Source organism: Podarcis raffonei, chromosome 3 (assembly GCF_027172205.1).
Source record: "Podarcis raffonei isolate rPodRaf1 chromosome 3, rPodRaf1.pri, whole genome shotgun sequence".
Lineage (NCBI taxonomy): Eukaryota > Metazoa > Chordata > Lepidosauria > Squamata > Lacertidae > Podarcis > Podarcis raffonei.
The window spans coordinates 116,159,140-116,224,370 of record NC_070604.1 but is presented as its reverse complement, the minus strand read 5'-3'; the positions used below and the strand labels follow the sequence as shown (position 1 = coordinate 116,224,370).

Here is a 65,231-nt window from a genome sequence, read left to right as displayed (position 1 = left end):
TGGAGGTAACCCAGCGTAGTTACCACGGTTGTTTGCGGGATACGTTTCATCCCATGCAATTAGAGGATGTGGACGAGGTGGCAATGCATCGCCCCCCGTCCCTCCCGGCTTATCAAATCTTGCAGACAGGGAGCCAACTGGTTGGTTCTGGACCCTTTAGAATGCAACAGCCAGTTGCCAATACCTCCATTTGGTGGGATGCAAGTGGTGCTGTTGTCTAAACCACTCAGCCTCTTGGGCTTGCCGATCAGAAGGTTGGCGGTTCGAATCCCTGGGACGGGGTGAGCTCCTGTTGCTCGGTCCCAGCTCCTGCCAACCTAGCAGTTCAAAAGCATGCCAGCTCGAGTAGATAAATAGGTACCACTGCAGCGGGAAGGTAAACAGCGTTTCCATGCACTCTGCTTTCTGTTGCGCCAGAAGCGGTTTAGTCATGCTGGCCACATGAGCCAGAAAGCTCTCTGTGGACAAACGGCAGCTCCCTCGGCCTGAAAGCAAGATGAGTGCCACAACCCCATAGTGACCTTTGAGTGGACTTAACCGTCCAGGGGTCCTTTACCTTTACCTTACCTTACCTTACCTCCATTTTAAAGGAAGGTGGTGGAAAGGACCATGGTGGGGCAGCTGCAGGCATTCTAGGAAGACACAGATTATTTACATTCATTCTGTTATAAGAATTTTAAGGTCATATATAATTTTTTTTTCATACCTGTATATATAAACCACATGTCTGAAACCCCACAGAACAAATTGACCTCCAATATTTCTCTGCAAGGTCAAAGTGGGAAACCTCCGCATTGTCTCTTTCCTCACAAATCCTGTCTTAAGGGCACATTCAAGATATGAACAGGGTGTGAGCCTGTGACCTGTGACCTAGATTCCGGAATTAAGTAGTTATAATAACAAAAGAGTGGTCAAAACCCAGATAATGCAATCGGGTAACTTGCCAGACAAGAGATAAGCAATGCACTCAGATTTCTGTTGTAGACTGCCTTTTCTGTGTTGTAGATATGATGAATCTGGGGTGATGGTCTTTGGCTACACCCCTTCTGTGATGTATGTATGATGTTTCTGGGGGTGGTCTTGGACTCTAGGACGGGCAATTTAAAATGTCTATATAAGGGCTTGCACGCATGACTTTGGGTCCACCTCGTCTCTCCTGAGTGTGAGGGGAGCACCCTGTTGCAACAGTTAATAAAAATCAGGCTTACTAGCTGCTTTGCTTCTCAATATTCTCTGGTTGGTCTCTGTTATTTTCTCCTACCGATAGAGAACCTAGAAAAGGACTCTATATGGGCTCTTGGGTACCCATATAGGGAAAAGGAGCAGTATTTTTCTTATAACAATTCCAATCTGGGTCCGAGCCTGGCTATGTAACTGAGTCACCCCAGTCGCCCTGGTGGATGACCTCTGCAGACATTGTGGGGAGTGGAAGCTTGCTCCTGGTTAATCCATGACTGAATTATTATTATCTTGAGACAGCTAGCAACTGGGGGGCGGGGAGAGAGAGAGACTGATCCTGGCAAGAAACTAATCCTGGCATCGTGCTTATATGCCTTTGAGAATTGCAACTTGATCTGCAGAAATCTGGAGGTGATGCAACATCGCCTGCTATTGTCTGAGGATCAAGATGCTGTTAAAAGGCCCAGGAGCAGGGAGCCAATGAAAGAGCTAGCAGCCTCTAGCTCTCACTTTGCCTCAAAACCCTCAGTTCTTTGAAGTGTGAAAGTGACCTTTTTTAAAAGAAGAAGAAGAAGAAGCTGTCAAAGGTGACTCAGTGAGATAATAGTTAGAAGATGGACATGCAAGTCCCTTCTTGGGATGACATTATCGCACACACACACCTTTTTTTTTTTTTTGCTTGTTTTAATCCAGCAAATAACAAGAAACCACAGCCTGTGGCTTTGCTCTTTAGAGATGTGCAGCTGAAATTTAAGAGTGAGAAAAGATTTGGCATTGCACAAGATGCATTGCCAAAGAAGCCCATGTCACAGTGGTCCTCTTGGCTTCCATCATGGGATTGATTATGTTCACACTGGTAGTTTTCGAAGGCACATCCGCACAACATTAGCCACAATTCATATGGTCTATGGTCTGTGTGTGTGGTTTGAGAGCTGCACGGTTAGGGAAAAAACAATGCGGTCGAGGGTTGTAAAGACTGCGGAGAGAATAATTGGGTGCCCTCTTCCCACCTTGGATCAAATCTATGCTTCCAGGTGCCATAAGAAAGCTGCAGAGATCGCGCAGGATAGTGCGCACCTTGGAAATGATCTCTTTCAGCTCCTGCCTTCTGGAAGAAGGTACAGTGTTATAAAGACTAGGACTAGCCGCCTGAGAAACAGTTTCTATCCAAATGCAATTTTGGTTTTAAACGCAGTGTAAGGTAGTCTCTATGGGAGTATATTGTATTTAATTATGGGGTATCAGAGTTTTTAGGGGGTTAACCAGGCTGGGACAGCTGGAATAGCAGGCCTGTTGGTTTTTGAATGTCTGATGTAGATTTTTTCAATTTCGTTGTTCTGTATGGGACAATGACAATAAAGATTATCGTATCGTATTGTCGTTTCTTGACAAATACTGCTCTTTGATATGTGTGTTTTTCTTCTCAAACAAGCTTCAATCCAAGTGGTACTGCGAACATGCCCCCTTGCAGCTGTCGCACATGTGCAGAACACAGCTTCATGGGGTTGGTGGGCGATTGCGTGGGTGGAGAAACAAGGAAGTTTATGTGCATTGGCTGGAGACATCCCTGCACCGTCTTGAAATGCAGCAGGGGGAAATAACCTCACATTTTAAGCTGCTATTGTCGTTGTTGTTGTTTAGTTGTTTAGTCGTGTCCAACTCTTCATCACCCCATGGACCAGAGCACGCCAGGCACTCCTGTCTTCCACTGCCTCCCGCAGTTCGGTCCCATGGACTGCAAGAAGATCAAACCCATCCATTCTGAAGGAAATCAGCCCTGAGTGCTCACTGGAAGGACAGATCCTGTAACTGAGACTCCAATACTTTGCCCACCTCATGAGAAGAGAAGACTCCCTGGAAAAGACCCTGATGTTGGGAAAGATTGAGGGCACAAGGAGAAGGTGACGACAGAGGACGAGATGGTTGGACAGTGTTCTCGAAGCTACAAACATGAGTTTGACCAAACTGTGGGAGGCAGTGGAAGACAGGAGTGCCTGGCGTGCTCTGGTCCAGGGGGTCACGAAGAGTCGGACACGACTAAACAACTAAACAACAACATAACATAACATAACATAACATAACATAACATAACATAAAACATAACATAACATAACATAACATAACATAACATAACATAACATAACAACAACATAACATAACAACATAAAACATAACAATGTAATATAATATAAATTAAATTACTGGGACTTTTGATGACTGGTTTTCAAATATGCTTTATAAACTTTATAAACAATGAGGACGAAGCTTTTAGAGATTTCAGAGCCTTGTCTTCATTTAATTCTTATAACAACCCTGCAAGTCAGATCAGTCTAATTGTCCTCATACCGTAAATCGAGAGCTGAAGCTAAGAGATAATTGTTTTCCAGAAACCACCTACAAATGCCAGATTCAGTCCGGGAATTCCACATTTATAGCTCTGCCTCTTATCAGCTACCATCACTTAGTGTTCCCAGTTTACAGATGAGGAACTGAAAAGGTAGAGGCTTGCCAAAATATACACAAGGCCAATTTAACTGCCGTAGCTTCTCTCAAAGGCTGTGCCCACAAGAAGGTGTTGAGTGTGTGTTCCTGTGTGCATGTTTGTGTTTCTTTGCCCACACATAAGCACTTAAAATTTTGTACCTCCCAAATCTGTCTTGATGTTTCCTGTCCACATTTGTGGGGAGATGATATGCAATGATTTTATGTGTTGTTGCTCCCTCCGATCAGTTTAGTACTTCTGGAAACTTGAGGTCTGTTGTGAACATGCAAACAGGCATTTGTTTGTATGCATTGCATGGAGAAAGTGGATGGAGAGAAGTTTTTTCCTCTCTCTCTCTCATAACACTAGAAGCAGAATGCTGCAAAATGCAGAACATAATATAATGGTGAGAACAGCATACAAAACACATTACATGGAGCGCTTTACAATACAGTGGTACCTTGGGTTACATACGCTTCAGGTTACATACGCTTCAGGTTACAGACTCCGCTAACCCAGAAATAGTACCTCAGGTTAAGAACTTTGCTTCAGGATGAGAACAGTTTCAGTTTAAGAATGGACCACCAGAACGAATTAAGTACTTAAACCAAGGTACCACTGTAATCCAAACAGGATGAAACCAAGGAGGCTGTGGCCAAATCAGACATTGTAAGAAATGGGCACCGCTGGTGTTAGGAGGCAAATGACCCCTCTTCCAATTACTAACCATCAATTCACTAGCACTACTCTTAGCATATTCTTAGTATTCCTCAGTACTGGAATGCAGGTGGCGCTGTGGGTTAAACCACAGAGCCTAGGACTTGCTGATCAGAAGGTCGGTGGTTTGAATCCCTGCGACGGGGTGAGCTCCCGTTGCTCGGTCCCTGCTCCTGCCAACCTAGCAGTTCGAAAGCATGTCAAAGTGCAAGTAGATAAATAGGTACGGCTCTGGCAGGAAGGTAAACGGTGTTTCCGGGCGCTGCTCTGGTTCGCCAGAAGCGCTTAGTCATGCTGGCCACATGACCCGGAAGCTGTACGCCGGCTCCCTTGGCCAACAAAGCGAGGTGAGCGCCGCAACCCCAGAGTCGCCCACGACTGGACCTAATGGTCAGGGGCCCCTTTACCTTTACTGCTGTTTGGCAGTATTGAGAATATTGGCAATAAGGAGGAGCTGCTTGATGAGGGGAGATAAGGCTGAGAGCATCTCATGTGCCTTATCCTCTCTGAGGTGAAAATGTAGCTGGTAATAATCCTGAAGTAAAATAAGAAGAAGGAAGGAAGGAAGGAAGGAAGGAAGGAAGGAAGGAAGGAAGGAAGGAAGTCTGATAGCTCCCAGTGATGCACAACTTCCAGCCTGGCTCCTGTTACCAATAGCATCATCCAATCTTCGTACAAAGTGTTTTGCGTATTTTCCAAAAAGGACGAAAGCAAGGCTGAACCTGGATCAGGAGGGATAATTTGCTGGTCAATAGAGGAAATTTCTTTGGTAATCTTGACCCAGAAGTCAGGCATAATCAGGCAGTGCCACCACAAGTGATAGATAGTACCCTTCCCATCCCTTGCAACCTTGGCACCACTGTTATACCGATGCCATTTGGCAAGGGTGTAATACTGCCTGTATATTAACTTCAAAGCTATTCCTCTGTTCCTAGAGGAAGCACTCCTGAGGGGAGACTTGGACCATATCAAATTCCACCCATCTTCTGCAATCATGTGACCAATAGCTTTCCCCCAGACTTGACTGATGCAGGCCAGTGCACTCCAAGATTCTGAGGCAAGTAACTTATATAAAAGCAGTATTATTGAAAAACATTGAAATCACTCAAGTGTGTGTGTGTGTCTGTGTGTTTGGTTTTAAGTCCTGGGAACAGTGTACCTGATTATTTTTCCTAAACATGTGCAGACTGGCCTTGAACAGAAGCTTGGCATGTCAATACATGTCCATGTCATATATGATACGATCTCTCATAAGGACACCCAACAGAAATGATGGGGAAACAACCCGTTATTAATGCACACGAAGCACAGGAAGTGATGAGCAGAGGGATATTTATAACAGCAAACAAGTTTGAGAAAATGGGAGAGTCCCAATCAGGTTCCTTGTTCCTCATAGCCCAAAAGCAGCAGAGCCTTGAACGAGATCAACCCGTGAGTTTATAGCTCAAAACATGGCTAAGTGTTACCTAGAAACAGAGAAAGCAGTCTTATAGCAGGCTATTTCGTCATCTGCCCTCTACTGCATGACAGTGACTCTCCAATGTCTTATGTACAGAGATCTTTCCCAGGCCAGCTTTGCTGCCTAAGAGCCTTTTAACTGGATAGGATAGGATGGATGGCGGCTAACAGATTGAGGTTGAATCCTGACAAGACAGAAGTACTGTTTTTGGGGGACAGGAGGCGGGCTGGTGTGGAGGACTCCCTGGTCCTAAATGGGGTATCTGTGCCCCTGAAGGACCAGGTGTGCAGCCTGGGAGTCATTTTGGACTCGCAGCTGTCCATGGAGGCACAGGTCAAATCTGTGTTCAGGGCAGCTGTTTATCAGCTCCACCTGGTACGCAGGCTGAGACCCTACCTGCCTGCAGACTGTCTCACCAGAGTGGTACATGCTCTGGTTATCTCCCGCTTGGACTACTGCAATGCGCTCTATATGGGGCTAGGTGACCCGGAAGCTACAACTAATCCAGAATGCGGCAGCTAAACTGGTGACTGGGAGCGGCTGCCGAGACCACATAACACCGGTCTTGAAAGACCTGCATTGGCTCCCAGTATGTTTCCGAGTACAATTAAAAGTGTTGGTGCTGACCTTTAAAGCCCAAACGGCCTTGGTCCTGTATACCTGAAGGAGCGTCTCCACCCCCATTCTTCTACCAGGACACTTAGGTCCAGTGCCGAGGGCCTTCTGGCAGTTCCCTCACTGTGAGAAGCCAAGTTACAGGGAACCGGGCAGAGGGCCTTCTCGGTAGTGGCGCCCTCCCTGTAGAACGCCCTCTTACCAGATGTCAAAGAGAACAACAACTACCAGACTTTTAGAAGACACCTGAAGGCAGACCTGTTTAGAGAAGTTTTTAATGTTTGATGTATTACGGTATTTTAATATTTTGTTGGAAGCCGCCCAGAGTGGCTGGGGAAGCCCAGCCAGATGGGCGGGGTATAAATAATAAATTATTATTATTATTATTATTATTATTATTATTATTATTAGAAGAAGAAGAAGAAGAAACATGTCCCCTTCATGGATCACTGCCTTGCCGTGGCAAAGGGGCTTGAATAACTCAGAGAAGCTATGAGCTATGCCGTGCAGGACCACCCAAGATGGACAGGTCATAGTGGAGAGTTTTGACCAAACGTGATCCACCTGGAGCAGGAACCGGCAAGCCACTCCAGTATCCTGCCAAGAAAACTCCATGGACAAAGACAACAGGCATATAAAAGTTATGATGCTGGAAGATGAGCCCCTCAGGTCGGAAGGCGAACATGTGTTCTCCCAGTAAGCTATGGGTTACCCCATTATAAGGGAAACCTTTTTGCAAATTCCCGGCTGTGCTTTAGCAGAAATGCTCAGAGTTCCAGGTTCTTCAGTGGAGTGCAGTATATTTATTGTGAGTTATATATATACAAATATATACAATAATCTCCAGGCTATAATACACGAGCAGTTCATACAGAGTACCTTGCTGCACCTTAAGGCAAATAGGAAGACCTTTCTATCACCTGCGCAGATATGGCACTTCAGGTTGCACTCTTTTCATGTTGTGACCGGGCCTCTGGAATGGATCCCGTTCACAACCAGAGGTACCACTGTACATTATTTACACAATGAGTCCCGTCTGATTGGCTGATTCTGCTTCCCTCCTGGAGCCTGATTGGTCTTTTCCTGCAGGCCAATCAGTTGTTGCATTCTACGATCCTACCTGTCTATTGTTCTAGGATCCAAGCTTAGTACATAACAGTTAAGAAAGTCGAGGTTACTGCAGAGAGTGGCATCCCCATATTGAATTCCCGTTTTTCCACTTCAGTTCATTTCTCCACGTTTCCACATCAGTTTGCGATAAATAAATAAAAATCCTCATGAAAATCCATCAGCTTTAGGGATGATACCTCCTGATATACACATTTTTGTATGTAATATTGTCTAATACAGTCGTACCTCCCTCTGGATACGTAAACTTCGGGATGCGAATGCAGCAAACCTGGAAGTATTTTTCCGGGTTTCGCCGAGCGCTCATGTGCAGAAGCGCTCTACGCACCGCACACATGTGCAGAAGCGGTCCTCCACTTGCAAATTCCCCTGGATGCGGCCGGACCTCCGGAACAGATCCTGTATACCACTGTATACCAATTCTTGTCAAGCAACTTCCCCCTCGTATATAATGCTTTTTTTTTTAAAGAATATTTATTAAATTTTCCAATTTTTTAAACAAACAAACAAAAACAGAACAAACAGAAACATTAAACAAAAGCATAAAATTCATAAACCATACTTTTAAATAACAAATTTCTCAGACCTCCTCATACTTCTCCTTCTTGTATCCCAATAAAGGTTATTTGTTCAGCAAATCCTTCATTTAAAGCATTACAGCTTGTAACATTAACTTATTTTTCAAACCCTTTCCCCCCCCATCTATGTTCTTATATATCATTACAGCTAGAAACCTCTCAATTTCAATCCAGCACCATCTAACTTTCTTAAATTTTACAATATTTCTGTAAATAGTCCTTGAATTTTTTCCAATCTTCTTCAGCCGACTCTTCTCCCTGGTCACGGATTCTGCTCGTCAATTCTGCCAGTCCCATACAGTCAATCAGTTTCATCTGCCATTCTTCCAGAGTGGGTAGATCTTGCGTCTTCCAATACTTTGCGATGAGTATTCTTGCTGCTGTTGTAGCATACATGAAAAAAGTTCTGTCCTTCTTTGGCACCACTTGGCCGACCATGCCCAAGAGAAAGGCCTCTGGTTTCTTCAAGAAGGTATATTTAAATACCTTTTTCAATTCATTATATATCATTTCCCAGAACGCCTTAATCGTGGGACACGTCCACCAATATAATGCATATTTTTCACTAGTATATGCATTTATACACATGCTTTACCCTAGTCAGGGCCGGCACACCCATGAGGTAAGGTGAGGGGACTGCCTCAGGTGTCAGGATCTACAGGAATGCACTGCTGCTGTTACTGCGGTAACAGTGATAGCTGAGGCATGCTACTTGGAGGCCGGAGCTGTCTCATCCTCAGCAGCCCCTCACTACATGCCGTCTCCACCGCAGTCTGTAATAATAATAATAATAATAATAATAATAATAATAATAATAATAATAATAATATATTATTTATACCCCGCCCATCTGGCTGAGTTTCCCCAGCCATTCTGGAGGGCTTCCAGTCGAGTGTTAAAAACAGTACAGCATTAAATATTAAAAACTTCCCTAAACAGGACTGCCTTCAGGTGTCTTTTAAAGATAAGATAGCTGCTTATTTCCTTCACATCTGAAGGGAGGGTGTTCCACAGGGCAGGTGCCACCACTGAGAAGGCCCTCTGCCTGTTTCCCTGTAATCTCACTTCTCGCAATGAGGGAACCGCCAGAAGGCCCTCGGCGCTGGACCTCAGTGTCCGAGCAGAATGACGGAGGTGGAGACATTCCTTCAGTTATACAAATAGGATAATTTGGCAAATAGGAGGTGATGCCTGTCTCCTCCTGCCCTTGTTGCTGTGTGTTGGACCGATGACACACACTTGCTGACTGGAGGAGCAGGCAGGCAACGACCAAGATGGTTACAAAGCCCTGTTTCTCTGTGGGTCCACTTTCACAAGGGGAAACGAGGCAGGGCCTGCTGTTTTTATTCCTGGAAGATACCCATTTTTTCCACTTTATAGTTGGTGTTTTATTGCATTTACCTTATCGTTGCTTGCTGCCTTGAGAGATGACAGCGCGCACACACACACACACATCTGATTGCGATGACAAAAATAAATAAAACAGCAGCTGTGAGAGAAATGTCCCTTCCCAGTCTGACTGGCGGGTGCCATCGGGACAGAAATCTTAACCGTGGCCATCCTTTGACATTTTCAGATTTCTGTCGATGACGTTTCATGTCATGTAGACTGTCCACCCCCACATTGCCAAAAGATCACTGTTGCTGTACTAGCTTTGATGTGGGCAGGTGGGTGGATGTGTTCAGCCTCACTTCAAGAGGCTTACATCGCAAGCAACCTCAAAAAGCAAAGAGGCAAGGGGCATGAAAGGGAGTCGGAAAGAGAGGCTCTGTGATGGCCGTGGTATTTCTGCCGTGAGGGACAACAAACACTAGCCCTAAACTTGACCTAGCACCTTCATCCCAGGGCAACTGACAGAGCCCCATTGACAGGGTGGGGCCCACCACCGGCACCAGCAGCATAGGTGGGTATCCATTATAATTTCCCACAATGCCCCTGGCATAGCATTGTGCTGGGGCATTGTGGGAAATTAAAATGGAGGATAAGGGGATTTTTACATAGCAAACATTCATAAAGCGGGTAAAAGGTAAAGGTAAAGGAACCCCTGACCATTAGGTCCAGTCGTGACCGACTCTGGGGTTGCGGTGCTCATCTCGCTTTATTGGCCAAGGGAGCCAGCGTACAGCTTCTGGGTCATGTGGCCAGCATGACTAAGCCGCTTCTGGCGAACCAGAGCAGCGCACGGAAATGCCGTTTACCTTCCCGCCAGAGCGGTACCTATTTATCTACTTGCACTTTGACGTGCTTTCGAACTGCTAGGTTGGCAGGAGCTGGGACCGAGCAATGGGAGCTCACCCTGTCGCAGGGATTCGAACCGCCGACCTTCTGATCAGCGAACCCTAGGCTCTGTGGTTTAGACCACAGTGCCACCTGCGTACTTAAAGACTAGCAAATATAGCACAAACTTTCATGGGCTCAAGTCCTCTTTGCCAGATGCAAGTGGCTGAGCATTCCTGGGTCGTTTACCTTCCTGCCGGAGCAGTACTTATATATCTACTTGCACTTTGACGTGCTTTCAAACTGCTGGGTTGGCAGGAGCAGGGACCGAGCAATGGGACCAAGCATAAAGTGGGACCTGCATGTAATACATAACAACAACAACAACAACAACAATTTATTATTTATACCCTGCCGATCTGGCTGGGTTTCCCCAGCCACTCTGGGCGGCTTCCAACAAAATATTAAAATACAATGGTCTGTCAAACATTAAAAGCTTCCCTACATTTCACCATAATGGGGAAGGCTGTAATCAGGAGCTAATCGCTGCCCAGGAGCTAATTGGCTACTTCAAGGTCTCATCTGCTCTGCTTTTCTGGAGTGAATCCAAACTTGGACCAGGCAGGCCTGTAAAGCAGGGCACATGGCCATCCTAGTTAATGAATACCTGAAATGGTTTTTTTAAAGGTTTGCAATTCTTTTCATAGCTTTTCACCAGTTTTGCTTTCCAAATGAGAGAGATAGGTTGCCAATCCACTTGAGGAAGACTCTTGCATGAGGAAGGGCTGGAGAAATGTTTTTAGTTACGAGCTGTGATTTGGGCAGGGGTGGCGGTGGGATGAGGATGGTGAAAGGAAACACCATAGATTTAAATACACACATGCTTGTTGTTGTTGTTGTTTAGTCATTTAGTCGTGTCCGACTCTTCATGACCCCATGGACCAGAGCACGCCAGGCACTCCTGTCTTCCACTGCCTCCCGCAGTTTGGTCAAACTCATGTTGGTAGCTTCCAGAACACTGTCCAACCATCTCGTCCTCTGTCGTCCCCTTCTCCTTGTGCCCTCCATCTTTCCCAACATCAGGGTCTTTTCCAGGGAGTCTTCTCTTCTCATGAGGTGGCCAAAGTATTGGAGCCTCAGCTTCAGGATCTGTCCTTCCAGTAAGCACTCAGGGCTGATTTCCTTAAGAATGGATGTGTTTGATCTTCTTGCAGTCCATGGGACTCTCAAGAGTCTCCTCCAGCACCATAATTCAAAAGCATCAATTCTTTGGCGATCAGCCTGCTTTATGGTCCAGCTCTCACTTCCTGTCATCACTACTGGGAAAACCATGCACCCAGCTTATTAAAGGTGCTGGGAATTGTAATGTTGGAAGGGGCAAATGCCTCTGAATTTGCTGAGAATCACAGGTGGAGACAGCTGCTTTTGCACTTACGTAGGCTGTGCTTCCAGGCTTCATATGGGTGGCCACTGGGAGAACAGAATGCAACTGCAAATTGATTCCCCGCCCTCTCCCCCACCAGTTTCTCTGCCTCTGCAGTAAAGCAATCCCATAATACTATCCTCAATACAAAAGGAGTGATTGATTTCCATGGAGCTGCAGGGTGAGTGGGTAAATAAACCAGCACATATTTCAAGCCCCACCTTGCTCTCAAACTGCAGCCACAAAGTTCAGTTTTTATTCTTCCAGCAATAAATCAGATTCAGTACACAACTACTGCTGGGAAAATGCGAGCCCTGTAGAGATAGGAGCTCCTCCTCTTTCTCCTCCTCCTCTTCTTCAGTAAAGTTTAAAATTATTATTTCATTTTATAAGGTATATAAAATACAGAGAACAATTCTAACAGCCGGCCAGAATTAAAAGATGGAAAACAAAATTATATAATAGGCCTATAGAATCGGTAGCTGTGCGTGAGTTAAAAATAACAAAGTTTGCTGTATATGTCGTAAAGGAATGCCAAAGCATATAAAAAGTGTTGGGCGCTTTCATTCTTCCCTGCTGAAAATGGCAGGATACAGATTAAACGAAAACCACAATTACAATTACAAGTGAAGGGTTATGCCCTTTCCTGCAAAGTGCTTTATTGCCACGCAGGTTGCTATGTAACTTGTGAGGAAATATGCAAGTTGGTATGCTTATTTGTACGTTTCCCGTCAAAACAAATCAACACAGAATCTTGGCTTCAGCACACTAGATGTGGAAATGCCCTACTCGTTCAATAGGATTAGCAGTATTATAATTACAGTTGTGGCACATGGTATGAAGAGTACTTAAAGCCACGCATGACACAACTTTCATTTTCCCCAGCCTACATTTCTTCTCATTTGGTTATCTCTTGAAGTTCTCAAGGCCATTGCTGGCAAGGAGAAATCAGTCTGGGCTTGATCCAAGCATTGCTTGTTGAAACCTATATTTGGGGCACTCACTTCCAATAATCCACCTCCTCTAATAAAACAATCCTATTGTATGAAAATATTATCCTGCTGTGAACGGCCTGCCCTGTGACCTGCGAGTACAGGGTGCTATAAAAAAATAAATTAATAACAATAATAATAATGGGGTAATTTCGTCTCTCATACCTTTCCATCTATTTTAGCAATGGGTCAGACTATTAGCTCAATATTGTCTACTACGGCATTTCAGGAAGGGAGTTCCTCAAAGTCTTATCTGGAGATTAGGGACTGAACCTGGAACCGTCTGAAGACAAAGCTACAGCCGTCCAGCTACCCATTTGTTCTTCCTCCATTCTTTAGATACACCACTTCCATGGTATCACAGTGATGCGCCTTTTATTGCATCATTAAGCCAGTGCCATGTAATGGGGAAGGATAAATTATATATTGTGCCAGTCTTCCAAAGCATGCACAGAAGAGGCAGAGAAACTATAAACTACGAACTGGGGAAAGCACTCCAGTTTAGAAGGGACGCGGGTGGCGCTGTGGGTTAAACCACAGAGCCTAGGACTTGCCGATCAGAAGGTCGGCGGTTCAAATCCCCGCAACGGGGTGAGCTCCCGTTGCTCGGTCCCTGCTCCTGCCAACCTAGCAGTTCGAAAGCACGTCAAAGTGCAAGTAGATAAATAGGTACTGCTCTTTTGGGAAGGTAAATGGTGTTTCCGTGCGCTGCTCTGGTTCGCCGGAACCATGCTGGCCACATGACCCGGAAGCTGTACGCCGGCTTCCTCGGCCAATAAAGCAAGATGAGCGCCGCAACCCCATAGTCAGTCACGACTGGACCTAATGGTCAGGGGTCCCTTTACCTTTACCTTTACTCCAGTTTAGCTCGCAGTGTTCATGGATTGAGGCTTCTGAAATGGCTGCCTCAGACAGACATACTGACAAAGGAGGCTGAAAGCCACCCTGACCTATTTAATCAAAAGCTGGTGGGACTGATGCCTCAAGGGCTTGATTTGTATATTTTCTCAGCATGAGATGAGTGTGGCATGAGAACTGCCAGGAAACCTTGGTAATGAACAACATGGACTCCAAACCATGCAGTGCTGTCTTCTCAACAACCACGGTAAAGGCTATAAAAACAGCTGATTGTGGCAAAGCAACTCACCCATGGGCCCTGCTGGAAATACACAAGTTAAACGTCCCTGGTGGTCACTTTCAGACAACCTGGTTATTGAGCAACCGTCCTGATTTGTTTGCGCAAAGCTTGTGAGATTACATGCTCATCCTGATTTGTCTGTGGGGAGGGTTGTACAATGGACCCTTATTTCCCCCCAACTGTTGTGTGACAGGTTTGACAGGGGGATGGGTCCACCTGTCAATCACTTGACGTTGCAAAGCCCAGTGTGGTGCATAGTGCTTTGAAACGCTGATGATCAGCTGACTGCTGGGGCTTCAAAATGCTGGCCAGAGCCCTCTACAACGACTCGCTGATTGTTTGCAATGTTTAGCTGATTGTCAGGCCTTGCAAAGAGCCATTCAGGGCACTACAGACAGCATGTGCAGGTTCAGCTGAACTGCAGTGCTTGCAAACCCTTTTGGCCCAGCTACATCTTGACCTGCCCCACACCTGACATCATATACCGTATTTTTTGCTCTATAAGACTCACTTTTTCCCTCCTAAAAAATAAGGGGAAATGTGTGTGTGTCTTATGGAGCGAATGCAGGCTGCGCAGCTATCCCAGAAGCCAGAACAGCAAGAGGGACCGCTGCTTTCACTGTGCAGCGATCCCTCTTGCTGTTCTGGCTTCTGAGATTCAGAATATTTATTTTCTTGTTTTCCTCCTCCAAAAACTAGGTGTGTCTTGTGGTTTGGTGCGTCTTATAGAGCAAAAAATACGGTATGTATGATAGTCCAGGCAGGTGGGTGTGGCCTGGCCTGACCAAAATGGCCTTGAGGGCCAAATGGGGAGATTCCCCACTGCTGCTATATGATGTCACATCAAGCAGTTGTTTGCCCCACACTTTCCAATCACTTTTCTTTTACTGGGGCACGGGGGAAACCTGATTTATTTTGGAAGTGAATTCCCTTGTGCAAGAACAGGAAATCCATTTCAGCTGGGCGACCTAAATTCGCCACTTGAATCCCATCTGCAAAATAGCTACGGTCTGGAAGTGTTGGAGCTCTTCTCTTTCCCCCATCCCAATATTGAGATAAGTAAAAGTAGGTAACCCCAATAATTGTTCCTGTGGCGTGACTACAAAAGTGAGCTGTAGCTTGCTGAAACACAGCCAATATTCAAAGCTTTCACTTTGAATACATTCAAATTCTGAGAAGAGCAATTAAGGGATTTCAGCTTTGGCCGAGCTTCTGTTTCCTCCTGATCCATATTAGCAAATAACCACCCCTCTTTTCTTTCAGGCATCTTTTGAAAACTATTTTGTTCACGCAGGCCCCTGCAATATGAATTTTCTCTTTTTCAAAGCCCAACTGGTATTTAATTATGTTTCTAATAGACACTTTTTTGCCGATTTTGTGACTGCATGCTGTATGCCGCTTTGATGTGTTAGTAGGAAAGTGCTGATGATAAATATGCAAATAAATAATAACCCCTTTGTCTCCTGCCGCTCCTAGCACAGGCTGTCATGTTTGTGCTCTGTGGATGGGTGCCAATGTTTAAGTTGGTTTCTCCTACTGCAGCCACCAAACCTCACTGCTGTTACTCAATTTCTCTTCCCAACACCTTAACTGGGGGCTTGTAATCTCCTTGTGGGTACATTCGCAAAGTCATCAGTCTTTGACCCAAAGAGAATACAGTGGTACCTCAGGTTAAGTACTTAATTCGTTCTGGAGGTCCTGAAACTGTTCTTAACCTGAAGCACCACTTTAGCTAATGGGGCCTCCTGCTGCTGCCGCTGCACGATTTCTGTTCTCATTCTGAAGCAAAGTTCTTAACCTGAGGTACTATTTCTGGGTTAGTGGAGTCTGTAACCTGAAGCGTATGTAACCTGAAGCGTATGTAACCCGAGGTAGTGGAACATATAGCTCAGTGGTAGAACACCTGGACTTGTATACAGAAGGTCCCAGGATCAATCGCTGGTGTCTCCAGTTAAGGCTGACTGGGTAAAAAGGTAAAAGGTAAAGGATCCACGGACGGTTAAGTCCAGTCAAAGATGACTGTGGGGTTGCGGCGCTCATCTTGCTTTCAGGCTGAGGGAGCCGGCGTTTGTCTACAGTTTTCTGGGACTAAACTGCTTCTAGTGCAACGGGACACCATGACGGAAGCCAGAGCACATGGAAACGCCGTTTACCTTCCCGCCGCAGTGGTACCTACTTATCTACTTGCACTGGCGTGCTTTCGAACTGCTAGGTTGGCAGGAGCTGGGTCAGAGCAACGGGAGCTCACCCCGTTGCGGGGATTCGAACCGCCGACCTTCCGATCATCAAGCGGCTCAGTGGCCTATCAATGTAGACAATACAAAAGCAGATGAACCATTGGTTTGACTCAGTATAAAGTACCGTAGTTTTCTGTGAGACACCTTTGCCAAGGCAATAACAGCAATGAGGAGCTTCCACATCGCTCTCCCTCCCCATGTCCCTCCAGCACATCCAATGGTTTCCTCCACCTCCACAGCCACTTTCAAGAACTGCTGTCGCCTGTCTGTCCGTCCGTCCCCCATTTTATGCTATATAAACTGCTGCGAGAACTTTCTTCTGTAACGCAATGGATGTAAGCGTTCTAAATGAGAAAAGCTGGTGTTGACAGAGGAGGAAACAACCTCATCAGCAAGTTTCTTCATAGCATCTGTTCCCTGGTTTTCATCAGCACTCTTGATGCCATAAAAAAGGGAGGAGTTTGTGTGACAACCTTGGGCAGGTGAGGTGAGCCTCACCTGTAAGCGTTGAAGGAAAGCATCTGGCCTGGCCGTCTTTTCCCAGGGCTAACATGGGAATCAAGGCAACCCCAAAAAGGATTTCTTTCCTACCTATTGAGCTTAGGGCTGTTAGGTTTTGTGTTTGTTCCCCAGCGCAAGAGGCTGCATTTTAAGAAACAGAAGGTCCCTATAGAAGTGGGTCTGATTATTTCTTGGTTGAGGTGAAAAAACAGTTGAACTTAGCAAACTTGGTACTGGATTGTGTAACTGTTGAAGTTCAAAGCCTTGTGATCTTACCACGCTGCAGGCTTGATAAGCAGCAGGTGCTTTGAAACAGGTTCAGAGGGCCCCCAAAGGTGGGTGTTGCTACTCCCCCCCCATTTTTACAGATATATTTTGCAACATCTGAAGGCAGCCCTGTTTAGGGAAGCTTTTAATGTTTAATAGATTGTTGGATTTTAATATTCTGTTGGAAGCTACCCAAAGTGGCTGGGGAAACCCAGCCAGATGGGCGGGGCATAAATTATTATTATTATTATTACATGTCATTGACACAATAATAGTGCAATAGTGGTGGATTCATACTGGACTGTCCACACATTATTCCACTTTGTTCATGGTTCTGTGATGCTCTAAAATAAAGCGTAACAAAAACAAAAAACCACAACATCTGTAGTATAAAAAAAAAGTTGCAGGATTTCAGCAGGATGTTATGGGACATGCATGGATTGGAAATGAAAACCAATTGCCTCACAGCTGTTTCCCTTCTCCTTGCTGATTAGCGGTAGCCCATTGATGATATTGTGAGAACATCTTATCCTTCCAGAGAAGGACTTTTGCAGGTGAACTCCATTGGAGAGAGAGTGGTCCTTTATGTGCTAAATAGATTAATTTTTCGCAAGCAAGAAATGGAGAAAAATGAATGCCCAATCCTCTGTCATGGTAGCCATGATTATGCGATGGATTGGAAATGAAGCAGTGTGCCCGCTCCAAAACTTTTGCTGGCACAAATAGTATTGGAAGTGGGATTGTGTTTAAGTGCTGTGATTTCTGCAAGCACGGCCAGTAATAAAGGATATGGGAGTTGCAGTCCACCAGCATTTAGAGGACCAAAAGGGAACCACTCCTCCATCAGAGTCTCCTGGTTATACATGAATGATTTCTTTGGGTCTATTTCTCTTTTCTCCCTGATGCTGTTGAGCTAGCCAGCAAATCTTTTCCAGCTTTACAATCTGGACCTTGGCTGTCGGGAGGAGAGGAACTCTCAAGTCACCTGCTGTGACCACTTAGTAATTTCATGCATGAAGGACTTTATGAGTATTTATTTAAGTTACGATTCCAATGGTACCAAGTAGTGTCCAGATCACCACCTCATTTAATTAACATGGATATTATCAGTTTATGCAACCTGAGGATGTTTATCAGATTCCTGCTGGAGGCCTATTAGCAGCGTGCTCAACTTATCCTTCCTGGCTTGCAAAATCTTTCCAGGTGGAACTAGCTGGTTGGGATTATGGAAATTGATAATGGGTGCCTGAACGAGGATGATAGACCAGCCACATTAAAATGGGACTACTGGAGGCTTGTATTGTTTATTTTCAAAGTTCTCATGAGATTCCCTCGGAGCTCAATAATTACTATTGAGTCGCAAATATTCCACACTTGGGCAAGTTGCTCAGGTGGAGTTTCAGTCCCAAAGCATCGTGCTCTGGTCACCTTGGTGAAGGGGGGTAGGGGACTTATGGTGGTCCTATCATCCCTGACAATTGGACATGCTCAGTAAAGTTGCTTTAGTATGGAACTTAGAAGGGGCATATGCGACCCTGTTAGGTTCTCCTAGACCAGGGGTCAGCAAACTTTTTCAGCAGGGGGCCGGTTCACTGTCCCTCAGAGCTTGTGGGGGGCCGGACTATATTTTGAAAAAATAATGAAATAATTTTCCTATGCCCCACAAATAACCCAGAGATGCATTTTAAATAAAAGGACACATTCTACTCATGTAAAAACACACAGATTCCTGGACCGTCCACAGGCCAGATTTAGAAGGCGATTGGGCCAGATCCAGCCCCCTACCCATGTCCTACCTAGACATTCAGCAGCTTTCAGCACCATTGCACATTGACAAATGGGCACACAATGCTGAAACACGTCAGGTTACTCCTGGTTGCAGAACGTGCTAGTAGGAGTCTGCTATGCCCAGCGCCCTATAAGGTACCACAGGCACTCCTGTTGTCTCCTGTGCCACTTTACGTGAAAGGAGTAAAAGATTTGGACCCAGATATGACTAGTACGACGAAAGAACCAAGTTAGTTTGCTTTCTTTTAAATTGGAGCCAAGGGAGGAGACCCCAAGATTGTTCATTCGTTCTTATCCAATCCACTTCGAAACTTAATCTAGGCAAGACACAGATAGTGTTGAATTGGTGATCCAAGAATAAGTGCATAGCCAGCTCATTTTGGGATGGGTTGCTCCCCTCTTCAAAAGCCAGGTTTGTCGTTTTGGGTGTTCTGTTGGGTCCAACATGCCCACTGCTACATCTGGACACCTAGATGCAACATCCTGGACACCAACAGTAACATCCGGCTTGGACTGCTTTCACATATCTAGGGTTAGTTTTGAAAGTTTTCGCTGTTACTTACTGGGGTATGCTGCAGAAACAACTCTATGCTGTAAACCAGTGATGGCTAAACTTGCCCCTCCAGCTGTTTTGGGACTACAACTCCCATCATCCCTAGCTAACAGGACCAGTGGTCAGGGATAATGGGAATTGTAGTCCCAAAACAGCTGGAGGGCCAAGTTTGGCCATCACTGCTGTAAACACATGGACTACCAAAATGTTAAACTTCCAAGTGTGCCATAGTCACCAACTAACACCACACTCCCAATTGCCCTACTTTCAAGAAGTCACGGGGCTGCATCCAGCTATGTCATACTCGTTGAAGATCCAATTAAAGTCTTGTCCACACACACCTGCTGAATGGGAGCAAATGTCAGCTGAGTTTTCTGTAGATTGGCGCTTGCTCCCATTCAATGGTAAAGAGCAGGTTCTCCCGGGGAAAGTGGTGGGGCAAACAGAAAACCGGTTGGATCCGTGCTTTCTAGGAATGAGACAAGCAAAAGTGTGCATGAGTCAATGCATTCAAGTTGGCCATACCCAATTAATTCAGTGGATCTACTCAACAGTGTGATTTAAGGGCCTTTTCAGTTGACCTAATCCTAACCCCCCCATTGCTTCTGTATCATCCTATCTGTGAAGATGGGCATTAGCCCCATAGCTGTCAACCATCCCTTATTTGGCGGGAAACTCCCTTATCCCAGTGCCATGTCCCTCTGCTGTCCCTTATTGATGATGTCCCTTAAATTTCCCGGGTTTCAAAGGAAGCAGCTCCTAACTGGGAAGGCTCCAACTGTGTTGCTTGGCTGTGTTGCTCACCCAATAAGGAGTCTAAGAACAACTAAGGGGTGGAGCTGGCATGCCTTGTGTCAATCAAATCAGCCGCGTTGCCTGGGGACTCGCCTTTGCTCAGCGCTTCCCAGCAGAGGTGACGGTGGTTTTCCTTGCTGCATCCCCTTTTCCGGGTTGCTGCGCTATGGGAACCACCATTTGAGGCTTCATTTGGCTGCTGGTTGACTAAAATCCCTTCTTTTGGCTGCTGGTCCCTTATTTTCGAGGCTGCTGGTCCCTTATTTTCAAATCTGTAAGTTGACAGCTATGATTAGCCCCCATATTCTACTAGCTTTTGAAAGGTGGAATTTTATTCAAAGGCTTCTGCGTCCCTTAAGACCAGCCATTCTCAACCTGTGGGTCCCCAGATGTTGTTAAACTACAACTCCCATCACCCCTAGGCCAGCAAGGCCAGAGCTCAGGGATGATGGGAGTTGTAGCCCAACAACATCTGGAGACCCACAGGTTGAGAACCGCTGCCTTAGACACTCTCTTATGCCAGCTCTTAGCACATAACACATGCATGCATTTATCCATGCTGGGAATCAGTCTTGTGAAACAGCAACTCCACAGCTTGGATAGTGACTGGGAGATGCAACTTTTACCACAAATGCATAGCAGAAGCCGCATTTACTGGCATTCTAATTAAGGAGGCGCTTTCTATACCCCTGATTGCAATAAGAAAAAAGGAATTGCATCAGAATGACAGTTTAGGGGGAAGTTACCAGTTGGTCGAAATTTTAACTAGGTCGAAATGTAATTGGGTCTCTGACCACACACAAAGCAGATGAGAGACTAGAGTTTTTTTAAATTTTTCTTTGAAAAGATGATATTTTACAATACATACAAAAATACTCTGAATATACATTATCTTTTTTCCCCCTCATTACAAAAACACAAGACAACACGTAATTTAAGATTTGTAAACAGTATTTGTTCCTAACACTTTTGGAGATTGATTTGAGAGTGGACAGCAAATTTTGGGAGATATTTTGGCAACATGAGTGCAGTGGTGTTAAATTGGGCAGTGTTGATTCTAGGCAAGTTATTCATAATAGTACGTTGTCCAGACTCCAGTAAAACTCAATATTCCAGCCCTGCCTGCATTCATAGTCACAGTTGACAAAAAATAGATAAACTAAAAAAGGCAGGTCAGGAATTTTTATATAATCTGGACAAGATACGAGCAATAGTTTTGAGATTTCAGCCAATAAAACTCACAATCCAAATTACTTGTGCTAAGGCCATACAGCAAAGCCTTCAGACCGTTCCAAAGTTCAAGTGTCAGAAATTATTCCAGACAATTCAGTATTGTGGCAGATTTAAGTTTTTGCTTGAATTTTATTTATTTTTTTAAAAAAACCCAGAGTGCAATCCAATTAAAACTGAACCACATTTAACTCTCATGGATTTCAAATAGGACAGGGAAGAGGAGCAGTGGGAGAAAGCCATGCTCAACTCTCATTGCGATCCATAGAGCATTTATGTTCTTAAACTATGGGTGGATTGTGTCCTAGGTTTTCGTTTTGTGGGCCTCCATGGGAAGCAGTTTTTATGGGACATGAGCACAGTGCATAGGTATAGGTGCCTAATTCTACAAATTTGCCTTTTAAAAGGAGAAGCACCCTTGACACACACAGAATCTCCTGTGCGTAAAATTATTCCAATCAATTTCACAAGAATCACCTAATTCATGAAACCTATCAGTTTAGTGGAGCGGTCTCCACCTTTCCACGCTGCTAAAACTGCTCGTGGGTTTCCTGATTAGAGCTGCCAACTGTGTAAAGAATATGTTTTAAGGGGGGAGATCCAGACTGCCTGTGCTACTGTGTAATCCAGTGGGAGTCCACCATAGCCAAGCTGTCTGCATGACACCCCTTTTGGGAAAAATAGGCACAAGACATTTTTTTTTGGGATTTTTATAACAAAAGACGTTTTCCACTCAAGACAAGACGAGACTTAAAATGAAGCTATGCATCCGCACAGTGAAGTAGACACAGTCCAAGGGAACAAATATCCAAATCACAGGCACACAGGGCCATGGATTTTGGGCAATAGCATCTTGGAATATATTTTTGGCAACAGTTCAGATGATGCAGCACCTGCAGAGTGAAATTTACAGAAGATTAAATCAGTTTAAACAAAGACAAGGTGCATTGCATTGCATTGCATTGCGCAATCCACTGAGCTCAGAACTTGGCTACACTCCACTTACCTGCGTGGCAGCTATCCATGATGTCAGGCATAGGACTTTCCCAACTGAGATCTTAGCTGGAGGTGCACCACCATTTAGCTGTGGCCCCTATCTCCCTGCTTTAAATCAGGGATAGGGCACCTTTTCCCCTCCCTCCCATCTCAAGGGCCACGTTCCCTGGGGGAATATCTGCCTGCAGAGACTGGAACAAGAGCCACCAAACACACATCTGCTCCCTGCCACACACACACATTCCTCTTCCACTCTCTTCCCTCCTTTCTTTCTCTCTCTCTCCCCCCTCCCTCCCAGGGCTGGATTTAGGTTTGACGAGGCCCTAAGCTACTGAAGGTAATGGGGCCCTTTTTATGTCCAGCTGTCCTTTGTCAACAACAAATTGTCACTGTTTTTTTTGTGTTGAATATATACTATATGGTAATTTACTAATAGGTATCTAAAGCTATCAAAATGAATAAATTATGTATGACATGAAATCAATCAGTAGGCATAAGACTCATGCCCATAATCTATGCTGCCTGATCATCCGTCTACAGGCACTCTTTAGTATTAGATAACAGGTACAACAGCTTGACCTACATTCAACTGTGCTGCACTGCAGCTGCATGCAATCAGCCCATGCAGAGTGTAAGCACTCTATATATAGGTAAAGGTAAAAGGACCCCTGACCAGACCAACTCTGGGGTTGCGGTGCTCATCTCGCTCTATAGGCCGAGGGAGCTGGCGTTTGTCCGCAGACAGCTTCTGGTTAAACCACAGAGCCTAGGATTTGCTGATCAGAAGGTCAGCGGTTCGAATCCCCGCAACGGGGTGAGCTCCCGTTGCTCAGTCCCTGCTCCTGCCAACCTAGCAGTTTGAAAGCACGTCAAAGTGCAAGTAGATAAAGAGGTACCACTCCGGCGGGAAGGTAAACAGCATTTCCGTGCGCTGATCTGGTTTGCCAGGAGTGGCTTAGTCATGCTGGCCACATGACCCGGAAGCTGTACGCCGGCTCCCTCAGCCAATAAAGCGAGATGAGCGCCGCAACCCCAGAGTCGGCCATGACTGGACCTAATGGTCAGGGGTCCCTTTACCTTTATACACACACACACACACACGTTTTAGTAGCCTAATCCATCAGTTAAGTCTGCATATAAGGTAAAGAATATTTCAGGCTTTGTTATAGCCCAAGACACACATCCTATTAGGGAATTTTAAAGAGAAGGCCTCTTGAGAAGAGAGATTTAAGAGATTTAGGATCAACACCCAGGGCAACTATAAACATGTGCAAAAGTGTCATACACAAACACACATATGGATGTTACTGAATCTGGGCACCTTTTCAGTTGCTTAGAATATTTTTTTCCAGGTAAGACCAACTGTTACAGCCCAATTAATATTTTAGAATGACATGTGAAACGAAATAATATTGCAGCAGCCATTAAAAACGCATTGCACTTAACATTGCCCGAAGAGGCGCCTGCTATCGGTTGAGTGTCAGCCTGATGGAGTTTTTGACAACACGGACTCCGCTTGCTGGAATTGGAGAGGATGAATCTGGTAACTCTTTACTGGAAAGCCGCTGCGAAAGGAAAACGGAAATCAGATGTGTGAAGCTGAGATTCCAGGAGTTCAGGTACAAAAAGACACATCCGTGGACCCTGGCACTGATCCTGCGCTGCTTTGTCTTTCACCTTCCAATGCTCAGCTTCTATTCTTCTTCTAAAATAATACAGCTGAGTGTTACAGTTTTTATATTTCAATATCAGGGTCTTTTAACACTGATTTAACCCCATGAATTTAACCCCTAGACTAGGAAGCGAAGCTCTAGAGGGGCTGAAATTTGGGATTTGAACATGCATATCACCAAAAGCAAATATTTGGCACTAATTTTTAGGGGTAAAGAAAATAAGTGGATGTCAAGTAAATATTTAAGGCCTTTAGGCCATAGGAACTATAGCTCCATTTCTGGTTCTTCTTTTAAACTAAGGGGCCTAGAAGTCTTTCAAGCTAAACCCCTAGCACAGCTACTATATGGGACTCAGATTTGGACTGTTAACCACCTTAGCACTTTGGAAGCTGTTCAATCAAAGTTTCTAAGGCAGTTTTTTTATATACCGCCATGCATCCCAAACTCATCATTGCGACTGGAGGCAAGTCTCCCTTCAGTAGAAGTACGGACTTGGCAAAGAACTCTTAACTTCTGGCTCCGCCTAAACTCAAATCCCCCCCGTTTGCTATCCCTAGTACTTCAAGACTCCCATAAAAGTGCCTGGCTTAAAACCGTCTATCAAAAACTTCACTCTTGTGGCCTATCCCCACAAAACCTACTCACTTTGGGCCCCATTAAAGCAAACAGTCTAACTGGTCAACGTCTAAAAGATATCGAGCATCAGAACAACCTGGACACTATAAGGAAATTCTGCGCTTTCCAATTTCTTGGGCCCCATATCTGCACAAACTTATTATCCCAAAATACAGACGCGCTTTTGCACTTGCAAGATTGGATGTTTTGCCACCTGCGGTACTTGAGGGTCGATTCCAAAAGATCCCGCCTGAGAAACATCTTTGCCCCTGTGGAGATGGTAGCACCGAAACAGCGGCACACGTCCTCCTGTCCTGTACTCTCTACAAAGACCTGAGGAACGAGATCATCACCCCACTTGTACTAACCATCCCAGGGCGCTCAACCACTGCCACAATGTCCTTTCTTCCATCAGATCAAAATGAGCAGATAACAGCAAAGGTTGCTAGGTTCATAGCAGGGGCAATCAGAATAAGGGCCACTAACTGACCGCTGATTCAGGACTTTAAATTGTGCTTTTATATCAAATTTCCTTTTCTGCGCATACTGGCTAATGTGAATCAAGTTATCTCTCTCTCTCTCTAAGGGGGCTCATACAGTACCTGTGATCTTAATGTGCCAGAGGTTGGAACCAGTGTGGTGTCTCCGAGGCTGCGCTAAAGGGACCAGAAGAAGAAGAACCTAGTCAGTATTTAAAGACAATGAACAGTGAATTACAGCCAGAAGCAGATAAGTCTGTAATGTTGTGCAATTACTATCCCCCAACATGCAACTTCAAAATCTTGAAGCACAGAACAAGGCATGCCCACTCCAAAGGAATAAGAGTGGACTTTGGATTAAGACTGCAGCCTCATAGCAACCATGAAGGATATGGAGACACCATTAAGGTGAAATCTGTCTGGAAGCCATGTGAAATAGCCTTTTACAGCATTCCTAAGACTTATCACAGCTACAATAGAAAGTGTTGTTGTTGTTTAGTCGTGTCCGACTCTTTGTGACCCCATGGACCAGATCACGCCAGGCACTCCTGTCTTCCACTGCCTCCCGCAGTTTGGTCAAACTCATGCTGGTAGCTTCGAGAACAGTATCCAACCATCTCGTCCTCTGTCGTCCCCTTCTCCTTGTGCCCTCAACCTTTCCCAGCATCAGGGTCTTTTCCAGGGAGTCTTCTCTTCTCATGAGGTGGCCAAAGTCTTGGAGCCTCAGCTTCCGGATCTGTCCTTCCAGTGAGCACTCAGGGCTGATTTCCTTCAGAATGGAGAGATTTGATCTTCTTGCAGTCCATGGGACTCTCAAGAATCTCCCCCAGCACCATAATTCAAAAGCATCAATTCTTCGGCGATCAGCCTTCTTTATGGTCCATCTGTCACTTCCATACATCACTACTGGGAAAACCATAGCTTTAACTATACGGACCTTTGTTGGCAAGGTGATGTCTCTGCTTTTTAAGATGCTGTCTGGGTTTGTCATTGTTTTTCTCCCAAGATAAAATAGAAAGTGTTTCTCCCTATCCATCCAGTCCTTTCGGCTCTATAGCTACTACACAAAAGTGGAAAAGGTTGGAGGCTCCTTCAAGGCAGCAAACACAAGTCGTGTTAAAATCTGCTTCTGGAGCCCTTCAGGCAAGTTGTGTTACTTATGCTGTAAAAATCTGTTAACGGCCTCTGCGAAGTCTGAACGGAGTTGAGTATTCAGAAGCCAGGATCCTTCCCTCCCTACCCCTATGCATGCTTCCGTTGGTTTGAGGCTGCAATCCTAGGCATTGTTTCAACATCTGTCATGTAACATCAGGCCACTCTGACCAGGTACTTGCCGTTCCTACATCTTTCAGCCGTTTGAACCCGTCTTGCAAGGCAGGTGCGTGACCTCTCTTGTTCACGGAAATGTTCTTCACGCTTGCAGAAGCCACTCCATCCGGATGCTGGTGGTGGTTATGGGCAGTTGTGGGAGCCACATCTGGCTCTACAGCCTTAGAGATACTGTAGGCGCTTGGAGAAGGTGCAGCCATGTTATCTGCAACTGTGGAATCCGGCACTGCAAAAAAGAAGAATCTTTTAAAGTTTTTAACTTATGGATTTCCAACAAAGAACTCTCGCCAATGCCTTCTTCTGCCACAGTGCAGTTATGGTTCGAATATATGTTTTTTAAACAACTGAATGTTTTAATTCCTTTTTTTTTAATGAATGTATTGTTTAAACTTTATTTTGCAAACCACCCTGGGATCTTAATGGATGAAGGATAGTAGCGGAAATGACGCGGGAGGCTGCAGTTACGAGTTACTGGGCTCTGCAGCCACAGCGGGTGCTGTGATTCTCCAGAGGTTTGAGTTCACCCCTGGAGGCACAACTCCATTGTCTCTTGAGACAGACGGGTCTCATGATCATGAATAGATGATTTTTCAGATTTTAGACACAGTACGTGGACCAACTACTGGAATGGACAAACCTTGAGAAGACATCAAAGGCTGAAGGACGTTCGGTGGCTTCTCTCTGTTAGTAGAGATGGTGGTACTTCGAAAGACAGCATTCCTGTGTAAAGCAGGAATAAGGGTAAGGATAATTCCCTGGGTAAGGAACATGTCTTGACATGTGTTATGCTCTATAGGTCTGGCACAACGTCACCATAAAAACCACTTCTGTTCAAATAAATAGAGACAAAAGATTTTGCTGTAAGTCAGTTCAGTTAACATTAAGCAGATTAAGAACGTAAGAAAAGGCTGCTGGATCAGGCCATAGGACCATCTAAAGTGGCACTCTACTCTCACAATAAGTCAATGCCTCTGGGAAGCTTGCAATCAGGAACTGAATGCAACAGCACTCTCCACACCTGAGATTGCAGGCAACTGGTATTCAAAGGCATCTTGCCTCTGACAGTCGAGACAGATTTAAAAGGCAGCATAGACCCGAGTCTTTACAGCGGTAGAATAATCCAACATGGCTCAAACACACAGAGCTACAGAATCTCCAGAGCTGATCTGTGTGTCCGCCATGAAACAAGCTGAATTCTTAATGGAAACAAGACCCTGGGTGAGTGCCTGGAATCTTGCTACCGCTTGGCAGAAGATTGTGTGTAACAATAGGAAGAATCTGGCCTTGGGGAAATGAACTCAAAATTGATGGACCCAGCGCCAGGCATTCTCAAATGCAGGAGCGGCTGCAGCAGTCTCTTGCAACAATGGCCCCCCCATAGTCTTGTGGCACCTTAAAGGTAAAGGTACCCCTGACCGTTAGGTCCAGTCGCAGACGACTCTGGGGTTGCAGCGCTCATCTCACTTTATTGGCCGAGGGAGCCACGTACAGCTTCCAGGTCATGTGGCCAGAATGACTAAGCCAGTTCTGGCGAACCAGAGCAGTGCACGGAAACGCCGTTTACCTTCCCGTCAGAGTGGTACCTATTTATCTACTTGCACTTTGACATGCTTTCGAACTGCTAGGTGGGCAGGAGCAGGGACCGAGCGACGGGACATCACCCCATCATGGGGATTCGAACTGCTGACCTTCTGATTGGCAAACCCTAGGCTCTGTGGTTTAGACCACAGTGCCACCCGCGACCTTAAAGACTAGCAAATACAGTGCAAGCTTTCATGGACTCAAGTCCTCTTTGCCAGATGCAAGTGGCTGAGCATTCCTGGGTTTTAAGACAGAAGCGAGGCTTTGAAAATGGTACAAGCATTGACATTTTTTAAAAAGGTAAAAGACCCATGGATGGTGAAGTCCAGTCAGAGGTGACTATGGGATTGCTGTTGGCATGCATGCAACAAAGGAAACGGGGGCAATTGGCAGGCCCACCAGCTGGCTCCAGCCCACCAGCCGGTGTGCCGGGCAAACTCCAGTCCTTGGTGCAGCATGAATCTGTGACCTGAGCTTCAGAAGCTAGGGCACGCTACTCAGAGAGTAAAAGCTGCGCAAACAGAAGTGGCAGGAGAGGCTGTGTGAGCATATTTACAAGCAGTTTATTCAGCGTACATCAGGACAAAAGGAAACATGTCTGATCTCCTTCGTGTCCAAAGCAAGACAGCTAAAGCAAAAGCTATACACAAATGGAAGTTCCCAGCAAGCTGTGTTGGAGTGTAAACAGGCATGTGACATGCAACAATCATGCCTGTTCCTTAAGGCGGAACGGAATATCCCAACAGTTGCGGCGCTCATCTCACTTCAGGCCGAGGGAGCCAGCGTTTTTCCACAGACAGCTTTCTGGGTCATGTGGCCAGCAGGACTAAGCCGCTTCTGGAGCAACGGAAAGCTACTTCCAAGCTAGGGAGGAGGTGGGGTTGCGGGCTTCACGCCCCTCCCCACACTCGTGGGGGCTGGCTCCAGCCCCACGCGATAGCAGGGAATCCTTGGCCGCGTCATAGCCCGTGCCAGCCAATTGGGGCGTGGCCTCGCCTACTTAGGCCCCCCCTCTTTTCCTTGCTGCAGCTGACCTGGATTCCAGGGGGCATGGCCTTGTCCTAAGCCTAAGGAGGTGTGGGCCCACAGCACGCCACCGCGCGGTGACCCCGGGGGGAGGTCCTAGTTGACGTGCCTCAGCAGGACTCCTCCCACTGGTGGTTAACCCTTACTGGCCTTCAAGCCGGTTAGTTGTTAGGACCAATGCCTAAGCCAATACCGCTCAATTCCTGTAATCAATAAAGTTGTGGCCTAATTTGAGCCATTAACTCGAATTCTTGTGTCCTGTGTCTGTATTTCCATGGGGGGAGACGGGAACTCGCCACGCAACATTGATGCAGCAACACAGAACGTATTAAGACAATGCCCACCTTTCAGATTCTTTCGAAGAACTGCTGCTGGGTTTTGCCACGCTGCTGAAAGGTGGAAGAGCCCTGGATTGTGTCCCAACGCCTACGTCCCTGTACCTGCCCAAGCAGCTGTCGTCCGCAGATGTGTTTCTCAACACAGGTCCACCAATGTTTTGGCTTATGTCTGGCATACTCTGTTGAGAAAAACTGACTTAAGTTCGCAGACCTGCAACTAAAGGGTTTGTTTTTTTAATAAAAATAAAACGGAAAGTCCAGAATTTGGGCTCACCTTTTTTCTCTTCTGCAAGACGTCTGCAGGCAAGTAATTGTGGAGCTGTTTCTTCCTCACGTGAGCAGCTTCGATCTTCATGCCTTCTTTCAACAGGCTGATATTATTCGCCTGCCGATAAACTTAAGGCAGGAGAAAGAAGGTCAAGCAGATCAAGGAAGGCTGCACAGCGAAGTGAGCTGCTGCTTATTCTGCTGCAGCGACAGCCTCCTCCATTCACAGCCCATGCAAGCTCTGCCCCACAGAGAAGTACACTGTGGGGCTTACAGAACAGGTGCACAGATGAAGGCATGCCCTGGTAGTTTGGCTACCAAGCTGTTCAAATAGCTCTTAGGGGGCACCACTGCCTTTTAAACCTGACATCAGGAGCTAAGAGCTAAGGGAGAGAATCAGCACAGACGGCGATTTATTGGTTTATTGATTTTATTGGTAGGGTGGGGACTGTGACTGCTCACTAGGGTATATCAGAAGTCAAAATAAGAGAGCCCAGTGTGGCCCGGGAAACTGCAGAGGGTGGGGAAGAACTGTTCAGTTCTCCATCGAAGCACAGCTTGGGTAGCTACTTAGAATGTTAAGGCATCACACAGAATCCCAGCAAGTAGCAGCACTGGAAGGTGGGAGGTGAAAGCTTTAAGCTTAGCACGGTGTATTTTGAGAACGCACTGACCCTCCCGCCACCCTCCAGTATTCCAGTGCTTCCAAGAGCAGATCTGTCATGTTCAGTGTAAACAGAACTGATTAGATGTTATTTAATGGGCTAAGGGGGAATACCCGCAATCAAGGAGGTTGCAGAGGCACAATAGTTAGGTGGCATTAAGGAATGAGCGACTTTCCAGCACTAGATTAGCCAAGATGGTGCCCTCTGGCTTCCAGTTCCCATCAGCCCCAGCCAGCATTCCCTTTGATCTGGGACAACAGGTGTTGTAATAGTTACAGGTAGGTCTGCCGTAGTTGAAACAAAATAAAAAAAATCCTTCCAGTAGCGCCTTAGAGACCAACTAAGTTTGTTACTGGCATGAGCTTTCGTGTCTTCAGATACCACAGCATCTGGAGGGCACCATGTTGGCTACCCCTGCTCTAGGGCCTTTTCTTTCAAAAGGAGATGAAGAAGCAAAGTTTTTCTGAGCACAGAGGATTATACTGTTATGTTGCAAAGAGAGTTGCTGGATGGTTAGCAAGCAATGCTTCTTTCTCATATTTCACAAGACTAAGCACATAACCTCATCAGAAGGCTTGTCGATGTCAACACACACACACACACACACACACACGGGGACAGTGGGAGCAAAGCTTCCAACTACCATCAGAACTTGATTCTAGTATAGGCACTAATTTATACCAAAGTGAGGCAACCCTTTGGGAAACAGGCAAGCAACCTTAGCCCGTCCAGAGGCAAGACTTTCACCAAGAAGAGAAGGAGTTTGTTTACCTGTGTCCGTGAACGACTGGATATCGTAGGTCAAGTCAACGCAGACACTCTCTGCATTCTCCGCTTTCTTAAAAATTATCCCCAGAAACCATACAGACACAAAGTCGCTCCTGAAGGGAAAGTTCCAGAACAGCATATGAACTGAAAGGACTGGCGAGATGTCAGCAAAGTTGCCAAGGAAAACCGGCATGATGTTTCAGTAATATTGAGGCAGGGCAGAGAGCTCCAGGTGACACACAGGAAAGGGCTACACTGCAAGGCTCTGAACCGCTATGCTTCTCTTGTTACCCTATTGCAGGGACAGGGCACTAACAGACGTGAGAATCAGCTGGCAGATACTCAATTCTTCCTCTACCTACCAAGCAGTTCTGCAAAATGCATTCCCCAGGCAGTAGTTTACTGTCCCCTGCCTCCTTTCTGGCTCAGGAAAAGCCAGGCTGCAGGGAAGGAATAGCCAGTAATCGGGGATTTGTTGGCACTCATGTTCATATCGGCCATAGCTGTCAATGTTTTCCTTTTTTTAAGGGAAATTCCCTTATTCCAAATAGGATTCCTTGCAAGAAAAGAGAAAAGTTGACAGCTATGATATCGGCTAATCTTTCTCTGAAAAACTCCCTTCCAAGGACTCCTCAAGGGAATCTGTTCTTGCCATCACAACAAGAAGTTTACACCCCAATGCCGCTACATTTTCACGGGCTCAAGTAGCCAACGAAGCATCAACTCACTCTTTGAATTTTTCCTTACTCCCTGGGAAGGACTGCGGATTCACTTGGGCGATTGCAATACATTCATTCCGTTCCATGTTTCCAACAAGCACGCGGATTTTCGATTCTACCAGGCCGACCCTAAAAACACAAACACGAGAAAAATATGCAAAATGAAGTTTCAGTTAACAGTTTTACTGAAGGCTGCCCGATTTACTTCTAACCACCAACTGAAGGGTGACACCACGTGGCCCAATGGGTGTACTGCAACAAACCAAAGTTTTAAGACTGGACCAGGAGGTGCACGTTTTTGATTTACAGGCAACTCCAATTTATGCAGGGGTTACGTTCCAAGGCACCGCATATTTAAGTGACATCACATGTATCTGAAAAAGCCTGCAAGCACCCCACCCAGTCCCCTTTTGTAATGTTTTCGGACTGCTTCTGGGTTCAGCGTGATGCGTGTGTGGCCATGCCTGTATTGTTTTACAGTGGTACCTCAGGTTACATACGCTTCAGGTTACAGACTCCGCTAACCCAGAAATAGTACCTCGGGTTAAGAACTTTGCTTCAGGATGAGAACAGAAATCGTGCTCTGGGGGCGCGGCGGCAGCGGGAGGCCCCATTAGCTAAAGTGGTGCTTCAGGTTAAGAACAGTTTCAGGTTGAGAACGGAGCTCTGGAATGAATTAAGTACTTAACCCGAGGTACCACTGTATTTATGTAAGCTGGGCGCCCCAACTCTCATACTCAAGGCAACTTAGAAATAAAAAATCAAAGCATGTTCAAAGGAACCCCAATAATAAACCAAACAGTAGTGAGGTTTTTGCTTTGTTTGAAAGCACCATAAAGGCTGCAGGTCTGAGACCTCTGTGCATTTTACTCTGAGCTGAGCACTTGAATGCAAGTTATTGGCACAGTCATCAGATGTCCTGCCATTCTAGGGTAAGAAGCTCTGACGGACAGGGCATGTCTCCAGCCTATTACCCCTGTTCACCCCCTCCCCAAATCATATTATCATCACATTGAAAATCTAACATCCAGAGTTTTCAGAGACTTACCATTCCAAATGGTGTTCTTCAGTTGAGGAACTGGCAGTCAACACAATGTAATGCCTGGAAACGTAAAGCAATGCTAATGTGATCTTTTTTCAACCATTTTAATAAAAGGCCTTTCCAAAGCGCTAGACAACTTTCACGTCCTCTTCAGCCTTTCTCCCATTTCTTCTGTAAGGAGAAGCCTATCCCCACATATTTCCAATGGCTTAAAGGTAAAGGGACCCCTGACCATTAGGTCCAGTCGTGGCTGACTCTGGGGTTGCGGCGCTCATCTCGCTTTATTGGCCGAGGGAGCCAGCGTTTGTCCGCAGACAGCTTCCGGGTCATGTGGCCAGCATGACTAAGCCGCTTCTGGTGAACCAGAGCAGCGCACAGAACCTGCGTCCCAATGGCTTACAGGTCAACATCTCTTCCCATTTCTGGCCTAGTTGCTTGGATCAATTTAATGCTTAAGAAGAGTTTAAAGCTTCTACCAAGGGGAAGGTCTGTAAGAAGAATGGCTGTGGGATTACGGAGTTTCTTTTATTTTAGCAGAATAAAATTGGTAATTAGGGCTGGGCATACATATCTCAGTTCTGACAAAAAAAAGTTTTTCCTTCCAGTAGCACCTTAAAGACCAACTAAGTTAGTTCTTGGTATGAGCTTTCGTGTGCATGCACACTTCTTCAGATACACTGAAACAGAAGTTGCCAGATCCTTCTATATAGTGAGAAGGTGGGGAGGGGTATTACTCAGAAGGGTGGTGGGAATGGGTGATTGGCAGATAGCTGTGATGAGCCTGTTGACGACTCTTAACGACTGCAATAGGTCTTACAGGAAAAAGCAAGGGGTGAGAAGGTGAAAAATGGCTTTGTCATGTATAATGAGATAAGAATCCAATGTCTTTGTTCAGACCAGGTCTCTCCATGGTTTTAAGTTTGGTAATGAGTTGCAATTCAGCAGCTTCTCTTTCCAGTCTATTTCTGAAATTCCTTTGTAGTAAAACAGCTACTTTGAGATCTTGTATAGAATGTCCTGGGAGATTGAAGTGTTATCCTACTGGTTTCTCTGTCTTGTGATTCTTGATGTCCGATTTATGTCCATTTATTCTTTGGCGTAAGGTTTGGCCTGTTTGTCCAATATAGAGAGCTGAAGGACACTGTTGGCATTTGATGGCAATTTTTTTGTTTTGACTATGGCAGACCAACACGGCTACCTTTCTGTAACTGCATCTCAGTTCTGGTATGACTTCATCGGCTCCCAGTCCATCTGAGCACAATTTTAAGTGCCAGTTTAAATCTTTGAAGGGCCCTAAGCGGCTTGGGGAACCAGGACGCGGGTGGTGCTGTGGGTTAAACCACAGAGTTTAGGACTTGCCGATCAGAAGGTCGGCGGTTCGAATCCCCGCGACGGGGTGACCTTCTGTTGCTCGGTCCCTGCTCCTGCCAACCTAACAGTTCAAAAGCACGTCAAATTGCAAGTAGATAAATAGGTACCGCTCCTGCGGGAAGGTAAATGGCATTTCCGTGTGCTGCTCTGGTTCGCCAGAAGCGGCTTAGTCATGCTGGCCACATGACCTGGAAGCTGTCTGTGGACAAACGCTGGCTCCCTCGGCCAAGAAAGCGAGATAAGCGCCGCAACCCCAGAGTTGTTCACGACTGGACCTAATGGTCAGGGGTCCCTTTACCTTTAAGCGGCTTGGGACCTGGGTACCTAAAAGATCACATCCTCCAACATGAACCTGCCAGAGTACATATTAAGGCCTTCCTCTAAGGCAGGGGTCAGCAAAGTTTTTCAGCAGGGGGGGCGGTCCACTGTCCCTCAGACCTTGTCGGGGGCTGGAAAAGTCCCCCCCCCAAAATGAACGAATTCCTATGCCCCACGAATAACACAGAGATGCATTTTAAATAAAAGGACACATTCTACTAAAAACACGCTGATTCCCGGACCATCCGCGAACCAGATTTAGAAGGCAATTGGGCCGGATCCGGCCCCTGGGCCTTAGTTTGCCTACCCATGCTCTAAGGCCCTCCACCATCAGAGGCAAGTGGGTGACTACCAGAAACAAGGAATCTTTGTTGTGGTTCCTTGCCTCTGCAACACCTTCCCCTAGGGAGGGCTGCCCGGTAACAAGCTTGTACTTTTTTTCACAGAAGAATTTTTACCTGCTCTGCTGGGAAGTTATTGTTATTCTGATCTTACGTTGTTTTAAAACTTGTGTAAGCTCTGCCAGCTACAACTGCTTCAATAGGGGCTTTGAAAGCCCGGGTACTCTCACATACTTGTACTTTTGAAAGAAGTTGGACGGCTCAAGCAGCTTTGACCAGTCTGATTTCCCTTGAAGAATCTCGTCTGTAACCACAAGACCTGCACAGACACAAAACCACAATGTAAGTGCTTTTGTTATAAAGCTTTTGCAGATCTTCTGAGTTGGGTGGCCTTGGGGTGCCTTCACAGAACTGGAACTGGGGGAGCACAAGTTGGGAAAGGGAACTCAAAGGCTACTTGGCTCAACTCACAGCACTGAGACTAAGGGGGGAAATTGCAAACCATAGAGACACCCAGATGACACCCAGCTCTACTCCTCTTTCTAATCAGAACCAGTGAAGGCGGTGAAGGTCCTGCGTGAGTGTCTGGAGGAGGTTGGAGGATGGATGGCAGCTAACCAATTAAGGTTGAATCCTGACAAGACAGAAGTACTGTTTTGGGGGGACAGGAGGTAGGCAGGTGTGGAGGAAGCCCTGGTCCAGAATGGGGTAACTGTGCCCCTGAAGGACCAGGTGCGCAGCCTGGGAGTCATTTTGGACTCACAGCTGTCCATGGATGCACAGGTCAATTCTGTGTCCAGGGCAGCTGTTTACCAGCTTCATCTGGTACGCAGGCTGAGACCCTAGCTGGCCATAGACTGTCTCGCCAGAGTGCTGCATGCTCTAGTTATCTTCTGCTTGGACTACTGCAATGCGCTCTATCTAACCTTTGAAGGTGACCCAGAAACTGCAATTAATCCAGAATGTGGCAGCTAGACTGGTGACTGAGAGTGGCCGTCGGGATCACATAACACCGGTCCTGAGAGATCTGCATTGGCTCCCAGTAGGTTTCCGAGCACAATTCAAAGTGTTGGTGCTGACCTTTCAAGCCCTAAACAGCCTTGGTCCTGTATACCTGAAGGACTGTCTCCACCCCAATCGTTCAGCTCAGACACTGAGGTCCAGCTCCGAGGGCCTTCTGGCGGTTCCCTTGTGAGAAATGAGGTTACAGGGAACCAGACAGAGGGCCTTCTCGGTAGTGGCACCCGCCCTGTGGAATGCCCTCCCTACAGATGTGAAGGAAATAAGCAGCTATCCTATCTTTAAAAGACATCTGAAGGCAGCCCTGTTTAGGGAAGTTTTTAATATTTAATGCTGTATTGTTTTTAACACTCGATTGGGAGCTGCCCAGAGTGGCTGGGGAAACTCAGCCAGATGGGCGGGGTATAAATAATAAATTATTATTATTATATCAAGTCTTATGCAATCAAGAACCAGATACATCTCTTTTGGCCATAAGTATCCTCTTCCAGACAGTGCCCTTCCCACTTCCAACTTCTCCTTCTGTTCCCACTATCATAGAATCATAGAATTGTAGCACTGGAAGGGACCCGAGGGTCATCTAGTCCAACCCTCTGCAATGCAGGAACCTTAGCAAAAGCATCCATGGCAGATGGCCACTCAACCTTTACCTCAAAGGAAGGAGAGTCCACTACTTCCCGAGGGAGGTTGACCCTCATCAGCCTGCATCTATGGTCTCTGGGAGAACCACACACTGCTAGCTCAAAAGTGTTTATACCCCACCATTTGGGAATATATATCAAGGTGGCTTACCGTATTTGAATTCTTCTACCATTACCGCTCTGGTTGAAGTCGACACATTATACGTGGAGTTCTGTTGTGGATACGCTGGGGTGATGATGGGCATCAGGTGATACCTGTCTGATGGATTTACCTGTGGCAGGTGAAGGATTATAAGAACGTAAGAGCCCTGCTGGGTCAGACCAAGGCCCCATCTAGTCCAGCATCTTGTTCTTACAATGGCTGAACAGAGGCCCATGCGAAGCCTCTAAGCAGGACACAAGGGCAACAGCGCTCTCCCCAGTCATGATCTCAAGCAACAGGCATTCAGAAGCATACCAGTGTTTTTTCACAGCCATAGTAGTCACTGAAAGCCTAATCTCTGGTGTGTGTATCTGATTCCCTGTTATGCCATCAGAGTTAAACTATAGAATTTGCTACCACAAGTTGCAGTTTATATTGTGTATTTTGGATTCTCATTTTGTATTATTACGCTGTGAACCGCCCTGTGATCTTCGGATGAAGGTCGGTATACAGATTCAATGACTTAATTAGTTAGTTGATAACACAGTACAGATGGCCTCCAACTCAACGTTTTATTATTCTTATTACTACTACAAACATTATGTGCACTTCATCCTAAGGTCCCAGGGCAGGTCACAACAATGAAGACACATTAATATGAAAATACAGTATTACACAATGTTAAAAACGGTTTAAGCGACACAATGGAACTGCCCCATCTTCTCTTCTCCCCTCATGCCCCCCAAATCCATTTCCAGGTTCCCCCAACCCTCTGGAACAATTTTGGAGGGGAATTTCTGTTGTGCTGCTTAAAAACACTGCACTAGTGGAACTGTTTAGCTGGATACCCTATAAAAGGTAGGCAGGTGTATAGCCTCAGAATTTATAACCAAGCGGGGCATATTATTCCTGAACTTTGCATTCCACTCCACCTTGCTTCCTGTTTCGTAGGGGCAAGGGAATGTCTCTCCCCCAACCCCAGCAACTGTGCCTCTGGGTGAAGCAGATGATGATGGTGATGATGATGATGATGATGATGATGATGATAATAATAATAATAATAATAATAATATTTCATTTACCGTATTTTTTGCTCTACAACTCACTAAAAAGTAAGGGAAAATATGTGTGCGTCTTATGGAGCAAATGCAGGCTGCGCAGCTATCCCAGAAGCCAGAACAGCAAGAGGGATTGCTGCTTTCACTGCGCAGCGATCCCTCTTGCTGTTCTGGCTTCTGAGATTCAGAATATTTTTTTTCTTGTTTTCCTCCTCCAAAAACTAGGTGCGTCTTGTGGTCTGGTGCGTCTTATAGAGCGAAAAATACGGTATATGCCGCCCTCCCCAGCTGAAGCTGGGCTCAGAGCGGCTAACAACAGTAAAAGTAATACAGCATTCTAAAATCAATTCATTCTAAAATCAATTCAAAATCAAATTAATGGCAACCATTGGGCTAGAGTTCTGTGAGGATTACCAAAGGAGAGATTTATGTTGTCCCATAGAATGCAATGCCTCTCAGTAAGGACACCTTTGTCAGGTGGCAGGCTTGTCAAAGCTGCTGCTGGTGTCCTGGAGAATCAAGAGGGCTCAGTATGGGTCAGTTCTCCTCCCCCCCCCGACTAAAAGAGCAGCAACACTCTCACAAGGCTGCTACCACTGACGCCGGGGGATACAGGATGGTTTTCAAGGCAATGTGCTCTACGAACCCTGGGGTCCCAGGCCGGCAAGTTGAGGTTGCTCTCTTCGGGCTCTTTCAACAAGACTGGATTGGGCCATTCCCTGAAAAGAGAGCAGGTGAGCGAAACCAAGTGCATACCGCCGTCTAGAAAGCTGCATGTCAGTTATCCATATCGGTGAAGACATCCGCAGGTAATGCCTGTACAGTGGTACCTCGGGTTACAGACGCTTCAGGTTACAGAAACAGTACCCCGGGTTAAGAAATTTGCTTCAGGATGAGAACAGAAATCACGCAGCAGCGGCGCAGCAGCAGCAGCAGGCCCCATTAGCTAAAGTGGTGCTTCAGGTTAAGAACAGTTTCAGGTTAAGAACGGACCTCCAGAACAAATTAAGTTCTTAACCCGAGGTACCATTTTACTGCGCTTTTGTATTCGTTGGAAGCTGCCCAGAGGTGGCTGAGGCAACCAGTCAGATGGGTGGGGCACAATTTGCTTGTCTGTTTATTACATGCAGAAAATCTTAAGTATAAAGTGCAAATACATTTGTAAGAGTGGTATTATTTACAACATGGGAACACCAATTAGGCCAAGGGTCATACTGTTCGAATGAAGTTCAAAGAACTGTGAGCACCTTTGAATTCAAGCATTCACATTTCCCTGTAAAGTTGGCTGGGGGTGGGTGGGGTGGAGGGCAGGGAAGACGAAATGGTTCGTAGTACCTCTGGTTGCGAATGGGATCCGTTCCGGAGGCCTGTTCACAACCTGAAAAGAATGCAACCCGCGTCCGCATCTGTGCACGCGCGGGTCGTAATTTGCCACTTCTGCGCATGTGCGTGACATTGTTTTCCATGTCCGCGCATGCACAAGTGGCAAAACCCGGAAGTAACCCTTTCCGGTACTTCCGGATCGCCGTGGGACGCAAAGTGAAAACGCGCAACCTGAAGCAAACGTAACATGAGGTATGACTGTACAGCCATAAGACCTGCTCCCAATTGCTCCTCAGGCCGCTGTTGCACGTTCCTTCCAAGGGAGGTACAAAGGGCAGCAACACAAAGGGCCTTTTCAGTGGTGGCTCCCTGGCTGGGAAAGACTCTCTGAAGGGTGGGTGTGCCTGGTGCTATCATTATCGTAAGACAAGCCTGCTGAATCAGGCCAATGGCTCACCCAGTGATAGCCTTGTCCTCTGTGAATTTCTCAAATCCACTTTTAAAGCAAGCCATGTTGGTGGCTATCAAGACCTCCCCTGGGAGCAAATTCCATAGTTTTAACTACCCTATTTTTCGCCCTATAGGACGCACTTTTCCCCCTCCAAAAATGAAGGGGAAATGTGTGTGCGTCCTATGGGGCGAATGCAGGCTTTCGCTGAAGCCTGGAGAGAGAGAGGGGTCGTTGCGCACCGACCCCTCTCGCTCTCCAGGCTTCAGGAAGCTATCCGCAAGCCTTGGGAGCCTGGCAGGAGTTCCCACTGGGCTCCCAAGGCTTGCGGATAGCAGCCTGTTCTGGGGGCTGGGGGGGAAATAAATTTTTTTTCTTTATTCCCCCCCAAAAAACTAGGTGCGTCCTATGGGCTGGTGCGCCCTATAGGGTGAAAAATACAGTATATGTTGTGAGAAGAAGCACTCTCTTTTATCTGTCGACATTTAGGCAACCAGGTGAACATATTCTTGTTTTCTCAGGCAGCCTGCTGTAGTGTTAAAGTCTTTTAGTACGGCGGCATAGGAATAGTCTTATTTATAAAAAATATGTACAGACCACCATTTCATGTAAAAAATATTAATGAAGGGGTAATATTAAATATTAACAAAAACCAGAAAACCATACAGTAAAATCATTTAAAAGTTGAAAACAGACATCAATTAACCATTGTGGAAATATGTAGTTTTAATCGCCTGCAATAGGAAACTTTCTAGCAGGTGTTTAAAAGTTAAAAGCAAAATGTGCCTGCTAAATCTTTATTGGCAGAGTATTCCACAATACGGGGCCGATGACGTTTAAAACTATTTCTTGCTCTTATCAGGTGAGGGTTTTTAAAATTTATCCTATTGCAAGTGACCATTGTTTTACTTCAAGACACTTTATATAGGAAGCAGCAGATAAATTTTGTGGCAATAAAAAGCCACCCTTGTCCTACTGGGGCAGTGATGGCCAAACGTGGCCCTCCAACTGTTTTGGGACTACAATTCCCATCATCCCTGACCACTGGTCCTATTAGCTAGGGATGATGGGAGTTGTAGTTCCAAAACAGATGGAAGGCCAAGTTTGGCCATCACTGTTCTAGGGTAAGGGAAAGGCCAACTGGGAGTTAATTTTAGGGAGGCGTTCACATAGCACTCTCAGGAGTACACTTTATTTATGCTGTTTGCGTGCCTGAAGACATACAAGACAATGCACAATATCAACAACTCGGAATCTGAAAGCACACTTCTAAACAAAACAGCAGCGGAGACACTCAGGGGGCGTTCCTGGCCAGGAAAACATTTTGATGGCAGCAGAAAGGTGCATTTACTGAAGGCAAGTTACTTAAAAGTCTGTGGGGTGGATTCCAAGGGCACCCCATTCCGAAACGCACAATTTCATGGTTACAGTGGTACCTCAAGTTACCGTATTTTTTGCTCTACAAGACTCACTTTTTCCCTCCTAAAAAGTAAGGGGGAATGTGTGTGCGTCTTATGGAGCGAATGCAGGCTGCGCAGCTATCCCAGAAGCCAGAACAGCAAGAGGGATTGCTGCGCAGTGATCCCTCTTTCTGTTCTGGCTTCTGGGATTCAGAATATTTTTTTTCTTGTTTTCCTCCTCCAAAAACTAGATGCGTCTTATGGTCTGGTGTGTCTTATAGAGCGAAAAATACGGTACATACGCTTCAGGTTACAGACTCTGCTAACCCAGAAATAGTGCTTCAGGTTAAGAACTTTGCTTCAGGATGAGAACAGAAATCGTACTCCGGTGGCACGGCAGCAGCAGGAGGCCCCATTAGCTAAAGTGGTGCTTCAGGTTAAGAACAGTTTCAGGTTAAGAACGGACCTCCGGAACGAATTAAGTACTTAACCCGAGGTACCACTGTACTTTACTTGCCAGTGGTAACTGAGTGGCAACATCCTGCCAGCCCCAGATCTGATCTGTGTTCTTCCTAGTTATAATCTAGTTCATATACGATCTGTGAATTGTGACGGCTGGCCAGATACTTACCACCTGGAGAAAACCAGGAAGAATTTATGAACCAGCGTCGAGGCCAATGCATTTGGATACAGCTGACACGTCCTCGCCACCAACATGGCCCAAGAAACACCACCAAGAAATCCCAGCATATTTGAATAAATCCCACGCCCTAAAAGGCAGACATTTGTCACTTCAGATTTCCCAAGCGTTTCAGATAGTTTCAGGTTAGCAGAGGGCAAAACTAGTGCTTAAATACGCAGCAGAGCAACTATATAATCTCCCCCCCCCAAAAAAGGGGGGCTAGGAGCCTTAGAAAAAGCAATCACAGCAATGCGTATTTAATTTTAGTTCCGATTTGGATTCAAATGCATGATTTGCTTTTGAAACAGCTCCCCCTTGTGGTGCCTATTGCCCTTCCATCAAAATTTAAGCGTGATACATCTACGTTATGGGACACGGGTGGTGCTGTGGGTTAAACCACTGTGGTGCTTGGGCTTGCTGATCGAAAGGTCGCGGTTTGAATCCCCACGACGGGGTGAGCTCCCGTTGCTTGGTCCCTGCTCCTGCCAACCTAGCAGTTCAAAAGCACATCAAAGTGCAAGTAGATAAATAGGTACCGCTTCAGCGGGAAGGTAAACGGCGTTTCCGTGCGCTGCTCTGGTTTGCCAGAAGTGGCTTAGTCATGCTGGCCACATGACCCGGAAACACTGTCTGTGGACAAACGCCGGCTCCTCGGCCTGTAGAGCGAGATGAGCACTGCCAGCCCAGAGTCGTCTGCGACTGGACCTAATGGTCAGGCGTACCTTTAAAAGGTAAAGGGACCCCTGACCATTAGGTCCAGTTGTGACCGACTCTGGGGTTGCGGCGCTCATCTCGCTTTATTGGCTGAGGGAGCCGGCATATAGCTTCTGGGTCATGTGGCCAGCATGACTAAGCCGCTTCTGGCAAACCAGAGCAGCGCACGGAAACGCCGTTTACCTTCCCACCGGAGTGGTACCTATTTATCTCCTTGCACTTTGACGTGCTTTCGAACTGCTAGGTTGGCAGGACCAGGGACCGAGCAACGGGAGCTCACCCCGTCGCAGGGATTCAAACCGCTGACCTTCTGATCAGCAAGTCCTAGGCTCTGTGGTTTAATCCACAGCGCCACCCGCGTCCCTAGGCGTACCTTTACCTTTATGTTAATCCCTTCTACTTCTTATTATTATCATTATTATCATTATTTGCTGAATTTATATACTGCTCTATACTCAAGAGGTCTCAGCAACCTGCCCAGCAATGGTCTAATGATGTACACGACAACAGCTGCATGCAAGTCAGAGGCAGATCTGCAAGGTGACTCCACACTGCTGATCTGCACATCCCTAAAAGGGGAGCAAATGACTAGCATTTGACAGGCCAGCTTGGGAGCAGCAGTAGCAGCAGCAGCAGCAGCTTTGGCATGGTTCAGGATTCCCCAACAACGAAGAAGAGGAGCGGGCAACTTAAAGGAGTTAAATGCATGCAAAGAACTCGCTGAAAACAACATGCATTTTACAACAGGGGATTTTATGGTACAACTGTACCGAAGCCATGTTCTACTAACTATGCGGTAATTTCTGTGAACTCTGATCATATTTCCAGTTACAGTTAGAGACCTGGTCTGAACAAAGACATTGGATTCTTATCTCATTATACATGACAAAGCCATTTTTCACCTTCTCACCCCTTGCTTTTTCCTGTAAGACCTATCGCAGTTGTTAAGAGTCGTCAACAGGCTCATCACAGCTATCTGCCAATCACCCATTCCCACCACCCTTCTGAGTAATACCCCTCCCCACCTTCTCACTATATAGAGGGATCTGGCAACTTCTGTTTCAAGTGTATCTGAAGAAGTGTGCATGCACACGAAAGCTCATACCAAGAACTAACTTAGTTGGTCTTTAAGGTGCTACTGGAAGGAAAATTTTTTTTTGTTCTGATCATATTGTTACACTCTACCCAATTTTCATGTTGTTTGGGCTTTTAAGACCTACATTGGCTCCCAGTACGTTTCCGAGCACAATTCAAAGTGTCGGTGCTGACCCTGAAAGCCCTAAACAGCCTCGGCCCAGTATACCTGAAGGAGCGTCTCCACCCCCATTGTTCTGCCTGGACACTGAGGTTGTGAGAAGTGAGGTTACAGGGAACCAGGCAGAGGGCCTTCTCAGTAGTGGCCCCCGCCCTGTGGAACGCTCTCCCATCAGATGTCAAGGCAATAAACAACTTTCTGATGTTTAGAAGACATCTGAAGGCAGCCCTGTTCAGGGAAGTTTTTAATGACCGATGTTTTAATGTATTTTTAATCTTTTGTTGGAATTCGCACAGAGTTGCTGGGGAAACCCAGCCAGATGGGCGGGGTATAAATAATAATAATAATAATAATTACCATTAAGACAGCTGAAAAGAGTGCATTTGTCACCTGGTGATAGGCAGCTGGTGACCTCAAGAGGATCCAAGCTTCAGCTCTTTCTAAGAATGCACTTACAACAGATGCACATTGTGGGCTGTCAAACCCACATATTGGCTGGGGCTCTCTTCCACTTGTGAACCTTCTTTTTCTTTTTAAAGGCCTACAATGGTACATATAGCTTCACTTACAAGTTACTTGCTTGATATTGATGCGAGATGGTGGTCAGCCTCACTCCCTCCAGCAATTGCTGTCACTTCACCAAAGCGAAGGATAGCACAAGAGCTTGTACTCTTGCAGCGAACCCAATCCCTCTATGCACCCAGTGCCGGATTTACGTATAAGCTAAACAAGCTATAGATTAGGGCCCCACTCTCTTGGGGGCCCCCAAAACATTTAAAGGGGGAAAAAACCTGCATGTACATTTACAAAATATAAGATAATAAACAAATAAAATAAAACCTACATACAGCAACAGTGTTTTGTGTTGTGTAGGCTCCTATGATGTAAGTAATGGGCCCCACCTGCTAGCCTGCTCCCTAAAATATCACTGGTTTGCTCTTTTCTATATATAGGGTGCCTACATTCTGCATGTGCAAATGGCTTTAGATACCTATTAGGTCCATAAATTACCATATAGCATATATTCAACACAAAAAACAGTGACAATTTGTTGTTGACAAAGGACAGTTAGACATATAAAGGGCCCCATTACCTTCAGTAGCTTAGGGCCTCATCAAACCTAAATCTGGCCCTGTATGCACCATTTGCTAAATGGGCATATAAGGCAGACCTAAATGGATCAGACCAAGGGCCATCAAGTTCAGCATCCCATGTCTTAAAGCGGCCCGGCCAGGTGCTTATGAAGGTTGCAACTTCCTGGTGCGTCACAGTATCTGATATTCCTAGGACTTCACTGCCTCAGTCCACAGCGGTTTCATCTAAAGGACTGTCCCATGGACCAAACTTGTTTTCACCTGCTCTGGAGGCTAGGACCCAAAACAAGTTACAAGAAAGGAGATTCCAACTAAGGAGGAACTTTTGGGAGGTGGTGGGCTCTCCCGCCATGGAGGTTTTTAAGCAGAGACTGGATGGTCATCTGTCATGGATAATTTAGTTGAGATTCTGGCACTGAAGCGGGTTGGACTAGATGACCCTTGGGGTCCCTTCCAACTCTACAATCCTATGACTCTATACCATTGCCAATAAACCATTCTTACAGACCAGGGGTAGGGAAACCAGCGATCCTCCAGGTGTCCTTGAACTACAACTCCCATGATTTTTGACCATTGGCCATGCGGTCTGGGGATGATGGGGACTTCAACAACAGGTGGAAGGTGAGTTTCTCACCCCTGACACAGGTGCATCCTCCGCAAATCCGCCTGATCCTTTTATAACTTGGAAATCTCCCAAGTTAGCAGGAGACATGAAGATGAAGTTTCATGGAACCAAGATTCAAAGGGTAAGTCTACATTCCTAGGCCAGATTTAGGAGCTAGAAAGGTTACCTAGAAGCCATGTTGGAGTAGAAACACCTGGCCCCTGCCTTGGTGCTTAGTTAGGAGGCTCCAGCTTTTAGGTGACAGCCCCTGAACACCTGCAATTCTTGAGGCTCTGATATGACTTTGAATGAGGGGGGAAGGAAGGAAGCAAGATTCCTTCCCTGGCCACTAAATTCCAAACTGGTTTTAAGTATTCATCAGGAGCATCTAGCACATTTTCAGGTGTTTCTCTGCCACCATTAGACCAGCATTCAAGCTCGTCCTCAGGATTTGAGACGTAATCGCCATTATGCAGATTTTGAAGGCAACGTGCAGAGGCGACAAGCTCACTTGGCTTAGCCTAAAGAGCCATTTCAAGGACTATTAAGCTTAGGGGCTGATACCACAAAATTTGATGTATTAAGTACTTACGTTTTGCCCACAGTTTAATTGCTCTGAGCGTCAGCCTGAAGTTCTCCTTGTCTGGTACTAAATGAAGTATTTCATCAGTGACTCTGCAACCTGCCGGCAAACGTTAAGCCTTTGCGTTAAATCGGGCAAAGGCACCAGGCTACTGAGAGGCAGTAAGACTGAACATACACAGTGCAGAGTAGGCTTCTAATTTTACCTGTCCAGTCCTCCCACACAACATGGCTTGAACTGATAAAGCTAAGTGGAAATACTAGACTTCTCAGGCCCATGCTACGGACAGGATTCAAAGAACCACACAGCTATTTCTGCCTGCCGAGGGCATTACAAACATACACTGTTGCATGGCAGGCTGCTTTTGGAATTGCAACCATTCGCAGGTTCAAAGCATCACAGCTATTAAGCTTCACTGTGTCACTGAGAAAGTCTGTCTATTCCATACCTACTGGGCAGCGAAACAGCCTGCGCATCCTTCCCTGAACTTCTTGGAGGAAAAGACAGAACAAAAAATATAGGGTGCCACATGAATCTGCTACTCATAGTCAAAAATCCCCTATCAAGTAGGGCAGATCACAGCCATTTAATACCCAGTTACTTGAGTAGCTGTGTTTAGCAGGCACCGTTAAGAAAAACTGGAAAGGTACGCATTACCATTTAAGCTCCGAATACACCTTATATCCAGGCTTCCCAGATGCGAGTTGTCCCGAAGATCCAGGTTATCAGACAAGATTGGCACAGCCAGCCTTGCAAAGACGAGATCGATCTATGAAGGCAAGAAATGAAAGTAGCCTCTCAGCAAGTGACCTCTTTAACAGCTTGCCACCAAACATCAAGAACTGCTAGAGCAGTAGAAATGCCTTCAAGCATATTCCACAGACACTGCTCCAAGTATTTTTTTATTTTATTCATTCAGTAATGTTTTTAGGCCGCCCGCTGTTGACAAGGCGGACACAATAAAGCAGGTTGCCACAAGGGATCAAATTTAACTGCAGAACAATCAAAAGGGACCTTCCTGGTGAGGCGCCCCTTGAAGTGTTTAGGCCACAGGTTGTTTAGGGCTTTATAGGTAAACAGCATACAAGCATCTTAAGATTTGGCACCAGAGTGTTGAATTGGAAACCAATGCAATTCCCCCAGGGTGAGTGCTATGTAGTCCTAATAAGCTGATGGATTAACAACTGAATTGTTCCACATGGAGCCCCATAGCCAGCCTAATGCTGGTGGTCAACAAAAGAGGTTTAAAGACTGTCTCAAGGCAAATCTTAAAAAATGTAGTATAAACACTGACAACTGGGAAACACTGGCCTGTGAACCCTCCAATTGGAGAAAAGCCTTTACCAAAGGTGTCATGGGCTTTGAAGACACTCAAACTCAGGACGCAAGGGAGAAACGTGCCAGGAGGAAGGCAAATCCACACCGTGATCAACTCCCGCCCGGAAACCAATGTCCCCACTGTAGAAGGATGTGGGAATCCAGAATTGACTTCCACAGTCACTTACGGACTCATCGTTAAAACCGTGTCTATGGAAGACAATCTTACTCAGCTACGAGGGATCGCCAAAGAAGACTGTGGGGTTACCAGAACACAGATTCCTGTGGTAAGGCTGGTGAAAGGCACTTAAAAAAATACCGTATTATTTTTTGCTCTATAAGACGCACCAGACCACAAGACGAACCTAGTTTTTGGAGGAGGAAAACAAGAAAAAAAATATTCTGAATCTCAGAAGCCAGAACAGCAAGAGGGATCGCTGCGCAGTGAAAGCAGCAATCCCTCTTGCTGTTCTGGCTTCTGGGATAGCTGCGCAGCCTGCATTCGCGCCATAAGACGCACGCACATTTCCCCTTACTTTTTAGGAGGGAAAAAGTGAGTCTTATAGAGCAAAAAATACGGTAGTTGTTATTAAGGTTTTTCATGTTATAAAGCAAACAGATAAGCAGGGAAAGGGGCTTCTATTGTCTCCACTTTCAATTCATAGTATTTTTCAGAATTTGTTTGCTTGGTAGCAGCTTTACCAGACTACAACACTTGCCCTTTCAAGTTGGACGGCATCTGATAAGGAAACAGTGGGAGAATTTGCTACTATTGAAACCTGTACAAAATGAAAATGCCATATGGAGATAAAATAGGACAATTCTTACCCAAAACAAAATTAACGAGGCCATCTAATGGAAAATGAGCAATAATTAAGACAGATTAAAGATATTGGAAGGGTTGAAAGAAAACAAGGCTCCGGTCCCAGATGGGCTGACATGGATATTTTATTAAAAAAAAGTTCTCTGATACTTTTGAATCCATTGAAAAAGACAATGAATGAAATGGTAGGAAAATATATTCTGGGGACCTGGAACGAAGCCAATATAGTGGTGATTTTAAAGGAAGGCAAGGACCGATCATCAGTGACTGCATATCGCCCAATATCCTTATTAAACACAGATTTTAAAATTTTCATTGGAATATTGGCATAAAGTCTGAACAGCGTTATAAGCAAAACTAACAGTCCAGATCAGACAAGACTTATACGGGCAAGGAAAATGAGACAGTGTTTGTAAAATTATAACAAAATTTTTTTTTCCTTCCAGTAGCACCTTAAAGACCAACTAAGTTAGTTCTTGGTATGAGCTTTCGTGTGCATGCACACTTCTTCAGATACACTGAAACAGAAGTTGCCAGATCCCTCTATATAGTGAGAAGGTGGGGAGGGGTATTACTCAGAAGGGTGGTGGGAATGGGTGATTGGCAGATAGCTGTGATGAGCCTGTTGACGACTCTTAACGACTGCAATAGGTCTTACAGGAAAAAGCAAGGGGTGAGAAGGTGAAAAATGGCTTTGTCATGTATAATGAGATAAGAATCCAATGTCTTTGTTCAGACCAGGTCTCTCCATGGTTTTAAGTTTGGTAATGAGTTGCAATTCAGCAGCTTCTCTTTCCAGTCTATTTCTGAAATTCCTTTGTAGTAAAACAGCTACTTTGAGATCTTGGAAGGAAAAATTTTTTTTGTTTTGACTATGGCAGACCAACACGGCTACCTTTCTGTAACTGTAAAATTATAGATATTATGAATTATGTGGTAAGTAATAAACATGGATTAATACTTTTGTTTCTTGATGTGGAGAAGGCCTTTGACAATGTGCAGTGGCCTTCTCTATTTCAGTTAATGAAATTCCATAATTTTGGAGATAAATGTATAAATTGGTTTCTAGCTTTCTATACTGATGCCAAAGCAAGGGTTTTAGTGACTGTTACATCATCAATAACATTTAGCCCATCTACAGAGCCATCAATGCAATGTAAATCCAAGGTTTCTATTTGGGGGAAAGACTCATATTTTTTTTACTGCAATCAATATTTTTTGGCTCTTTTACCACTGTCTCTGTCCTTATTCTAGATATCTTTAAAATGAAATCAATTAATTTAGCCATAGCTGCACACTCCCATATTTTATCTCTCCATTCCGTTTTTAAAGATCAGTCTTTTGTATTAGGTATAATTTGGGTTAAATCACAGAGCCTAGGACTTGCCGATCAGAAGGTCGGCGGTTTGAATTCCCATGACGGGATGAGCTCCCGTTGCTCGGTCCCAGCTCCTGCCAACCACCAGTTCAAAAGCACTTTAAAGTGCAAGTAGATAAATAGGTACCGCTCCAGCGGGAAGGTAAACAGCGATTCTGTGTGCTATTCTGGTTCGCCAGAAGCGGCTTAGTCATGCTGGCCACATGACCCAGAAGCTGTACGCCGGCTCCCTCGGCCAATAAAGCGAGATGAGCGCTGCAACCCCAGAGTCGGTCATGACTGGACCTAATGATCAGGGGTCCCTTGACCTTTACCTTACTAATGATTAAAGTGCTTTATTCCATCTCCAAGTCTTTACATTCTATCCCCCTATCCTCCGGGTTCCCTGCCCCCAACCTTCTAAAATCAGCCTCATGCTTCCACTGAGCATGCTTAGTCCTCGTTGGACCAGTGTGAGTCAGTGTCCCATCTACATTAAATTATTTAACTTGCCATCTATCCTCCCATCAGTTGCAATCCATTTAAGCAACTAAAGCACTCATGAAATGCAATCACATAGGTTTGTGGATCATCTAGTTTTGCCCCCAAAACCACTGTAAATATTAATTTCTATGAAGGAAAGAGGAAATAATGATTATTATTATTTACCTCAATGCCATCAAATTCAAACTTGATGACTGGTACATATGCATCTTCTACTGCCTGTAGGAAGGAGAGATTAAGACAGCTTTTACATAATTCAAGTGACGGCACTTGGAACGAGATGCATTAACAGTATGACATAGAGATGGACCAATGTTCTAATTCCCTACAAGGCAGATTCATACCACCCAATTATCATGTCAAGCACAATGCTTTTCAATGGAGTCAGCATGCACACGAGTAAATATTACACACACCGGCTCGTCCAAGCAAGACAAGAGACTTACTTACTCTTAAGTTCCTGATGCCATCTTTGAGCTTTAGCTTCTCAAAGAACAACTGGAAGAAGTCTGACCTTTCCACATGTCTAGGGGCAACACAGAGAGCATCTATATCAGCACCTGCAAGAAGAAAAGGCCCTCAAATTAGCAGCTTTCAGCAGCTTTAAGGCTAACTACTTCCCAGGTTGAGGAGTCTTACGAGAATCATACCTTTTGTGTGGACTCCAAGCCGATAGGAACCAAACGTAAAAATCTTGCCACCGCAACGTGATGAGACTGAAGATGGGAGGTTCTGCAGGAAAGTTGGAAACATTTACACCTTGAAAATCTAAGCTACTGGGTTCCAGAGGCGTAGGAAGGTCAGGTGGTACCTGGTGCAGAAAATTTCTTGTCAACCCCCCCATTATTATTATTTTTTGCCTGCAAAAATAGTTTTCTTACATATTTTCTTACAAAGGAATGTGGGGCCTCTGATAACAAGGAGGCGACTGTGGACAGATACTTAAATCTACAGGATGGATTGTGTTTTGGCTCCACTGAACTGAAATTTCAGCCTTCACGAAATATGAAAACAGCCAAGTAAACAGTTATTTTCGTGGAGGAGGGTCAAGGTATCAACGAATATGCATGAAATTTCAGATATAGCTCTATAATCCCTAGTGTAGTAAGATAAGACCTTTGGAGCAGGCATTTTCAAAAAAGTTTTTTATGAACCGCCCTAGGTAAAGGTAAAGGGACCCCTGACCATTAGGTCCAGTCGTGGCCGACTCTGGGGTTGTGGCGCTCATCTCGCTTTATTGGCCGAGGGAGCCAGCGTACAGCTTCCGGGTCATGTGGCCAGCATGACTAAGCAGCTTCTGGCGAACCAGAGCAGCGCACGGAAATGCCGTTTACCTTCCCGCCGGAGCGGTTCCTATTTATCTACTTGCACTTTGACGTCCTTTCGAACTGCTAGATTGGCAGGAGCAGGGACCGAGCAACGGGAGCTCACCCCGTCGCGGGGATTCGAACCGCCGACCTTCTGATCGGCAAGTCCTAGGCTCTGTGATTTAACCCACAGCGCCACCCACATAATTGTTCCTTGATAATTTGTCACCACCCTCCATGATGGCACCCGGGGCAGACTGCCCCCCTTCCTATGTCCCTGCTGGGTTCCCCGAGAAGACTGCTGCCGCATCAAGTGTGCTTGCTTGTTGCACACAGAAAGGCACAACAGAATTCTCACACCTGCATGGACAGTGCACAGCACCCAAGCTTCTGTGCTGTGAGAGCAATAACTTCATTGCCGGAGCCAGTGGGCAAACCAGGGGGCAAGGAGACGGAGAGAGGAAGAGACAGTATTAGTGCTCTCTCCCCATCCAAGGACCATCGGTGACCACAAAACCTTGCTTTGCCTGAGCAAGCAGCAACAGACCCACTTCACACTCTTCTGTCCATCAGCCTGGCTAGGACCAATTGACCTCTGGAGCCTCCTCTCCCAGAATTCTCCTACACAATGGCCATGGTACAGTGCTACCTTGAGTTACAAATGCTTCAGGTTACAAACGCTTCAGGTTAGAAACTCCGCTAACCTGGAAGAGCTACCTCGAGTTGAGAACTTTGCCCCAGGATGAGAACGGAAATCGTGTGCTGGCGGCGCAGCGGCAACAAGAGGCCCCATTAGCGAAAGCACGCCTCTAGTTCAGTACAGTTTAGACAAAGATTAAATGTAAGGTATTGGTTGTGTTTAGAATAGATTTATGAAAGATTTAGAAAACTTACTGATTAGAATATTTTTGTGAGATTGTATGAGAAAAATACAGAATAACAGATACAATCTTGCTTAAAATGTATATAGGAAGTGCAGTGTAAGCGATGGAAGTCAATCAATGAAATTGTATTAGTGAGATATTTGTAGAATAAATTTGGAAGAAATTCTTCCAACTTTTCTTCTTCTCTTTATTTTTTCTTTCATCTTTTCTTCCTTTTTTCTTTTATTCTTTTTTATACATGTGTGCTTATCTGAAATATGTATGTATGTATTTGCAATATTTTGCTTATATTTTGTAATAATTATGTTAAATAAATTAAATTGTAAAAAAACAAACAAACCAGTTTCAGGTTAAGAATGGACCTCTGGAACGAATTAAGTTCGTAGCTAGAGGTACCACTGTACTTTCAATCTGCCTGTTTCCTCCTTCCTCCCTGTTCTTTGGTCCGTTTAAAGCAGGTCTATTAAAATATCTTATGGCATGAACTGCTTCAAGCACATCAGCAGAAATGAAGTATACACTCTGACTTTTGTCCCCCACCCTCAAAAAAGATAGAGACAGGAAACCCCTTCTTCAGAAAAACCTAGGGTGCTGGGTGCGCACAGGAGGATAGGAAGGGCGGGGGGAATCCCAATGCAGTAGTGCAAGAATTTAGCGGACTACAGTAGTACCTCGGGTTACAGACGCTTCAGGTTACAGACTCCGCTAACCCAGAAATACAGTGGTACCTCAGATTAAGTACTTAATTCGGTCTGGAGGTCCGTTTTTAACCTGAAACTGTTCTTAACCTGAAGCACCACTTTAGCTAACGGGGCCTCCTGCTGCCCCCGCGCAGCCAGAGCACGATTTCTGTTCTCATCCTGAAGCAAAGTTCTTAACCCGTGGTACTATTTCTGGGTTAGCGGCGTCTGTAACTTGAAGCGTATGTAACCTGAAGCGTATGTAACCCGAGGTACCACTGTAGTACCTCGGGTTAAGAACTTTGCTTCAGGATGAGAACAGAAATCGCGTGGCAGCAGCGGGAGGCCCCATTAGCTAAAGTGGTACTTCAGGTTAAGAACAGTTTCAGGTAAGAACGGACCTCCAGAACGAATTAAGTTCTTAATCCGAGGTACCACTGTACTACCCAGGGCTTGGTGGGGCAGGTGTGGGGGAAGAAGGGGAGAGGTTAGAGAGGACTCTCCCACAGCAATGGACTTGCTGTATACTTGAGGATGTGTGCATCATGGCAGGTGTTAATAGCTTGCCCTTTGAAGATCCAGAATCGTACAGCAAGAACTACAGAATCCTAGCTACAAAGGCAAGAAGGAGTAAAGGTAAAGGTAAAGGTAAAGGTACCCCTGCCCGTACGGGCCAGTCGTGTCCGACTCTGGGGTTGCGCGCCCATCTCGCTTAAGAGGCCGGGGGCAGCGCTGTCCGGAGACACTTCCAGGTCACGTGGCCAGCGTGACAAGCTGCATCTGGCGAGCCAGCGCAGCACACGGAAACGCCGTTTACCTTCCAGCTAGTAAGTGGTTCCTATTTATCTACTTGCACCCGGGGGTGCTTTCGAACTGCTAGGTTGGCAGGCGCTGGGACCGGGCAATGGGAGCGCACCCGGCCGCGGGGATTCGAACCGCCGACCTGACGATCGGCAAGTCCTAGGCGCTGAGGTTTTACCCACAGCGCCATCTGCGTCCCTTTTGCAAGAAGGAGTAGGCCAATATAAAAAATTATGTCTTTGACAAACTTCTTACCTTCTTCTCTGCAACCTCCACAATCCACTCTTTGACCAAATTATTTAGCTTACTGAGAACAACTATCCTGCAATGGGGGGAAAATGTTAAAAAGGGAAGATTTAAAAGAAGTAGCAGAAATTGTAGTAGCTTCAATGTTAATGTTAATGGGTCAAAAACAACAACACTGTTAAAAAGGTAAAGGGACCTCTGACCATTAGGTCCAGTCGTGACCGACTCTGGGGTTGTGGTGCTCATCTCGCTTTATTGGCCGAGGGAACCGGTGTACAGCTTCCAGGTCACGTGGCCAGCATGACTAAGCCGTTTCTGGCGAACCAGAGCAGTGCACAGAAACGCCGTTTACCTTCCCGCCGGAGCGGTACCTATTTATCTACTTGCACTTTGTGCTTTCGAACTGCTAGGCTGGCAGGAAACAACACTGTTACTGCCTTGTTAATGGGTCACAGTAACTATTTTGCTTTCAGGTAGCAGTCACTGCCTCCTTCTTCCTGCATTCATCCCCTCAATTCACTCCTTTCCTGATCCCACCTTTGACACCTGTCAGTTTAGGCATCTGTTGAAGTGGGCCGAGATTGACAAAAGCTACAACGCAATAATTTGGTCACTTTTCACTGTTTTTGCTGCAGCAGATTAACGCGGATAGCCTTCCGGTAATTACTATAAGCTTAGTAATTTGAACAAATATTATGCAATATGGTGGCCATTTGTTCAATGTACGAAGGAAACTGGTCTTAAAGGCAAACGTTCCGAAGCATCTTTGCAGATATGGTTATCTTGAACAGTACAGCCTAAACTATATGCTTCTCTGGGAACTACTGTCTGCGACGGGAAAAACAACTTTTGTGCTGTCCCCAAGACATTCTGGGAATGTGGATAATTTGTATGGATTGATAAAAATCATTTGTGTGTTAATGTACTGTCTCACACTCTTATTGGGGGTGTGGGTGTGGATATCATATAGTAGGCATCTCTCGAGAGACAATGGAGTGCGCCTCCAGGGGTCAAACCACTGCACTAGAAGCACCAAAATGACCTCCCCAGGCCGCAAAGGCTGGGCAGTGTGTCTGAAGGTCCTGGGCTGCCTAAACAACAAGACCCACCCCCCCCAGCCTCGCTGATAATAATAATAAATTTTTATTTATACCCCGCCCTTCCCGGTTCAGAAAACCAGGCTCAGGGTGGCTAACAACAATTTAAAACACTTAATTGTAAAGGCAGCATAAAATACAGTATAAAAACATGAATAACAATAAAATTCAAAATTGAGAAATCAATTTGGGGGAAATCCATCTAATAAGCATTAGATAGTCACCAGGGCTAGCTGGCTGAATTAGTCCTACTTGGGCCAGCGAGGAGGCCAGGGGAGAATTAGCTGTGGGGTCTCAGAGCGGGTAATCTTCATAAAAGGGGAGGGGGAGGGAAGAGAAGGGAAATAAAAGATCAGGCTGAATTCAAATTAAAGGCCAGGCGGAATAGCTCTGTCTTAGAGGCCCGGCAGAAGGAGGTTCAATCCTGAAGGGCCCTAGTCTCATGGGACAGAGCATTCCACCAGGTCAGAGCCATCACTGAAAAGGCCCTGGTCCAAAGGAAAGCAGAGCAATACGTTTGGCACCAGCTTGTCTGCAGGAGCTGCTGGAAGGAAGCGTACAAGGCGCCGTCCAACAGTCTTAGGGACTCCACTCTGACTTTGTGTAGGGTTTGCTCCTTAGCCCTTTCATCTCCTGAAGATGTCCCGCAATGCAGCAGAGTTTTAGGATCGGATTTCCTTCTCCTCGATGGGTGACCTTCCCAGGTTGACCAGCCCCATCTGCCCCCCACTTTCCTCTACAGTCCATGCTGAAAAGTGGGTTTCTTGACCCACTATTGGTCTTGACTGCTCAATCTGCTGGAGCCTGTCTTGGCATGCAAGGGAGGTCCCTAACTCCAAGGGTTTGAGACCCATCGGCTACCCTCACCTGGTTTAGCTGGCCAGTCGAAGGTGTTCCTGGCGTGTGGCTGCCATTGCATCTTGACAGCTTCTAGAAGCCACAGGCGAGAGCCGAGTGCAGGGTGTGGACCAAAGGTGAACAAACTACCCCAGAAGGAGCATGACGTGTCCCCCACCAGGGGTACTAAAAAGGTAAAGGGACCCCTGACCATTAGGTCCAGTTGTGACCGACTCTGGGGTTGCAGTGCTCATCTTGCATTATTGGCTGAGGGAGCCGGCGTACAGCTTCCAGGTCATGTGGCCAGCATGACTAAGCCGCTTCTGGCAAACCAGAGCAGCACACGGAAAAGCCATTTACCTTCCCACCAGAGTGGTACCTATTTATCTACTTGCACTTTGATGTGCTTTTGAACTGCTAGCTTGGCAGGAGCAGGGACCAAGCAACGGGAGCTCACCCCGTCACGGGGATTCGAACCGCCGACCTTCTGATCGGCAAGTCCTAGGCTCTGTGGTTTAACCCACAGCGCCACCCGCGTCCCCTCCCCCTAACAACCCATACATCCTGGATAACATATTATATATTTGTCATTGTATGTAAAAAGTTTACTGCTTTAGCTGTTATATTGTGCCTGTTTACTCTTACCTGCGACCAAGCTCTTCCTCATCTTCAAATACACCAAAAGGCTTCATGGCTTCAATCAGCTTCTGTGTGTGGATGTAATCTATTTCCCTCGGAGGAGCCAAGCTAATTGGAGCAGTGACCCCGTAGTGCCTTTGCGGCTGGTTCTCCAAATAATTTCTATACAGGAAAAGTCACATTAAACATGATAAAGGAGAGAAGTTATCTCACACAGAAACACAGACACTTTTTAAAACCGCATGCACTAAACTGCAGGTATTTAGATGGCGGAGTTCCTCCGATTGGAGGAACGGGCTCTGTGGAAATTGGGTCTTCCCGCCGCGGCGAAGCCGGGGGCCCGCTAGAAATCCCAGGCGGAGAAGCCTGGGAACGTGGGGTTCGGCAGAGCACCAAGAGTGCCTCCCCTACTCACGAGGAAACCCCTTTTCGGGGCTCCGGAGTGAAGTGAGGTGAGCAGCGCGGTGCTGTGAACAGATTGCTATTTCCATGGAGGGAAGCCGCGCAGCCATCGCCGGAGAGCGCTGACTTTTTCCTGATGACATTTGGACTCTAAATCAAGTACCCATGAGTAAAAACAGAGAATTGGATTAAGAAATTTGCAAAATTTATGAATTAGGCACGAAGCGGGAAGGTTTAAACAGGAAGTCCGCCTTCCGCTTTTTGTATATAGACTGAAGCAAAGACCTTGCAACCTAATAGCCTGGAAAACTGCTTTAAAGTTGGAAATTTCCTGCATCCACAACCAATAAAACCCCCTTGGAAGCAGGAGCAAAGGGGGGGGGGGATTTGACTGTTTAATCCTGCAGGAGGAGAGTAAAGGAATTTAAGTTTCCATCGTCCCAAACCTGGGGACGGGGTGTCGGGACAGAAATTGTTTGAGACGTCCATTGATTGAAAGCGGAGTACTTTTGACAGATAGTTAAAGAGAAACAAATTAACTTCAACGCTACTTTCTGCATTTCTGTATTTCAAGAAACAAAGTATCTGAAAATCGAAAGGATTTGAAATCGAAAGTAATCTCCTTTGTTGGACACATTTAAAAAATGGATACAAATAGAAATTGTGTCCCCTAGAGGGAGCCTGTCAGTTTGTTGTTGCAGTTTCCTTGGAGACTCTACAGCTGCGAGATTTGGATCGTGGGACCAGCCGTTTGACCTTGACAGAAATGTGTTGGAAGAAAGGTTTGGTGTCTGCCCTTGACATGACAAATGTTTTGCTGGAGCAGCTGCATGAGAAAATGAACTTGATGCATGAAAAATTGGACTTGATGAGTGCTGTGGCCAGTGAATACGATTTAACAGAGAATAAGGATAAAGAAGTTATACAGCGATCAGTTCAGGAATCTGGTTTAACAAGGCAAGTCCAAGGGCAGATGAAGAAGGAAGAGGCAGTGATTACTCCTCAAACAACACAAATGGAGAGACCCAAAGTCCTGCAGGAACAAAAGCCACTGCGTTGGAAGATTGAACTTGGAGAGTGCTGGGAAGTGTTTGAAGTCAATGAAGCTTTTAACTCTAGTGGGACTATGAAACAGGTGAATAACTATCTTTTGGATAAATATTTTTTGGATTACAAAGATGACGACGGGGAGTGGGACTGGGGGGAAGGGCCCAGTCTGACAAAGGAAAATGGAAACTATTACCGGATGGAACCCTCTGGAGACCCACTCCCCAAGAAACCTGTTATGTACTGAGTTGAATAGGATCCAAACTGCAGCAGTCTGATTGGTCCTAGAACAATAGGATCCAAAAGGCAGCAGTCTGATTGGTCCTAGAACAATAGGATTCAGAATGCAGCAGTCTGATTGGTCCTAGAACAATGCAGCAGTATGATTGGTTGGCAGGAACTACCCAATCATGCTCCAGATAGAAGTGAATCCACAACCTGATTGGCTTACAGTAGAATTCCGGAATTAGCCAATCATGTGCAGCCCATTGTGTAAATAATGTATATAAAGCAGATACTTTGAGGGGACTTTCATTCATTCCTCCTCACCACTATGAGCTGAATAAAGAGCATGAATTCACTTCGCGACTCTGAGTATATTTCAAAACCAACAATAGACAAAGAAGTGTGTAAGCACAAACAAGAACAAGAAAATTTGCAGAAGGGGCCTAGAAGAGATTTAAGGGCCTCGAAGAGATTTAAGGGCCTCGGACATAAGAACACCACATTGATGGACTGGATGTAATGGACAGAAAGGACTGACATAACCCGAAACCAGGAAGAAGGGACGTTGGATAAAAATTAGAGATATCAAGGGAATATTTTTTTGTTAATTTTGGAATTAGTGTAATATTAATGAAATATCAGGGAATATGCTGGAAAGGAACTAAATTGGCTTTAGCAGAAATGATTTAAGGAGATATGTATGAATATGACGTAAACTTTGAAATTTTAAGATTTTTAAGATAAGATAAGGTTAAAGAGATTAAGGTAAATTGAATAACAGATTATATTAAAAGATGGAAAGGTTATGTTGAATCAACAAATAAGATAGATTGTGAAGATTAATCATTTAAATTAAAATTGAGAAACATGGGAAGAATTTGCTGGAATAACAAATTAAACTAGAATACAAAAAGGGAGGTGTGAGGAGGTTCAAGAAATAAGCAAATGAAAAGTTGTAATCTGAGATTTGTATTTTTCTTTTTTGGTTTTCTTTTTTGTTTTCTTTTTTGCTGTATTTTTCTGTTTTTCTTGGGTTTTTTTCGTGTTTATGTATTGATGAAATTTTGAATAAATATCATTTTAAAAAAATAAACTGCAGGTATTTAGTAGAAATGATTAACGTCGGTGAGTGTGATGTTGCACACGGGAAAACGAACTTTTGATGCACTTTTCTGTTTTAGTAAATGTCAAAGCTTTCTAGCAGCATCAATGCAGGCTTCTAGTAAGTCTACAACTCCCTGACACATCATGTGATTTAAAAGGAAGTCACACAGTTTCTTACAGCAAGAAAATGGTACTAAATACCATTTCACCCATGTAAACCATTAGCTAAAGTTTCATTTCTTTATTTCTTTTACTATCGATGTTACAAGACTGCAGAGAAGTTCAGAATGTAACAAAACAAGATTTGGCATAGAACAGGTCCATAACCAGCCACGGCAAGTGTACTTCTATTAGAACAGGCACCCCTAAACTTGGCCCTCCAGATGTTTTGGGAGTACAACTCCCATCATCCCTAGCTAACAGGACCAGTGGTCAGGGATGATGGGAACTGTAGTCCCAAAACATCTGGAGGGCCAAGTTTGGGGGTGCCTTTATTAGAAGTAAGCAGTTTAACATAAAAAGCAGCTTTATTCTAAATACAGTCGTACCTTGGATCCTGAACTCCTTGCGAGTTGAACGTTTTGGTTCCCAAACGCCACAAATCCAGAAGTGTTCTGGTTTGTGAACGTTCTTTGGAACCCGAACGTTCAACGCTTCCCGCAGCCAATCGGAAGCAGTGCCTTGGTTTCCAAACATTTTGGAAGTTGAACGGACTTCCGGAACGGATTCCGTTCAACTTCCGAGGTACCACTGTATCAGCCCAAAATCTACCAATGTGCATTCATAATCCAGAGCCACACTTGCAGAAAAACAACAGTACTACTGTATCCTGAAGGCTCTATCAATATTGCTTTCCGATTTCATGGACTACCAACATGCTTGGGTAATCCAGATCACATTAAAAGATTCCCTAAAGAGGGCTGCCTTCAGATGTCTTTGAAAAGTCTGGTAGTTGTTGTTCTCTTTGACATCTGGGGGGAGGGTGTTCCACAGGGCGGGTGCCACTACTAAGAAGGCCCTCTGCCTGGTTCCCTGTAACTTGGCTTCTCACAGTGAGGGAACCACCAGAAGGCCCTCAGTGCTGGACCTCAGTATCCGGGTATATAGGGCCAAGGCCATTTAGGGCTTTAAAGGTCAACAACAACACTTTGAATTGTGCTCAGAAACATACTGGGAGCCAATGTAGGTCTTTCAAGACTGGTGTTATGTGGTCTCGGCGGCCGCTCCGTCACCAGTCTAGCTGCTGCATTCTGGATTAGTTGTAGTTTCCGGGTCACCTTCAAAGGTAGCCCCATATAGAGCACATTGCAGCTTTTACCAGACCTTTGGGGCAAAACCCAATACTCTGAGCGATACTGCCTAGCATGGGCGTAGCCTGGGGGTGCAGATGCCCCCCAAATCAAATCAAAGTATTTAACATGCCAACTGCACCACAGATAACCCGGTTCTACCCCTCCAACATAATGTCTCCCCTGCCCCCCTGAATAAATCCTGGCTATGCCCATGCTGCCTGGTCCTTTCGTGGCCAAGTAAAATACTTTTAATGGATGGAGCATTTGTAGAGGTGCGAGTCAAGACCTTAGCAAAACTCCCCTCTTCCCCACAAATCCTATTGTCAAAGTGGTTCTCCACTCCAGGGCATCTAACTGTTGACCAGGAGTGTAGCACCAACAGAGCAATTTTTTAATTTTGCAATACACAGCATGATAATATAGGGGTTGTCTTTTTCACTTCTGAGAGCAGCTGGGGGCACACCTTTTTGAAGGGCCCTCTATACAAAATACGCACATCCGGGAGCAGACTGGGTGAGAATCTCTTTCTCCTTTGTGTACCATTTTCCAACACCACAAATTGTGGGAGGCAGTATGCCTTTGAATACCAGTTGCTGGGAACCTTAGGAGAGTTGACTTGCTGCTATGCTCATGTTCGGGTTATAGGCTTTGTAAAGTTGTGGGTGAATCAGACGACACAGCGATTCTTCAAACAGCTCTGGTTTATTCACAGGCCAGAACAGAACTGAATTGAAGGGTTCAGTCAGCCTGCTTATATAGAGCTCCACTAGAACGCAACAGTAACCATTTTCTGTAACTATCCAATCACTGAACATCACTTTCGATCCCTTATTTGCATATGTGGACCTGAACTATCTACAGTATCCCCCTGCTGGCCCAGGGTGAGAACTTCAGTACATAACAGCCTTCCCACTGTGAGAACAGGGAGCTGGAATAGATGGGCCTTTGGCCAAATCCAGCAAGCTCTCCTCACCTGCAACTCCCAGTAAATGGTAGCCAGAGGCATGAATTTGTCTTAACCCCTTTTAGCCTGGTGGTCAACAAACACAACACTGTGTGAAATTCAGGCGTTTTAACTATCTGCTTTTTGGAGCTGTTATACTTCATCTTGTCTGCCCTGAAGAAGAACCTAGGGGGAACAGTGGATATGGAGTTCTTGTTTTTACCTGTAAGCCGCCTTGAGCCCAGTCAGGGAAAAGGGCGGGGTGCAAATTAATATATAATAGTAGTAATAATTAACAAAAAAAACCCCACCCACAACACCCTCTTGCCAACTTTTCATCTGGCAATACCAATTCAGGCACGCAAAAGCACATGCCACAGTATTCATTATTGTTACGATTTATTCAATATCCACGCCGCCCTTTATCCGAGGGTCACACAGGGCGGCTTACAAAACAAAAACACAAAAGCACGTAACTGCCATCGGAACTAGGAGCAGCAGCAAGACGAGCTTCCAGCCTTTTCTAAACGCAGCTGAGGCTGTTTGGCTGCAATTAACTAATTACAGCTCCTCTTCTTTCTCTCTGTAAGCGGCATCTGCCCAGAGAGAGCTAAAAAACGGGTGCAGTAAAAGGCAAATTCCCCCAAGGACGCCAAGTTTCAAACAGGTAAAGAATAATAATAATAATATTTATTATTATTAAAAACTGGGCGAGGAGAGCGAGAGGCATTCGCCCGCCCCCAAACCCATCCCACGCCTAGAGAAGCTGCTGGTTCCTGGACAATGAATGAATTGAATGAATGAATGAATGAATAATGCAGCTGTAGCAGCAGCAGCAGCAGGGCCACGCCCACCCCTTACCCGCAAGTCTCCTTCATAGCCACCGCCAGCGCGAGCTCCGGGCGCACCTCCTGCTTCCAGCGCGCGACGCAGCCACCTGCAGCCAAGCCACGCCCACTCCCTCCGCCCTCTTATATAAGGAGCGCAGCCGCCGCCGCTGCCGCGCCCCCTGCCGCCGCTACGTAGCATGACAACCACCTCGCTTCTTCGCCGAAGCCGTCCCCCCCCCCCGCCCGCTCTCGCGACCCGGGCCGGAGCGCGGGAAGCGGGTGTGTTTTCCCACGAGCCTTTGCGCGGCGGCGGGAGAATCTATAACGGCTTTTCCCGCCTTTTTCTCTCTCTCTCGTCTTCTCCCCTCACGAAGCGCTGCGTGAGGGTACAATAGAAATACATATATCGGTAACAATAAAAGAAGGTTAAAGTAACAAAATCGCTGCGTGTTAAACTAACCGCATTCTCCTCACGCCACCATGGAAAACGGAGTCCGTTTTTGTCGCTTTTGTTAAGCAAAGAAGAGCCGGGAAACGATTGATATTTTTTTTAGGCTGGACCATTAGGAAAAGTGTTGTGGTGACGTGTGTGTGGGGTTTTTTTTGGCGCTGCTGTTGCTTATCATTGCAAGAGAAAAGTTGTTTTTTTAAATTAACAGAGCGGGTGTTGAAAACAGAAATTGGACGCTTGAAAATGTGTTCCAGCCCTCAGAAATATCGCCCCTGTTCCTACAGTCCGTTTACTATTAACATCATCACCATCTTAAATCCTTGGTACCTTCCTCTGTTTTGCTGCTGTTTAAAAATGGCTGTTGAGAACAGCACTGGGATCCTTTGGAAGGTCGGTGTGCCATGATAGAAATAAGGCAAATTACAAATAAATGTTTTAGTTGGCGCTTAGAAATGGTGCTGTACGACCAACTGGCTTCCAGCTTATACAAGAAAAACCCTGTGCCAGATTTGCTTCATTTGTATTTATTTAAAACTCTTCTTTCCTATTTTTCAAACCCCACACTAAAAAAAAGGCTCCCAGAGCAGCTTACATATCACGAAAAAAAGAAGAGAAGAAAGCCTCAGGTTTACAATCTTAAAAAGGACACCAAAATGATTTTGCCATTTTGGGGGAAACGGCTAACAACTCCCTTTTTAAGCTCACTGGGCAAATGCAACTTCCAGAGGAGGCAGCTGCATTATTAGTTTGTTGCAAAAAACAACAACAACCTAGAAAGACTTGCAAGAACTAGTTTGTTGCAACAAAAAACAAGAAAGAGGCATCTTCAAAGACTCAAAACACATTTTTATGTCGTAAGCCATTGTGCGTCAGAGTTGGCTTTCTCAGATGTGTGCAAGGATTATTATTATTATTATTATTATTATTATTATTATTATTATTATTAATTTATTCACTGTCCCTCATTCGAGGATCACAGGGTGGTTTACAATATAAGGTTATAAAGGTAAAAGGTAAAGGACCCCTGGACGGTTTAGTCCAGTCAAAAGTGACTATGAGGTTGCAGCGCTCATCTCGCTTTCAGGTCGAGGGAGTCAGCATTTGTCCACAGACATCTTTCCGGGTCATGTGGCCAGCATGAATAAACCGCTTCTGGCGGTTGGTTTGCAAGCCCCCTCCATAGAGGCTGGCCCCTCTCACTGTCCTCGGAGCTTGCATACCGGTAACCTCCTCTGGCTGATATCCAGACAGACCAGGGAGATTTTGATAGGCGTGGGTAAAATGCACAACCCCCTCCCTCCTGCTTCCGCAGGGGAAAGAAAACAAGTCAGAAATCTATTTACATGATGTTTATTTCTGACATTACAGCACTAGAGAAAAACACGTCCTTTCAGTTCAGATCTTCTAGCACGTCTGACAAACTTCCTGAACATGCGCAGTCGGAAGGTTTCAAGTTACACTCTTCACAAAGACTTATCCAGCCTGTGAACGTCCTGGGAAATTCTTCTTTCCCACAGATAGGCACATCATGTGATGTCAACAATCTGGCTGTCTGCAGCGGTGATGTTTCCATATACTGTCACGTAACACTGTGACGGAAACCAGAGCTCAGGGAAACACCGTTTACCTTCCTGCTGCAGCGATACCTATTTATCTACTTGCACTGGTGTGCTTTCGAACTGCTAGGTTGGCAGAAGCTGGGACAGAGCAACGGGAGCTCACCCTGTCACGGGGATTCGAACTGCCAACCTTCTGACTGGCAATCCCCAGAGGCTCAGTGGTTTAGACCACAACACCACCCACTTCCCATAAGTTTATACTGGTATGTATTTGTCTGCTGCATGGTTCACACCCACACCCCTTCCCATTTTTATCCTTAACAACAATCCTGCAAGGTAGGCTAGGCTGGAAGAGAGTAGCTAGTACAGTGGCTATATGTCTTAACTCCACAGAAGACCTGGAGTTTTCCTCCATATTCACATACTTTGTCTAGAGATTCTCCAGGTCCATGTTTGGTTCTGGTTGAGGGTCAATTATACCAGGAGCTGGCAGACAGGATAACATGGTTTGACTGCCACAAACCTTAAAATGTATTGTTGCATGCCACCCCAATCTCTGAGTGGGTGCAAGATTCCAGGGGTCACAGGCACTTTTCGGTTTCTTTGAAATGATGGACAGCAGAGACTGTGGTTTCTTTGTGATATATGGTTTTATTTACTCATAAATGCAACTTGATCCTATGATGGAAGCATTAGAAGGGTTAGAACACCCTAGATGGTCCCAAGTCATATAAATAAGATGGAGGGGGCACAGGGCTGCCCTGAGACATTGTGTTGCCTGAGGTGAAGGACCAGGATGGTGCCCTCCCATATAGAAGCTGAGCAGATTGGCCGCTGAAGCTCACTTCAAGACAAGGAATGGGACAGTCCTTTAGTGCATCTGAGGATAGCAGGCTGTATTAGGGGGCTCAGGATGTGCCATGCAGGACATACACAATTTTTACCTTGCAAGATAAAAGTGACCTCACCATGGGCTCATTTGGGAGGAAGGGCAGGGTATAAGTTTGATTAATAAGTAAGCTGTACTTCTTGCTATGGCTTCTGTATATATGCCCTGAATGAGTTTTTGCCACATGTATTTGGGCAAGTGGTGGG

General features: G+C 45.6%; 1 protein-coding gene across 3 annotated transcripts; it reads right to left on the bottom strand.

Annotated features, from left to right (window-relative positions):
* Positions 1 to 20,747: 20,747 nt before the first annotated feature.
* Positions 20,748 to 62,320, bottom strand: PAPOLG (poly(A) polymerase gamma). 3 transcript variants are annotated; one of them, XM_053383698.1, is made up of 22 exons: positions 62,158 to 62,303; positions 56,290 to 56,445; positions 53,720 to 53,786; positions 50,443 to 50,524; positions 50,243 to 50,352; positions 49,958 to 50,011; positions 46,449 to 46,560; positions 45,801 to 45,890; positions 41,491 to 41,629; positions 38,335 to 38,407; positions 36,640 to 36,760; positions 35,062 to 35,146; positions 32,804 to 32,857; positions 31,765 to 31,884; positions 31,040 to 31,149; positions 29,611 to 29,732; positions 29,343 to 29,515; positions 27,029 to 27,111; positions 26,397 to 26,617; positions 25,186 to 25,239; positions 23,742 to 23,860; positions 20,748 to 22,192 (listed from the first exon to the last, which is right to left on the bottom strand). In XM_053383698.1, the coding sequence occupies exons 1-21, from the start codon at positions 62,172 to 62,174 to the stop codon at positions 23,762 to 23,764; spliced, it is 2,142 nt and encodes a 713-aa protein (XP_053239673.1). In that variant the 5' UTR covers positions 62,175 to 62,303; the 3' UTR covers positions 20,748 to 22,192; positions 23,742 to 23,761. The 3 variants fall into 3 exon arrangements, with proteins under 3 accessions (XP_053239673.1, XP_053239672.1, XP_053239674.1); XM_053383697.1 differs by lacking the exon at positions 20,748 to 22,192 and having other exon boundaries at positions 23,465 to 23,860; XM_053383699.1 differs by lacking the exons at positions 20,748 to 22,192; positions 23,742 to 23,860; positions 25,186 to 25,239; ... (8 more) ...; positions 36,640 to 36,760; positions 38,335 to 38,407 and having other exon boundaries at positions 41,487 to 41,629; positions 62,158 to 62,320.
* Positions 62,321 to 65,231: the final 2,911 nt, after the last annotated feature.

Excerpts from the sequence above, each read along its gene's own strand:
- PAPOLG (XM_053383698.1), bottom strand. Across the intron at positions 29,516-29,610 it reads TCTTGCAGAAGAGAAAAAAG|AGTATGCCAGACATAAGCCA; the intron begins GTGAGCCCAAAT and ends TTTTCTCAACAG. Across the intron at positions 26,618-27,028 it reads GCCTTTGATGTCTTCTCAAG|TGCCGGATTCCACAGTTGCA; the intron begins GTTTGTCCATTC and ends TCTTTTTTGCAG.